The sequence below is a fragment of the Magallana gigas genome, chromosome 1 (genome assembly GCF_963853765.1).
Source record: "Magallana gigas chromosome 1, xbMagGiga1.1, whole genome shotgun sequence".
Lineage (NCBI taxonomy): Eukaryota > Metazoa > Mollusca > Bivalvia > Ostreida > Ostreidae > Magallana > Magallana gigas.
This window is the reverse complement of record NC_088853.1, coordinates 40,879,490-40,951,578: the sequence shown is the minus strand read 5'-3', so window position 1 is coordinate 40,951,578 and position 72,089 is coordinate 40,879,490. Positions and strand designations below refer to the sequence as shown.

Sequence of the window (72,089 nt, the reverse complement as noted above, 5' to 3'; positions counted from 1 at the left end):
CATTACATTGTATTAAATGTGGGTTTTTTTGTCTCTCTCTCTCTCTCTCTCTCATTCAGAATTCTCAGTTTTTTCTCCTCCCTCTTTTAATCTCTTTCTTCTCTCTATCATATTTTCTCCCACACACTCTTGTTCACTCTCTTCTCTCAAAATATTGCTGTGCAGGCTCTGTATTAGCCCAAGAAGCTCATTTGAAGGGTATGGTGACTTAACAAGTGTATGCAAGAATGTATGCAAAAATGTTTTTTTACTCGCCTGTAAGTCGGACTTTGGGGAGTAGACATTTAAATAGAAAGTAAGGGTCTGACTTTTAGGCATGACATACAATTAGATTATTTTTCCATAGGGTAAAACTTCGTTTTTGGGTGCTATTTTGCATCTGACTTATAGGTGAACAATACTTATAGACGAGTATATATGGTCCTATAGAATATTCAGTGAGAACCAATTTATACACATTTTATGAGCAGGTAATGAAAAAATGTCATTAGATCATAAATGTTTAATCAGATTTGGGTGGGCCTGAAAACCAAGGAATTAATTTTTTATGGCCTAAGCTTTAGGATTTGAGTATTTTCCTATATTTTCATATACAACTCTTTTTTTTAAGGAGATTGACATAGTCTAAAAATGGTCATGACCATCAAACCCTCTTAATATATAACAACTATACCTGTACATGTTTGTGATCACAGGGAGGCTGTCAGTATGGAATGTTGACCTATTTAGGACAGGAACAGACCCTTAACCTGGGAAAGCAAATAAGAAAGGCCTATATAGGCAAGAGTCCAGGGAAACTGATGTATGACTATGATCCCAACCTAGTATAGTAAGTATTTTACTGTACGTACATACTAAGATTATAACAGCTGAGTTATTTTCAATGCAATTTTTATTACTGTAAATTCCTTGTATTTCGCCAGTACTTGATTCCGCAATCGCAGTTTTGTATCAATTAGAGAGAATGTAAAATTGCGAACGCGAAAGATTTATCCATATATTATGATTATTTTTTATAGTTCCCCATTCTCATAAAATAATGGTGAGGTTTTAAAATCCGCGAGGCAAGCTTCTCGTTATTTTACGCAGAAATGAATTCCTCCCGTGTAATTTGAAATTTAAAGTATGCCTTAATTCTAGTTTTGTGGGAGGCTCATTCAAATCCGTGTAGTAGGTATGAATTTCTCTACAGCTTATGTATTTACGGAAGATTTTACAAAGCAGCAAATCTAATTTCCAATGGCTATTGGGTAAATTAAACTCAAATTGTATTCAAGGCCAGTTGTTGAGTATGTCAATATGTGAGTTGGATGTAACTACAAAATCTGAAAAAACTGAGTTTACCATGCCTTATTAATGATTTCACTGTGCATGGAGAGGAAAATAAAGGTAAGGCCGCACCGATATAATTTTAATTTTTTGTTCGTCGGACATCCAGTGAAAAAAGGTACAAGCGGGAGAAAGATTAAATAATAATAAAGTTATCATTTCTTATAGCTCAAATTTTTAGGCGGTACAAAAATAAATTTGTTCAGACGGTTAAATTTATTCTACTTGTTTCTGATTTAAAAATTAATTATTACTATTTAAAATGTGAAAAATAGAGCCGAAATTGAACAGAAAACAGCACAGAATTTCCTGGATGCGGGTAATAAGTAATAATATTATTCGTATACTTTTATTTAAACACAAGCTTGCTGGGTCTGACACGAGATTATAAATAAGTTATACCGGGTAATATTTGTATAGTTTTATTTAAACACAATTGTGTGGGGTCCGACGAACAAGAAATTCTATTGGTGTGGCCTAAGGAAAGTTGTGATCAATAAACCAGCAGATCTGCCTTTAACTTTGCCAAAGATTAATTTGGCTATGAGCTAACATTTAGAAATCAAGGAAATAATCCCAATATTTTAGCTTTTAAAATTTGATCATTTTCCTGTATCCTGTATCTCTGGAGCTCTTACTTATAAGGAGGTAAACATAGCCTAATAATGACCATCCAGCCCCCCTGAACCGTGTTTTTTTGTTTACAGTTGTAGGACAACCAATATGAACAGAACCAAGGACTCGCTACGTTGTGTCCTGGCAGGGGTGTTCGGGGCGGAGAAACTCAAAGAGTATACGACCAAGACAGGTACAGAATTATTCTTAATGTTTGAAGACCCTTTATACAAGGTAATAAAAGATGGAGCTTTTTATCTTTGAAAACATTTTTTTTGCATAAAACGGAGAAATAACTTTAAATTTTTTTTTAATAATTAGTTTGAAAGTAGCTAGCTAGCATACTAACAAAGCACTCGTATGCATTATAGTTTCAACAAGCTTTTTTAAACTCTGTGTCCACCTAGACAAAATTATAGGTCATGCATTAATTTTATAGGCCATGCATTGATTTAATAGGTCATGCATTAATTGTATAGGTCATGCACTGATTTTACAGGTCATTCACTGAGTTTTATATGTCATGCACAAATTTTATAGGTCAGAAGATCAAGTTCTACACTGCTACTCAGAGTGACGAGCACCTGTTTCCTAACCCACACACATGTCCGATGCTCCGACAGGTTAACAGGGCAGCCATTGTGGACGGGGTCAACATACCGGAACTGAAAGAGGACCGATTGGAGATAGAGAAAGCACTAGGTGTGCACTGACATCTCTTCTTTCTTTCTCTTATTTCTTCTCTTTCATTTGATCTTTCTTTCATTTATTTGTTATTCTTTTTCTTGTTTAATTTTTTTTTATGTCTTTTTCCTTTTCAATTATATTTGATTTTTTTGTTCATTTGTGCTTCCTTATTTTGAAAGGACAAGGGCATACAAGGCGTTACATATCCCCCAATTAAAACAATGAAAGGGAATTAATGGCCTTTCTTTGATTTGTATATAATGCAGGTTTGTCAGGTTCAGAATGGAAAACCAAAATTCACTTCATCTCCGCCAGGGACGACATCATTGCTAGGAAGGTAAGCAGAACATTGCCTTACACCTATCCTGGAACATTGCTCAACACTTATTATGAAACACTGCACAGTTGCCTGTGCTTTGCTGATTACATGTACTGGAAACAAACTTTTATTAGCCATGTAAACTGTATTGTTGCTTGTAAATGTAGATTATCTGAAAATGATGTACAGGACTGGTTTGCAGCAAGAAAAAATTGGTTGACAGTATTATATGTATTTGTTCTTAATGACATTTACAGACTGAAAAACTAAATTCTTTTTTTGAAAAATAGATAGGAAAAAGAGTTTTTTTGCATATACATGTACTGATGTACTGACTTGTTTGAAGTATACTTAGATTATCTGGATAACATGTATTCCTTTTAAAGGAATGATATCAAATCATATCATTGGTCATCTTCATGTTAATGTAATGCAAAAGCATTAATACAGGCAATAAACATGATAAACTGGATATCTTGCACTGTTTTGTTAATTTCTGAAATAGCAAAGAACAAATAAACTTAACTCATAGTAGGCGAAGTGCACTTTTGATTAAACTTCTTATGCATACATGCAAAGAAAAAACGTGATTTGAATCATTGTGCAACTGTATGATTAAATATTTTCATCTTAATATGGTAAACACATTTAAGAATAACGTTTTTTTCAGTAATCTATATGTCATATAAGAATTACACGATGTTACCACTGCATAAGTAAGCAAAGTAGTGCAAGGCGCAATGCGTGCGCGAATAGTAAAATTTTCAGGATTCACACATTGTGAATGGCCAAAGCGGATTACAATAAGGTGTAATGAAAGAGTTTTATGATAATGAACATTGAGTTTACAATGTTAGGATTGCTCCCAATTATATGAAATCGTTACAAGCTTGCTCCCAAAGGATAAAAAGAAGATGACATTTACGAACCATTTTAACAAGAGCATTGACTTTGGGTACTTGTAGTTGTTACAAACAAACGCCATCGGTGCATATTGAAACCACATCATTTTTTATTAGTTTGACACAAGAAATAGATAACTATGTCCTTCTGAAAGTCCAAGGTCTTGTTAAAATGGTTCTATTTCGTTCATGGCATTGATTTTATGAGCGCTCTGTTGTTTTTTTTTAAGGCTCATGGACTTGAGATTCCAAAGATACTCGTACCTTATAAAGACAGAATCAGCCGCAATGCAGTGAAGATGTTTACTTATTCTTTTACAGGACAACATGAGTAAGATTTAGAATAAAATATATTAGAGTGATTTATTTTGTCTTTTGAGCATTGATATTGACCTTAAGGTACCTCACTACACCTTAAAATAGTTTCTCAAATCAGCAGAAATTTACTTGATTATGATAGAAAGAATGATGGATAAGAATTATATATATCAAAGAGGCGAAAAAATGTACAATTTTAGATAAAAAATGATATTTTCAAAAATGTCATTCAGTAAACATGAACAAAAACCCCAGGTGGATTCGAACTCATTACCTGCGGTTCACAAGCCTGATACCTTAACCACTGAGCTATGACGATATACATCTGAATCGATTGATACAAACAGTTTAACAAAACATTTAGATCGCCATCTTGTGACGTAGTGTCTTTAAAAAGTATAAGTCTAGGTGTAGTGAAGTACCTTAAAGAGGGCTTGATGGTTGTGGCCATTTTTAGACTGTATTGACCTCCTTTAAAAGAAGATCTAGAGCTCTCTAATGATATAAATATAGGAAAATACCTTTTTTTAATAGAGTTAATCAATGTGTCGAAATTTGACATGATGCAGTGTGCCTTGGAATCTAATGATGTTTTTTTATTAAAACTTCTAACAATATTTTCATTTTGCTTATAAATATATTAAATGTTGTAGGTACTTTATCTGTAAAATTATTTTTTTTTTAGGCTACAAAATGACATTTGTCTCAAGTTATCAACTGGCAGGACGATAGCACATTTTAGGAATGCTATTCAAGACTTCCTCTCTAATAAAAGGTTAGGTGTATATATATATATACTGTGAAATCATCATTGTTCACCAATGTTCATGGGTAACCCTTGCACACAAATTTACATCTTCACGAATGTATATACAAACATTTGATTAGTAAATATTTACCAATAAGAATTTGCTTCTGACAAAATTACGTCACCACGAGGAAAATTTTGACTACACATGAACATTGACCCTCAACGAAATTACTTCAGAATCCCCACAAATCAACAAAAGTTTGATTACCCACAAACATTGACCCCGGGCATGAATAAAAATAATTCTTCAGTAATATGTGTTCATAATGATTTTAGCGATGGAAGAGTTATTGTTCTTGCTCTAGAGGTATTGTAAGAAGACTTTATTCTGCTATTTGAATTCCAGCAGAGACACTCGCAAATCTTACAGTGTCAATTTAATTTAATTTTTCTTTTTTTTTGTATTGTATCATGTGTATACATATTATGTTATAAAACTCAATAAGAATATGCATGTATCTTTGTAAATACATTAGTTGATAGATATGTACCCAGAATTTTCATTTCATTCTTTGAATGCTTTGACTTGTTTTGGAATTGTACTTTCTATCTGTACTTTCTGTTTGTATTTTCACTTTCTCTTTATTTATTGCAGACCGGTGCGCCTGCACTTATATTCCGCCCATGATTCCTCTCTCATGGCTCTTCTACTTGCCTTTAAGCTGGATTCTAGAAAATGGCCGCCATTTGCCTCCAATCTTGTTATAGAATTATACGAGTGTAATGTAACTAAAAAGTATTACGTAATCGTCAGATATAATGGGCAGGTTAGTGGAATTTTTATGTTATCATTATATTAGAACCATTTTAACAAGACCTTGGACTTTCGATTGGAAGTAGCTATCTATTTCTTGCGTCAAAACAAGTTAAAAAGGACACAGTTTCAAGCGAAATATGCTATGATTGCATAGTATTAGTGTAAAAGCCAGACAAATCTTGTTGATTTCAAAGAGCCATGGTTGAGTGGCCAGCAATGAAATAGACAGGCCTAAATCACATTACTGTTTGACACAACTACCCAAAGTCCAAGCTTTTGTTAAAATGGTTCTATTACATTCATGTGTATGTTGCTGTTTGTAGAACATGCAGATGATTTTTTTTTTTTTAAAAAGGTGATGAGTCTTCTAGAACATAATGCAAAAACTTAGTAAAATCTCTATACCCAAGCAGTTAAACACTAGGAAGACCTTGAAATTTCAAATTCAAATTCTAAGATACACATATGCTGGCAAAGGTTAAAAATGCAGCTGGGTTAAAGTTACCTGCTCAAATCAAGTTGGAGGGATATTCATAAAAAAAAATATTATCTCCTATTAGATCCAGCTGGACACGTATCACAAAAATAAATTTAGATTTATATATATATTATAGAGCAAAATTATCTTCTTAGTTTGAGGGAAAAATAGTATCACACTTGTTTGTGAATGAGTAAGAAAGTTCATGCGTGTAAAACAATACTGTAGATTCCTTATTCTATGGGAGTACGTGGGCTTTATTCTGCGTTTTAATCATACGCATTAAGGTACTTCACTACACCGAGACTTATACTTTTTAAGACACTACGTCACAAGATGGCGATTTACATGTTTTGTTAAACTGTTTGTATCAATCAATTCAGATGTATACCGTCATAGCTCAGTGGTTAAAGTATCAGGCTTGTGAACCGCAGGTCATGAGTTCGAATCCACCTGGGGCTTTTGTTCATGTTTACTGAATGAAATTATTGAAAATATCATTTTTTATCTAAAATTGCACATTTTTTCGCCTATTGGACATATATGCTTCTTATCCATCATGCTTTCTATCAAAGTCAAGCAATTTTCTGCTGATTTGAGAAAATATTTCAAGGTGTAGTGAGGCACCTTAAGTCACTAGAGTGTAAAATTGCCAAATTTTTATCATAGCTTCATAAACACTTAAATTCAACCCTAAAAATAAATGTGAGGTTTTAGAATCTGCGAGATTTGCTTCTCGCGATTTTACAGGGATATTAATTCCTCAAGTTTAGGTAAAGACAGTAATTATCATTGCACTGAATGTCGCATCCCTGCTATATTAATTTGTTCACGCTTTACTCTCCGTAACATCAACAGGCTGTGATCATCCCTAAGCTGGTGGAGAAGTACGTCCACTTCTGGAAGGAGTCAGTCGTCCCGCTCGAGTACTTCATGAAGTACCTGAACGAGGAGAAGGTGATGGAGGCTAAGGAGTACAAACGAGTGTGCGAGTCCAACATACTCGAGATCATCTCAGAAGGTCAGCACTTTGTTTCTTTATCCGGTTTTTATCTGTTTATCCAACATCCAACCTGTGTTTCTGTATCCAATTTTTTTGTTTTTATGCAATATCCAATTTTCGTCTTTTTATCCGATTTTTATTTTTTCATCTAATATCCGTCATTCTGTCCTGTCATTTCGTCATCATTCACTTTATGATCTTTATCTCAACAACTGTTTCACACATTCAACTTAAATGTGATATACGATGGATGTGAAATACAAATATAAAGACTGAGTTTGAGTTTGGTCCTGTTCCAATTATTTTTGACAGAGTTGTGCCTCTTGAACTTAAAAAAAAAAAAGAGAAATTCACAGTTTCCGCTCTCTAACATTTGGAGGGACACATATATATAAAGCTGATTTTTCTTACGTAGGTTATTAACAAAAAAACATTTAGAGCTATTTTTTAGCATTCATTGAGTTTGTTGTCTTTGATTTGCAGAAATTGAGAAACGAGAAGAGGGTGTTGTCAAAGTGGAAGACGAAGAGGTAGAGGAGATGACAGACAACCCAGCTGGACTGTAGACAGGCGTGATTATTGTTATAAAGTGGGTGTGGCATAAGGAAGTGGGCATGGTTGAAGTACAAAAAGAGGCGTGGTTGCATGATGAGTGACATGGTTTGAAGAGAAAAAAATGGGACATGGTTCCAGCCAGTCAAGCATAGCTCAGTGATACAAAGAGTTCTTTGGAGAGTTTAGCTCAGAGAGAACCTTTGTGGATATTAAACTTTATAATTTTTGTGTCCTTTTTTTTTTGACAATCATAGTTTCACTAAAGCTTTTCTGAAATGCTTTTATCAATTTTGAATTGAAGATCCTAAATTTGTTTACAAATAAGGTACATGTATTTTGAAAGAATTTTTTAATCTATTTTTGTTTTTTATTTTTTCTTCGTTTGTGACACATTAGTACTGAAATATTAATATCTAGTCGCTTTTCATTTTAATTTTGTTTTTTGGAATTATTGGTGCATTATATTCAGGTACTTTATCAAAGATGTTTGGTGCAAATTATTATTTTGAAGAGTATATAGGATAGCTGCAATAATGTAGCCCTCTCCTGATTTTTTTAAGGGATCAAATTATATCGAACTGTCAGTTTGATGAAGAAATATGTAATAATTTCCTTATCTTGAATTTCAAAGATTTTCTAGAATTATTTTCTCTCACAAAAATGCATAGTAATCACTAATCAGTTGTTAAGGGTATTTGAAATGTTGGAAGTCAGAAATTTTGTGTCCTTTCTATTTTGAAATAGAATGGACACAAAAAACTGTGGCTTTTGACAATGGGGTATTAAAAGGGTAACATTGTCTTTTCTAAAATTCTTCATTAATATGGTGAGTTAATGTAGTTTATATATTTCAGGCACGTAGCATCGCTTTTGAAAGTGGGGGGGGGGGGGCAGACTCATCCAAATAATCTTGACAAGCCAAAAAAAAAAAAAAAAAAGGAAAGTTTTAAGATTCCCAAAATCTTCAAAATCCTAATCGGGGGGGGGGGGGGGGGGGGGGGGGGGGGGGGGGGGGGGGGGGGCTGGCGTATTATATAACTTCAATTTCACTCCTCATTTCATCATATTTTCATATCAATTTTTTACATACTCCCCAAAAAGTGGGGGGGCCAACTCCATGATTATTCCATTTTTTATATGTAAATTTTAAAAAATTTGTTGCTGCGAGAAAAAGTGGGGGGGCCAGGCCCCCCTGGGCCCCCCTGATGCTACGTGCCTGTATTTAGCCCATTTATTTTTGTGCCAAGCAATTTTGACATCTCTGCTTTGCTTAAAATATTTAAAACTGCATACAGGGTTTTTCACACATATACTTTGATTTAAGTTAGTTTTATTATTGATTCTGAAAGTTTTTTTTTTTTGGCCGGGGGGGGGGGGGGGGTTCTGGACAACATCTAATCTACCATGAAAACTGTTAAATTTGATTTTTCAAGCCATTAACATCATACTCAGTACATTAAAAATCGTCTAGTTCTGGCTTTGAAATGTGATCATTCTTATTTGAGTTTTATACAGGGTTCATTCTTTAAGGTTGAATGATATAGTCATGGGTCCAAATGATATAATTATGATGTAATTATGAGATATAAATAGCAATAAAGGGAAGACAACCAAGTAATGGCAAGTACACTGGGTTGAAATTACCTAATCAAATTTTAAACTTACAATGCTATAGTAGGTACATGTACATATATTCCTGTAGTTTTTTTTTTTTTTAAAACGTGCTTGTAAAAATGTGCAATTTTTTTTAAAACAAAAAATAAAAGATAACTATCTCATATATATTTTGTCATCGTATGAAGAGTCATAAATGTACCATGATGCTTTGCAAATTTACGAAAGACTAATTGTACCTGTTGATGTTTGATGAAAAATATAACACCTGGGTGTGGTAGGGTTTTTTTTTTTAAATGGGGGGGGGGGGGCTAAGGTAAGGGAAGGGAGGGTTGAAAGGTGGGATGTTTTGTTGAATTGTGATTTGATAGGCTGATGTAGAGTGATGGTGCCAAATTAGTGATCATGTAAAACTACTTTCACTTTAGGTTATCTTTTGTGTATTTGACATAGGAGTATGAGATAGGTAGACATTTTAAAAGCAGCACATTGGCTTTTATTTAATATTTATTTTTCAACTTATCATGACTTTGAATCCGGCAAAATTAAAAATGAAAAGAGATTGCAATTGTTTGGAAAGGGGAATAATTCGTTGTACAAATAGAAAAAAAAAAATTAAGTTTTGATAATATTATACTTCGTCTTATAATTTGTGTTTAATTAGGGGGCTAGATGAGCGTGGCCATTTTACACTGTTATAATCTCCTTTAAAGGAAGAGTTCTGTATTAAGATATAGGAAATGTTGTTTATGAAATAATAGTATATATGATTAGTATATATACTGTCAAAGAAAGTGGGCGCTTAAGATGTACATTCGGCAGGAATCTGGGCGCACAAGGAGAGTGAAAATTTCATCAATTAATTTTGAATATTTTTCGAATTATAACCGTTATTTGGTTTCTGTTGGATGTGGAATGAGTGGAAAAATATTTGAAATGCTAAAGGTTTTATCATATTATGGGTCTAAATATAGCAACACGATGCAATTCGTGCAAAATCCTACTTATTTACAACTGTCCTTAAATGATTTCGTTGTCTCTGGGTCTTCTCTCCACAAATTTGAAACGTGTAAAGATAACATATTTCAACATTAAAAATGTCGCTTTTTAAAAAAAGATGGAGAGATGACCCAGAGATGACTAATTATGTACTTTTTCAAATTATTTTTTGAAGGATAAAAAACAAAGTCCATTTATATGACAATGTTGTTTCAAACAGTACTTTATAGAGCATACAATGGCATGTCTCGCATGGCTCAGTGGTTTCGTCCTGGATTAGTGAATAGAAACATTCAGTGTTTTGGGTTCAAATACAACTGGTGGTCTTTTTTAAAAAAATCAAACTTTTTTGTTTTAAATGTTTGTTATTATAACATGATGTTGAATTATAATATGCCGGTATATTTTAATTTGTTGTTATTGATTTCTAGATCTGCTGAATGAACACTATTTTCTTTTCTTGTTACTAGCTTTTTTAGGATATACACAATATAACTTCATTAAAATATGTTTGCATTAACATTTCCAACTAGTTATCGGTTTACCTCTCATTGCCATTTTTTGAAAGCTTGTGAGTTTTTTAATAACCGGAATAGCCATGTACTTTGACTCTCAACATAATATATGTTTGTTGAAACCTGTACATAGCCTTTCGAGGTTATAGACATTTAAATCCCAATTGATTCGTGTCGAGGATTCCTGCAAACTTACAATCTTGTGCGCTCACTTTCTTTCATTATCTCGAGCTAGATGAGACAGTTTAAAAACTCCGAGATATCGGAGTTTTCATGATATCGAGGTTTAAATACTTAAAAAATAAGTGGTTGGGATTTACAAATCACTTTGACATATCCATTGTGTCCAAGATATCGGTATTCAAGATATCAAAGTTCAACTGTACATGTAGAAAAATGAATTCATTTGTATCAAAAATATTTTAAAACAGATCTTAAAAAGTAAAATGTTGACCACCCAGTCTCCTTAAGAACCAGCAAGTGAACTTAAAAAAAAAAACTTCTTTCTTGAAGTTTATAGATGGACTGTCCATTTTTAATTCCAAGTTACATGTAGATTGCAAATTTGAGTTGTGTTAGAATATTGGACATTAATATAACAATGTATATTGTTTTGATGCTTTTTTTTTTGGTTCTCCACATTTAAAAACATTGATGTAATAATTGTTTACTCTCGTTTGCTTTGTACACGTACAATGTATAAATTGTGTTGTCTTTGTTTTCTATAATAATTTATTTCAAAATCTCGACAGCCTAGTAATAAATATTTTAACTCATACAAAATAGTGTTAGTTCTTTCCTGAAATGAATTTGTAAAAAAAAAAAAGGGGGGGGGGTTATTGTGCAAGATACATATCTCTGATTTTTTTTCTCCATCTCATTTTTGTATATATATTTTTTTTCCTGAAAATATTTCCTAAAATAAGAATTTGATATATATATTTATTTTGATAAAGTCAATTAAAACAATCTTGGATTTTGTAGTGCCATTATTATAGATCATGGTTTCTAACTGAACTGTGTATATGTACGGTGTGCAAAACATATAACATCGTTTGTTAGTTATGCATTTTCAACTCTTACATTTTTTGTAAGATTGCCATGAAAATAGAAAAGGTTTTCATTTCGCACAGTCCAGAAAGATTTACTGAGAACGACACAAATATATTGCATGCAATGAATAAGAGACTGCTTGATTGATACACAGTTCAGAATACTCTAAACCAACTTTAATCCGCCTACGAGAAATTTTAGCGAGGGCTTCTAGAGCTGCATGCGTCTAGTCGTTGCGAATATTTCTAGCCGCGAACCAGCGTTAAAAGGTTTCTTTTAGAACCATTTTGATAAGAGCTTGGACTTTGGGTAGTCGTGTCAAACGGCAAAGTGACGTTGCGAGTCTATTTCATTGTTTGCCACTCAGTCATGGCTTTTTGAAATAACAAGATATGTCTAAAGTATAGCTTTTGCGCTAAAATTACGCAATCGATATATATTTCGCATGAAACTGCGTCATGTATAACTTGTTTTGAAGCCAGAAATATATAGCTACGTCCAACTAAATTTGCAAATTATTATTAAAATGGTTCTATATTATTTTTTTCAGGTAGTCAACCTCTTGATCGCGGAAATTTGTTATGGCTAACAAGTTAATCTAAAGTATTAAAATAAAGTCCTCGCGAACAAAAGTTGGTAAACAGTACAAACTACAATATGTATTATCGACTGTATTGCGCGGATCCGTTTTTGGAACCGACGAATTTAGGTGGAAATATTTTCTTTTAATTGCAGTGTTTAAAAACATGTTGGATCTTTCTTTGTCTAATTTACAACACTAGCCTTTCAACGGATTTAAGTGTATGCAATTTACACAAGGTAAAATTCAAGTAAAAGTATTTTTTCTCATAGAAAAAAATTATTTTTAAAATCTCATATGCAGCAACTTAAATTTAGAAAGTGTGATTGAAGGGCGTTATTTTGAATTATAAGATATTGATTCAATATCTACATTGTACGTATACTGACTCTATACTTATATAAAACGGGTTAACTAGTATATATACGCTAGAATGGTCAACTATCAGATAAGATAAAATATTTATAAGATCGACTTTTCTTCTCCATTTTCGATTTTAACATCATTGCCGGATGTTTGTAGCGTGTTGCATCGCTTGACAAGAAGACAGGTGTCCGATAAGATGTTTAACATGAAGATAAAGGAAAAGGACTTCCAAATGAGGTAAATAAAGAAGTGTCCCGAATAAGCGGCAACTTCAATATAGCTAAACTAGGAAATTTTCTGTCGAATGCAATGGGAATTTGGACTATTTATTTTCTCTTAGCGTTTTCGTCGGCTTTTGGTGAGCTCCTTTGGTATTCTTGATACTTTTCACTTATTGATAACTGACATTTCCATAAAATATTAAGTACATTGTACAATTTATCAAACTACATATATGTAAAATTTCCTTCGTATTTATTGTGACACTTTAAACATACAGTTAAAACACTCTTGTGAATAATGTATATAGAATCTAGTATGGTGTATTTTCATAATAACATTTCCATTAAATTTAGCTAACGGCCAACAAAAACAGTCACAATGCAATGTTATTCCAAGTATTTGTCCCCAAAACTGCATCATTACGCTCGGGGGCTGTTCTCATTGCGTCACTTCCTGTGCAACGATTTTAGGAGCACCTTTAAATAATCTCCAAAGTCAGTTGGGGGCAAATATTGGCGGAAGCAGTTCAATAATCGGAGGTAGTTCAATGACCGGAAGTGCAGGGTCTCAGAGCGCTTCGTTATCAATATCCGGAGGATCGTCATTTCTCTCACCAAGTTCAATTAATTCTCTTTCCGGTTTACTGAACTATAACCCCGGAAACCTTGGACCTCTAAATCCCTATCTTAGTTCCGGATACGGAAGCTTCGCTACCGGAACTAACTACAACCCGGCTAATCCGGCCCAGATTAGTTCCGGAAGTTCTTCCGGTACAAACACCGGAATGTTTGGGTATCAACCAAACGGGTACAGTGGTGGACAGCCATCGGGTCCCGGAAGTCAGATCTCAGGAAATCCAGCCAATCCGCTGTCTGTTCATACAACGGTAGCGCCATCTACTACAACGGCACTGAAAACAACGGGTAAAATTGTATTCGTTTAGTCTTTCTTACAAAGAAAATTAAAAGAAAACAGTACGTTTTTCTAAAACATAACGAGGGCTATAGATTTGGTTTTGAACTTTGAAGTAATGTTTCTTTTTGGTTTATTTTATATATGCTGCATTGTTTCTAATGGAGCAAAATTCTTCAATATACAATAAATTTTGTAAATCAATCAATCAATCAATCATTATTTTCTGTCTTTATCCATCAAGTGACAGGTGCCAGACACACATGTCCACCAGTCACGTGTTCCGACATTAAATATCTTCACTTTATCAACGGATGTCCGGTTTGTTTAGGTGAGTAAAACTTAAAGATCAATCATCTTCTCCAGCCGATGGTTCACGATCCGCTTAAAAATTCCTCTAAATTGTGGATTTATGATACGCACATATTTCTTTGCTGCATAACAATCTCGTTCCTATATATTTTATTCATTACATGCGCGGATTTAGAAGTGGGTTAGGGGGTTCCGCACCCCATGCAAATCCAAATTTCTTTACATTTACATTAAAAATTGCCAAAAATATGCATTACCCCCCCCCTTCCTCCTGAAAAACACAAATCACAATCAGAACACCCCCCCCCCCCGGGATTTTTTTGTGGATCCGTGCATGCATTGTATCAATCTGATTTGCTGCAAACTTATTTATGTCATTTCCGATGTTTTCAGTACCAACTTTCCCAGCGACTACAACAACTACACCATCGAAACCAACTACACAAAAAGTGATGACGTCACCAGCTACCTGCGCCCCCTTGCGGTGTGTAGCACCGTGTGATAAAGGCATCGGAATAGGCCCCACTGGGTGTCCCATGTGTCTTTGTAAATAAAATGCAGAATAAAAACACAATTCCTTAGTGTTATATATTGTGAGATATATTAATTGTTTACCGTCTATTAGCGGAAAGAATTCTTTGTACTATACTGGTTTCACTCTTAAGGTGGCTCTATACACCCACAGTTTATTCCAATTTTCAATAGAAGACCACAAAACATATACTTATCAAATATTAAAATGATGATAGGGATACTATAGGTATTTTTAAAGAATTTTCAAATGTTTTTTTCGTGTTTTTGTAAAATAATTTTTAAAACGTTAACTATTAAGAAATTGAGGGATATTTTTTGTCATATGATGGATATTTCCTTCGGACACCTAAAAATAAATATAATATAATTCTTAACATTCAAAAATGTTATTATTGCAATTTTTTTTGGTATATTTCCAAAACATAATTTTTCATATTTTCTTACTCTGTTGACAAATCATCTGAAAAAGCTGCTTGATGTTATAAAAAAAATGTATATTAATAACTGTGACATAAAAAATTTGAATAAAAATCATTGCAAATAAACACAAAAAATATTTTAAATTTTATTTGGTATGAAAGTTCCTTAGGTAAGAGTTATCGTTCCTAAGTCCCAAGGCCCAAACATCTTGGGGACTTTTCATTTCTGAGTTAAAGAAAATTTCCTAAATATTACGATGGAATGATAAATAAATACATATTTCATTACAGGCCTATATAAGCGAATTTATTCGCTTTAATGCAAAACTAAGTCAAATAAATAAAGGGTAAACTTAACTAATAGGATTTATGTATCCCAACCTGAGAGAAATTCAAATCCCCCTACCATCCCCTTATGATAGTTAGGAACATCTGTCAATATTAATGTGGATTAAAGTATATTATAATTAAAATACTTTCACCGGTTTAGAATTTTCTTTCACAGAATTCACCCAAAAAATACGTCTTAGAAAATTTTGGAAAGTTAAAATTTTTGTTGTCCTCAACGAGATTCAAACTCATGACTTACGGATTTGTAGTGAATCCACCAACCCACTGAGCTACGCTGTAGGGCATCGAAAATAGGAAAGAAAATTATTTAAAAAATTAAACTTGATTTTATTGTTTTTTACGATAGATAATACGACACAACATGAAGGTGTCATATTACTTGTAAGTATTGATTTTTCCATTTTACAAATTAAATCTAAGACTATTCATTTTACATTTTTTAAATATAGCGGTCCCCACACAATGCGCCTCAGTTTAAATCAGCCAGTACCGGAATTGCATGCTTCCAGATTAACTTTTTTGCGTACTGCGTCATCAAAAAGTGGTGTAGAGAGCCACCTTAATATATAAAAATGACGTTTATTTTATGAAAATGAGGCTGAGATTAAACAAGGGTTGGGGCATCTAATATTTCGGAATGATGCACTTCCTACCTTATATAAATGAAGACAGGGAGTATTTGTTTTTTTTTTTTGTTTTTTTTTTTTGTTTTTTTTTTTCTTTTTCTTTTTTTTTTGCAGGAAAGTTCAAAGTCTATTGCACCTGTTGAAAACATGCTCAGTAATCAATTTATAAACAGCTGGTCACAAGAGAATTAATTCGGTCAAAAACTGACCGAAGGGTTGAGAAGAACACATACCGTATAAATTTGGCCTCCCTGGACTTAATCAAAAGAAATAAAATCTCAGCTATAAATCGGTAAATGCACCTTTTGTTCAACGAGTTGGTTGTTTATCTATCGAAAATGGATAGAGTGAAATTAATTTAACTATAAATCGCTTTTGATAAAACTGAATCGATTGTAAGTCGTCCATTCTTTATGAAAGTTTTCAGCCGTGAACATATGGGCTTCTTATTTTGTTATCATCTGTTTGTCAATGAGTTTTCTCTTATTTTCCAAATCTTGGAGTTTCAGGTAATTATTAATTTGAATTCCTTTGATGGTAATTAATTTTTTTTCACCCCTACCCTAATTGGTCACCTCGTAGAATGGTTCTTTATTTCATAATTAATTGTATAATTCATTATCATGCAGAAGCATATCATGTATTTGAGAGAGAGAGAGAGGGAGAGAGAGCGAGCGAGAGAGAGAGAGAGAGAGAGAGAGAGAGAGAGAGAGAGAGAAAGAGAGAATTTGTAAATTTAAAGTTGCGTAGTATCAGCGGAATATCAGTATGTTATTGGCTTGCTGAAAATATGAAATTGGCTTTAAATATTAATGAATTAAATCAAATCAGTCCTGACGACGTCAAAGTATTTATTTTGACACTTTACATACAGTCATTAAACTATTCATTTCTAGTGGCTTCATAGGATAAACATGAATTTCCTTTGCATTTAATAGATTAATCAGTGTATTATAAGACTAGTTTCTTTACGTCATTCCTGTAGGTTTATATTTCCTAAATCCTTCTTCACGCGATGTTTTAATTTCAAGTGTTAATTTTTGTTAAAAGTGATTTCAAAGGATTATTGTAGCTCCAAGAACTGTTTGATAACAGATTGAACGAAATAGATCGAGAAAATCGAAACAATCAAAAATGAATTTGTATTTTTCATTCAGTATATATATATTTTTTTAATATTATAAAAGATAAGTTGAATTTTTTGTTTTCTTTTTTTTAAATTAACAAAATTCACTAAGAGCTAGCAGGATTTAAGAAGGGTATGAAAATTCACAAGTACAATAAAAAAAAAACGAAGAAAAAACTCCGAATACTTTTCAGAACACGTTTAACTTAACTTTTATATTCTTTTAACCCCCCCCCTCCCCGAGAGAGAGAGAGAGAGAGAGAGAGAGAGATCAAAAGATAGAGAGAGAGATCAAAAGATAGAGAGAGAGGTCAAAAATAGAGAGAGAGAGAGAGAGATCAAAAGATGGAGAGGGATAACAAATAGAGAGAGAGATAAAAAAAAAGATAGAGAGAAAGAGAGAGTTTTTTGAATAAATAATTTAAGAAGTTGAGTGGAGGGAATGAGAGATAGAAGAGAAAACAACTTAAACATGTTAACACCGGGAAGAACAAACAACGTTGATACTTCCTTGATACAAGAGAACTCAGGTCATGTCGTAAACATTGCAATGATATGCACGGATTTCAGCTGTTTTATGCCGCATAGAATTAAAACGCCGCCTTACTTGATGTATTAGGGAAGGCATTGAGTCATTATAATTTCATATATACATAATCCGGTGGAAAATCAAATCGCGTTAAAACAAGGGAACGATCCACTGCAGCTACATTCTATTCAAAATGTAAGAAAATTTATTTTGTTTAATGTTTTAAAGTATTTAATTGTTCTTTGTATTAATTTTCGTATTTTTGCTCTGATATTTGTTTTTTACAAAGTATAATTCCGGTATGTGTTTTTTAAATCTATTATATAAGTTAATATGTGTTATCCCGAGTGTGATTGTTTCTTTGTCGTAAATCCTGGGTCTCAGAGAGAGAGAGAGAGAGAGAGAGAGAGAGAGAGAGAGAGAGAGAGAGAGAGAGAGAGAGAGAGAGAGAGAGAGAGAGAGAAGGGAGAAAGAGAGGGAGAGAAGGGAGGAGAGAGGGGGACGAGAGAGAGATTCCAACATGGTTTTATATTTTTCCACTGTAAAATATAAATTGCATGATATGTTTAGATATGACATGTTTTTGATATATCTCACAGAGAGAGAGAGAGATAGAGAGAGAGATAGAGATAGTTCAAGGTTAACTATTAAATTCTATCTGAATACATAAAAACACTTATATTCTTAAGGACATCAAAATAGACCTGACGACAAAGCCTTTTTTTATTATCAGCATCTCCCATTTTTTCCAAGCGAGTAATTTTAATTGCTGTTTTCATTCTATTTCGCATTTATCTTCTCTTTCTTATATCCCGTGTATGTACTAAAAATTTCATTCGTTTCCCGAGAAACCCTTTCTAACAGAGTAGATACGTCCTAAATCATATTTCAAAAGCAAAAACTTAATTGCCAGGTTATTCAACTTTTAAATGCTTACCGCAACGTTAGAAAATAAAAATTATTTCCTTGAAAACGACGAAAAAAATCCATACAGCATTTTTTCCCCTCAATAATGTAATGCAGTTTCTACGCACACAAACAGGTAAGAACACTGTTTTCTTTTTTTTTGGGGGGGGGGGGGGGGTGGGGGAGGGGGTAAGGAACAGCCGTGCGTTTATATTTCCTTATTCTCTAAGGACGTGGATTAGTTAATCCTATAAGGCCAATGAAACAATGGGTAGTTTAATCTTTCAACCACCTCCGGTAATTTTTTTCTACAACAAGGGATTATTTTTTTTATGCGAGCTGATCAAAAGTTAATGCGCATCGGTTTGAACAGATAATCCATGAATGGCCTTCGGTTACTCAATGCAGACGTTAATCCAATGCACTGGGACCAACTTTGAATTAAAACACAAAGTTAAAAATCACTCGAACGGCTCGCAATTGCAATATATATAGGTTTAAACCACAAGTAACTAACGTCAAGATGACGAAATCGTGAATTTATATTTCTATACTTATATTCTAAATAATATTTTGGGCATGCATTGGCGAGCTGCTTTTTATAATTAATGCAAAGCAGAATATATAGAAGTAAATGACAGAATTACTACTAAATTTGATGAATAATCGTTTCTGTTTTTGTTTACGACAATCTCAGGTAGGATCTGGCTTAGACAACCCCCCCCCCCTTTGTTTTTTGCAAAATGAGTAATTTTCTCGTGGTATCGTGGTATATGCCTTAAATGCAAATGATAATTATATTACAGTGAACTCTACGTATGAGAGAGAGAGAGAGAGAGAGAGAGAGAGAGAGAGAGAGAGAGAGAGAGAGAGAGAGAGAGAGAGAAAGAAAGAGAGAGAGGGGGAGGGAGGGAGAAAGATAGATAGAGAGATTCCAACATGGTTTCATTATATTTTTCCACTGTAAAATGTAAATTGCATGATGTGTTTAGAAAAGTTAACGTAGTTTAGATATGACATGATTTTGATATATCTCACAGAGAGAGATAGAGATAGACAGACAAAGAGGCAGACAGAGACAGACAGACAGGGGGGCAAACAGAGAAAGAGAGAGAGAGAGAGAGAGAGAGAGAGAGAGAGAGAGATCTAATAGCCCACTACGTGAGAAATTTATGAACATAACTACAAGTTTTGGCAAGAGGTGTTACATGGTACAGCCTAAAAAAAATAAAAGTACACAGAAGTATATCAAATTCAACATTCAACAACATCCATCCCCACTCCTTTTTTTTAAACAGATATTGAGTATTAAAAATGTGTCAATCATTCATTTATTTTATTATGTTGGTGACCCGGTAATGAACCAGACATTTTTTTCCGCTACTTTCCGTACAAGTACCTAGTAATTAAGTGAAATAAAGCGATCTTTTCTTTTTTGTGCACACAACGGATTTTCGAGCACTTAAGAAGCTAGGGGGAAACGCGTTTTTAAACATGCCCACTTCATTTTGACAATAAACATTTCATACAATGCCCAAAATGGCGACTCTGTTTACATACTATAAACTAATTGGTATTAGTTTACATTCTAATGGAACACAGTATGTCAACATTTGTAGGTGGGGGAAAAGCGAATTTGACGTTTTGTTTTCATTTAAAGCATTAAGAGAATGTGTCCCCGTTGCCAAATGTTTTCTATTACAATAAAAGTTTTTTTTTTTTTTTGGTAACAGTTTACATGGCCCCAGCGTCAAAATTTTATGCACGCACTCGTCCATTTAAACAGAGGGTCGACCCTGCCGACTCAAAAAGATGTTGCGTTTTTAATGTCTTGTGTTATAAAGATGTTTTCCTCTATATACCTCTCTTTTACATTTTTTCCCTTATTTTAACAAAGGGGTTCCCTCGATCTTAACCAGCGGGATTTAACAGGGCGGACCAGCAATGTCCACAATAAAAGTGCAAACTGGATCCTCTAGTGGCAAAGCGAAATTCTCTTCCACGAAAATGGCGTCCAAGAAAAAGGGCGGGTTGGCGAATCAGAATTTGCTGCACGCTCTGCTTCCGGGAGCGAAGCTGGATAAAAAGAATGGCGGAAAAATATCAGTGAAAGTAGGAATTTCAAATGATATCGTGATGTTCAATGTCGGAGGAACCAAGTTCGAAACCTACAGGTCCACGCTGTGCAGCCAACCGAACAGTCCGCTAGCAGACGACACTTTTATGAATAGGCATTACAACGAGGATCGGAAGGAGTATTTCTTTGACCGAGACCCGGATGTCTTCAAGGTAAAACGTCCGGATGTTGATGTAAAATCCTGCTGAAAGACAAGATATATTCAAGGTTGAGAATTTTTTTTTTTTAATTTAAACAACATTTTAGAATGCATGAAAATAAGTACATTTATTAAAAGATTGGAATATAAATAGGCAGTGTATACATGTATGTCCTCTCCACAAAAAAATGATTTTTTGAAAAGATTTGCAATTGTCAGTCGATAAATTTGAATTCCGTAGGAAAAGTGTTAAGTTTTGCATTTACAGTACCGGTATTTAGCCAAACCGAAATTTTGGATTGCTACCAACTGTTAACACTAACACTGAAGTTCGAGAATACTCAGGTAGACCTACGGTCTGTTAACCTTAACTCTGAAGTTCAAGAATATCCAGGTAGACCAACGATCTGTTAACACTAATGTTCCCGAAGAGCTACAGATTTGCAGCTACTACATGTATTGACGCATAATATTCGAAAAAAGCCATAAAATTTAGAACCATTTTAACAGGAGCTTGGACTTTGGGTAGTTGGTGTCAGACAGCAATGTGGCGTAGACCTGTCTATTTCATTGAAGGCCACTCAGCCATTGCTCTTTGAAATCAACAAGATTTGTCTGGCTTTTGAGCTAAGACTACGCAATCGGTGTATATTTCGCTTAAAACCAGCGTCATTTTTAACTTGTTTTGACGCAAGAAATAGATAGTAACGTTCTACTGAAAGTCCAAGGTCTTGTTAAAATGGTTCTAGTATCCTCACATTAGCACTTTCGTTCACAATCTTGATGTGTAACAACGTAGCGCAATAGAGTGAAGCACCATCAGTTAAATAAACCTGCACTCTAAAGGGTTTCTACCTAAACAAAAAACAAAACAAAACAAAACAGCAAAGCAACATATATTCTATTGTCAAATATTGACAATTTGAAAAGTTTAAAAAGGGCGATTGTATATCTAATATTGTGAACTTTAATAACATTGGTATCTCACATACATGTATCAAATGTTCATTTTAAAATCATTGTTCAACTAAAAGCAAGTAACAATTGGTAGCGTTTTGTTGTAAATAATACTACCCCATCTTTCCTTCCTTAAAGACTATTTAGAACAAAAAAAACCGTCTAGGGTATTTCCTGTATACGGTATTGCTGAACAAGCAAAACAAAAAATGCTTTAAATTTTAATGCCGGGCATAAAGTAATTATTGATGCTTTCTTCAACCTTTTTTAAAGAAGTTAAAAAAGTCCCAAAAATGAAATGAATTGATGACTTTCATATTTGCACTTTACCAATATTACCGTACTCAAATGAATTTCCTGCAACAGAACAATGATTTATGCGCATTTTTAATGTTTTCACTTTTTTATTTCTCTCTGAATTACATACACGCCCCTTTTCTAGTTTTTTTGAGGAATGGGACTCTATAATACGTACAAATTGCGTAATAAGAACTTTTGCATAATATGCATAGGTCAAATCGTGACTTACGTACCAAAATAAATGCACATATATCTGCAATCTTGAGAATTAGTTTTGATCCATTAGTTCTGGAGTTAGTCAGAGAATGCCATTTAACCACACAAGGACCAGAAAAGCCGTTCTGAAATGACCACGCCTTCTGCATGTCTTACTGCATGTGTCATTACAGTCTTACACGGAATTGCTTCAAATTGATTAATTTTTTTTCAATAATAATATAAACTAAAACCCAGGCAGATCAAGTTCAAATGTAAATTTAAAATGAATCATATTGTTCTTAATCATGATTTATTTATTCTTTAAGCGAAAATTAAAACAAAAGAAAGAAAAACGGGTTACATTCAAAACCATGGCAAGCTCACATTTGACTATTTACTAATATTCAATCCATTTTTCTTGTAAGGAATAACCGGTGTATGTCAAAGTCAATTCAACATATTCCATCTCTATCCTCCTCCTTCCAGTTTAGCAATATATGCAAAAGCAGAATCAAAGTCGAAGGACTTAAATTTTATTTCTATTAAATGTATCTTACTATTGCACTTTTTATGTACTTCATATCAGATACCATATAGAATTATCTGACAGAGTTTACGAGTCGTTATGCCTTAGCTTGTGTACCACCATTATTCATGGCCGCCTTTATTTCATAGGACATCTTGATTTGTACACGATAAATGAGTACACGTGCACGTAGTCTAATGATTCATTAAATGTATCGACTGTGTCCTAGCATCATACATGTTTTTTTTATGTTAGACTCACTCTTGTGTTACATGTACCTGATAAATAATGACTTTTTGTATATACTATTTCCAACTATTTTATATCTAATGATCCCCTCGCGCTACATGTAGCATCAGTGTCAACGAAAGATATATAGTGCAAAATATATATACTTATTTACCGGTATCAATTGTTGTAAAATAAGTCAAGTTCATGCAGTTTTCGGTTTGTTTTATCATTTTATGCACATGTACATGCTCATGAACTTCAAATTACAGACAATCTTTATACATATATGTACCTGTATATTAAATTTCAGGCCATATTAAATTACCTGCGGACCGGCGAGCTTCACTTGCCTTCTTTCATCTGTGGTCCAGCGGCAAGGGAAGAACTATTGGTAATTCCATTAGACGTTTTTATTATCATAATCAACGTTCTGAAAGAACTGACGAGAGTTATTTTTGATTCAGGAAAAAATAATTTCTGGTACAAGTAATCATTTATTGGTATTTACATGTACCTACTGCATAAATTGTTTGTACATGTATCATATCTCTGAATATTTTTGATATCACATTCCCACATCCAATCAAAGAATGTGGGCTAATGACTGCACATTTCTCCCTTTCAGTTCTGGTATTGCATTCATAAAACGTTGCTGACATTCCCACAGCTTTTTGATCTATCTGAACAGAAAAAAAGATAACTATTCGTATCAAAGAATGTGGGCTAATGATTGCACCTTTCTCCCTTCCAGTTCTGGGGCGTCAGCGATGACATCATACAGCGCTGCTGCTGGTCGCACTACAACAGCTGGAACTCCACGCTAGAGGCGCTGATGCAGCTCGAGAAGGACCGGAAGGGCTCGATGGACGAGTACACGAGTTCAAAGGGCAGGTCAAAGGGTACCGCATGGGAGAAGTTACAGACCAAGTTATGGAAGATACTGAACAAGCCAAACTCCAGCCGAACTGCCAAGGTGTGTTAGCATTTGTATACTTAGTAATGATTTGATAAAGTTAAGGATCCTCGACACCCCGTGACTTTTACTTTTTATGACAGTACGTCACAACATGGCAATTCAAACGCATTGTGAAACAGTTTATATTGCCAATATTTGTTTTCTATCTCTGTGGCGTAATGGGCCGTAGCTTCAATCTATCAATCTACAGGTCCCGAGTTTGAATACCGCAGGGACTTATTGTCATGAAAAGTAGTACAATTTAAAAAAAAAGATTTTTCACCCAAATGATTTTTTTCTGTCATTTCAAGTCAAACTCATGCTAGCAATCCATATTTTTAATATTCCTTGCACTGTAGAAAAGTGTAACAAATAGAAACTTACTGGATTCCAATAATGTGTAATTGCATTTCATAACTCGTTTTTTTAACAAGTTAGGTTGTTTTCATATGAAGATTTAGATCATATCGAGAAGTCATCGATGCACGTGACTTTAAAATACTGCACGAATGACCTGTGAAGAATGAGGAAATTTTTTATTTTTAAATATCGCGAAACATTTCTTTGAGCGCAACAATTCTTTTCTAAACGTACATATTATCAAACTCTTTGCGATGTATCCTCCATTTGGCGGGCAGTGATATTGTCCCTTACAGGGAACAAATGAAATCCGATGATGTTTTGAACTTTAGATTTGAGGAAACCTACAATTTAGAGGAGCAAAAGTTCAGACCGTCAATAAAACTCAATACGCAGCTGAGCCCTGAATGTCACATGAAAAAGTATAAAAGTTGGAATGTGAAATAAAACTTCAGTTTATGTAAAACAGGCTTTAACTACTACCATGTATCACAATAATCTCTCTCTCTCTCTCTCTCTCTCTCTCTCTCTCTCTCTCTCTCTCTCTCTCTCTTGCTTTTGTAGAACGACCTTTTCAAAATTTGATTTAGCATATATTTGAGCAACAAACTACGTATACGATAAAATGTCCCCACCTCATCCGAGCCTTACCCCATAAACAGTTTTCGGTCAAATAATGTTCTAGTTTAATAGTCCTCGCCAAAATCTTATTTTTTCCAGACAATTAGATTGCCAAATAACTGGTTTGGTCATATACGGGGTCATTTATCACGGATTTTGTTAAATCCGTGATAAAAATGTTTTATGTTACCTGTAAACAACAACTCTCTCTCTCTCTCTCTCTCTCTCTCTCTCTCTCTCTCTCTCTCTCTAACGTTAGATCCTTGTGTTAATTGAAGTCATCACAAGTCAAGGCCGCCGTTAACATTTCTACATAACAACATATGTATAACGTATTTTCCGCTGTCGTTAACCACACAAATGAATACGAGCCATTTTACTGTACTGTGAATAAACCCATTCATGTATTTCATCGGCTCTCAAGAAAAAGAAGGATAACTCTGTAATGCTTGTCCAAATGTTTCGACGTATTGCCATATATATACAAAGTGGGACGCAAGTGGATAATGTCGATAATGTCGAGTTCTTGACTCAAACGGATAATGTCGGGTTACCAAAGCCCAATTATTATACATAATGCAATGCGAAACTATAGACAATTAATAACAAACCTAATCAAAATCTTTTCTGCCATCATAAAATAAAGGAAAAAAAAATCTCGAGCCGTCCACCATTATGCCGTTTTAACGTTGCCACCCGACGTCTGTCGTCATGACGACATTATTGTCTAGATTTTAGGACATGGTGTTCTTCTACTCCCAGGCAAGGAGCACCAAGTTACATGATAACTTATTTATGTTGAAAGGTGTCCATATATAATAGATGGATTGCATATTTTCATCGCATATTAGTAATGCTGTGATAGACTGTATTTGTACAATATAACATGAATTCCAAGTGAAACCTATTGATGTGAATACTCTTTTGATTCAAGTTCCGCGAGTTATTCAAAACAATTTATACTGTTAAGGTATCTCACTGCTCATGTTTTGATTTCATTGCGCAGATGATCATTATATTTAAAATGAATATGATTTTCTTTATTTAATCACCACAGATAGATTATTATTTCATAATTACACAACATTCATAAAGAAAATCCATTTGAATTCAAGAAACAAACAAGTTTTTTGGGGAACTATTTTTTCGTGCGGAAGGTTTTTTAGACGAAAATGACAGAAACAAGCAATTTTATGAATTTTCAATATACTTTTCTTTTTATTATATTGTATTCGTTATTCACATTTTTAACATTTGATAGGTTTGTAACATATTTTATAGGTTCTGTGTGACATGTACACATATACTATTCAACCTTTAAAGTGATTCTTTTTAGTTGTGCCGGATCTTCTTCATGCTCAACACTACAACTGAGATCTGTTATATATATATATATATATATATATATATATATATATATATATATATATATATATATATATATATATATATATATATATATATATATATATATATATATATTGCACATGCATGCATTAAGAACCATGATGGCGTCTTCTATTCCAGGCTTATGGATACATCTCCTTAATATTCGTCCTCATCTCCATTGCAAGCTTCGTCGTCGAAACGCATCCCGTTTTTGACAACAGAGTCAAGATTCTAAAACCAGGAACTTTCGACGCATCTCGAAACGTGACGTCATCATTTCCATACAACACATCCGCGTCATTCAACGCAACTCTGAAAAATGCATCAATTCCAAAAGACACGGATTACGTCACAGTGAAAGAGACACATCCCGCGTTTTTAGCGATCGACATTTCTTGTCTAATCTATTTCACGATTGACTACATCGTTCGACTGATATTCGCCCGGAAGAAGTTCCAGTACATGACGTCACTGATGGGCGTGGTCGACATTTTGGCGATCATTCCGGACTACATCCAGTTCATCGTATACGCGATCCACCCGGAAATGCGATACGACGGGAACATAAACTACATCGCAATTCTCCGTGTGGCGAGAGTTCTCCGGATTTTCCGGTTGATCCGGCACGTTCCTGGACTCTGGATCCTAATCTACACCCTGAAATCCAGTTTCAAGGAACTCCTCCTCATGATCGTTTTCCTCATCGTCGGCATGCTGATCTTCTCCTCATTGATCTACTTCGTGGACGACAGAGAAACGTTCAAGAGTATCCCCCACAGCTTCTGGTGGAGCCTCATCACCATGACAACCGTTGGTTATGGCGACATGTATCCGGTGACGGAACTCGGTTACATCGTCGGGTCGTTCACGGCATTATCCGGGCTACTGATGATCGGGTTCTCTGTCCCAGTCCTGGTCAACAATTTTATCATGTACTACAAACATCTTGAGTTCGCGATCATTGACGAAGAAGCGAAGGAGAATAACGAGGACAGCGATGAAGACGACGATATGAGCGAAAAGCGCGTGGTGTATAATAACAATTCTTCTTCTTCGCCTTCTCATGTTGAGGAGGTAAAACTGTGCAATGGAGAGGAGGAAGCAACTTAAATCAAAAGGAAAGTTGTATAAGCTGCGCGGGGGGTGGGGTTCGGGACGGTGGTGGAAAGGAAACTTTCCGATAGGATAGGCTCTGGTCCCAACCTTTTCAAATCACTCAAGTCAGTTCTAAACTCAAATCCTTATAAGACTAGTATAAACTGTCTTTCCACAAATTTATTAAAAAATTAACAACAAATTTAATTTTTAAATAAATTTGTGGAAAGACAATACATTTAAGGTAAAACTTGATCAGACTTGAGGCTGAGTATTGACGAGGACCAGGAGTGTTTTCATAGACATAGAACGATTTTATAGGTGCATACATGTACATGTGCGTTACAACGAAATACTGTGTCACAAAAGGGAGAATCTTATAAACGTGCAGGAGTGAAGGGATCTACGAGATTGGCTATTGCTGCGTTTTAATGTTTTTTTATTGTTTAAAAATCCAACAAATATATGTTTATGTCTTTATATATTTTTATACACCAAATATTATGATTGAATGCACTTAAAATGATTACAAAATCGTGTGCGAGGTATATTTTTACGAAAAAAAAAATATTAATATGATTGATGAAAAACGGCACCTTTTTAAATTCACCACCGAGTATTTTATGTAAATAATACATGTAATTGATATAATCAGAAAATTCTAGGAAAAGTGTCATATACAGCTCCTTTCCAAATGGTGCTCAGGAAACTTAGTCATATGGTCTATGCATTTAACAACAACCATATGTGTCAAAGTTGTATACATTATTTTTTTTATTATTATAAAATATATGCAAAGTTTTATTACAGAAAAAGAACGACAACTCTTGAAGCCTTACTTAAAATTGAACCACTTTAAATAACGCACAGTGAATTGTTCACTATTAGAATAAAACGCTGTTTAATGAAAACGTATTAATTTTATAATTTACTTTTACATGTACAAAGTAAAATGCTTTGAACGCATATTGCAATGTTCATATTATAATCGGAATTTAATTATTTATCTAATTTAGCGCGAAGTCATGGACGGTAATTAAGGTCATCAACTAAGATTAATTTGAATTTGTTTATATATAGGCAACGCACTTTGTTTAGTTTTTGAAACACTTTGAAACTTTTTGTCTTCCATGAGTCTATATTCGTATACTTTTATATACATGTGTATGTAGTTTACTTGCATACATATTATTTATCTTTGTTGAAATGTTGATGTGTATTTATAGAAGACAAGACTACATTTTATCTTTTACATTAATGTACATTCCAAACTAAAGAGTGATGTGAAATAAAATACTTGTAAATTTTATCTTGTTTCCTTTTTAAAGCCTGGTATTTTTTGATGTAAAAAAAACCGAAATGTTTAAAAGAAATAGATGGCACCTGATAAAAGAGCAGGTTTGCGCAATCGCGGGGTTTGATTGAAGAGCTTTAAAGAATCATTTATACAATTTGGTGACATTCAACCATAAAAATATATAACCTATTAAAAAAAATTGCGTATTAAACATTATACATTGTACATGTGCAATTATTTAATGCTGGAGCAGTCAATAGACCAGAATATTTTCCCCGAGGTGCTGGGAACAACTCAGTATGATCTATTGTTCGTGGGCAACGCTGAGCTGTTCCCTGCACCAAATTAGGTCTTTTGACTGTTCAGGCATTAAATAATTGTTTATTACCCAATTATGTTTTTGGTATTTAGGGTTTACAATTTGTTTAATAATCGTACTGTTTATTTTGATGCTACTAATATTTTAGAAATCTCCTACAACTACTGTACACATGATGTCGACTTCAACGACATCGACCACAACTTTACATGTACTGTCGACTACAACAACACGTGACACCGACTACAACTTCATGTGATACCGAACTTCAATTACTTGCAACGTCGAATATAACTAAACGCGACGTCCAATGTGATGTTCATTTCAACTAAACCTGACTCCACCATTCACTCCTCTCCTTTTAATTAAATCCATCTTAATACCAGATTATAAACCTTACAGAAACTGATTATCAGAGGTTTTTCAATGGGGAGGGGGGGGGGGGGGGGGGGTGCGTGAAAAAAAATCCATGGGGTCCAGTTTTTTCCAGGTCTGGTGGAAACGCGAGAGTCCAGTCTTATTTTTCTTTTCATTAAATTTATCATGTTAAGTGACGACGACCTCTTCTTGATTTTACATTCTACTAAAGTCAAAACAAATATGGCGTCCCTTACACATTTCCACCGAACGATCAAAGAGATCTAGGGAAATCCTTACAAGGTCTGCAGGTTTTTTTTCACCTCCGCTAAAAATAAGATCCACGTATCGTAAATTTATTATAAACAGACATAAAATAATAATTGAACGAGATTTTCAAGCACGAAATAGTTTTTTCTCTAAAATTGTCTTTATGAAGAGAAAAAAATGAGGTTATTTGAATTGATAGTTTATGTATATTTTATTATCAATTAAAGTAGATGGTATGCTAATTGTGCTAACGCCGATGTCAGAACAATTGTCCAGAACTACATGGTATTTGGTAGAACTTATTTTCTGCATGGCTCATAACCTAATAACCGAGAAAAAAAAGTCTTATATAAACTTGGAACTTAAAATAGAACATAAACGAATTCAAATTGATAGACATTATTGAGATGACAGGCATTTTTTGGAGAGAGTTGTGTATCTATGAATTGACATAAATACATGAGATATTGTGTGAATGAGTTATTATTATATCGAAAGTTATTTTGTGTGTTCATCGTTTCTGTATCATGTGTCATTCAATCCAGGCACGTACATGTAGCTACAGGGGAGGGGACCCACAATTTTTCTTAAATTTTTATATAGAAATGGAATCAACATAGAGTCCTCCCCCCCCCCAAAAAAAAAAAAACAAAAAACCCAAAAACCAACTTTTTTGGAGGATGTAAAAATGGAAAAGAAAGGAAGGAAAATAATAGTAAAATTGAAGTTAGTATTGTACACTTCCCTCCCCCCTCCCCCGAGTTTGGATTTTTATGATTTTGAAAAGTTTCCCTCCCCCTTTCTTTTTGACCCCCCCCTTCCCACACACACACACTCTCAGAAACAATGCTACGCGCGTGTAATCATTGCACATTTAAAGGACGGTTTGATTGTGGAGATCATTTTTTTAACTATTTTATTTGCCTCTTTGAGAAGAAGAGCTTAGTATAAAAACGATACGAAAATATTTAAATCTTTTAGCTAAAATATTTTTCCTTTACTAATTTGACTAATTAATAGATTGTAGCCAACAAAAACCATGTCTTTAAAACTAAAATAATGTATTTCGTTAAAGGTGCATAGATTGATTCCATCGGTTTTAATATGATAATTTCATATATACATAAATTATTTATGCATTTAAAACGTAAAATCTACATTAAAATCATCTTCCAAAGACGGTATGCATGCGCATGCGTAAGCATATAGTTACATGTATACATGTGGAAACAACGTTACATGCAGATTCTTGGGGAGAAATAAAAAAAAATGTTTACTCTACATGTACATGAGAGGGAGAGGGTCTAACTCACGTTTGGTAAATTATAATCATATTCGAGTATCCATTTAAATTCAAACAAGCGGCTTCCCCTCGACCACAAGACAAATCGCTAGCTAGTGGCCTTTCCGATATATTTAAAATAGTCATGTTGTATATTTTATTTGATGAAATTAAATATATCGGAAAGGACACTAGGGTACATGAATGGAGGCACACTGTAGCATTAAAGTCCATTAAGACCATCAGATACAGTTCCTATATATCTTCTACATACAAAAATGATAATATCAATGTCAAATCTAACTAAATGTCGATTTATGTTGACCATACATTTTATTTTTTTATGAGATTGAACACTTTAACTGGTCTGAACACACACACAGACAACAAAGAGGTGTCAGCTTTAATTAATACATGTATCAATCAACAGGTATGTGTCAAGTGACAGGTGTGAACAGGTAAAGTCTTATACATCTTTATATAGAGACGCCTTTTTTTTCTTTTTCACCTTTATTTACCTGTAGCGGTATATATAGTGTAAACGGTATCGGTCACTGAACAGACACGTGTTATAAATTTTTTTGTTGTTGATAATCAATTGACATGTACGTGTCTGTTCATAAAAGCTTTACATATACATAAACTTTAATAGACTGAGAACTGGTGTCGCAATTTGCAATAAAATGCACGTGAAACTGAAACAGCCATTCAAATTCTTACATGTGCATGAATGTACAAGTACATGTATTATGATCATGATAACATTAAATTAGAATAATTAATTAACTAATTAAATATTTTCGACACACTTTTAAAACTTACTTATCAGTTTAATCTGAATGTATATATTTCCCAAATACTATTTTTAAAGACTTTTAATTATATTTAACTTAAACATTTATTAAAATTTCTATTTAAAAAAAAAAAGAAAAGAAAAAAATTAATGAAATTTTACCACTATCGTTTGAAAACTACTATATTAATGAACTAATAGCATCTGTATATTAAGGAAAATAAAACCTTAATTAATTTGATACATATTACAAATATATACCCAGGAATATATACAATGTACATGTATGTACACAACTTATAAGGTGAACTTTCACAGCGAAACAAAAGGAGAGTCTCATTAACTCGGGAGAAGAAAACCGTGGGTCAGATTTTAATCTTCTGGCAAAGGAACGTTTACCTGTGCCGTGAATCGAGCGTTAACTATTTCGTATGACCGGTGGGCAAGGTGGTATTCCCTTTATCTCGACTTGGATAGAGAATTATCGTGAAGTCACATGGGATGAGACATCAACGCGATTTCGCCCGAGGCATGCGCAGAGGAATATGAAAAACTAAAAAAAGGACAAATAAGAAATAATTTTTTCCGATTTTGCAAACTAACGATTTCATTTCCCTCATAACTGATTGAAACTATTGTCTAGAGCAAACGCTTGTTCAAAGCTTTTAATTTCATATTTTTGATTATCTTAAAAACGCCCGTGTTTGGTTGGCTACCCCTTCGTGGGCCCCTGAATCTGGTAATGGTTGTATGTTTGCAATAAAACAATGTTTCGTCAGCTGACTACATTGCCGATGAGGACCTAAAACACATATTTCGATGTAACGCCATAGTGCAAACTTGTTAATTCCGAGATGAATTTTGACGGATCAAAAAGTTTTCTTGTCTGTGAGTATTAAGACTATTTCTTATTTAATTCTTCAATTAAAAAAAATCTTTTGTTAGAAATTAAAGGATTTTAGTTTCAACATATCTGGGATTACTAGTAATATGTTGTTTACTTCTGTCTTATTAATTATTAGGTGGTTAAGACTATCATGGATACTATTTTAAAAGGTAAATTTTCAGACAGAACGGGGCCAGAGTTATTTCATGTTTTCTAGGGTAAAATAAGTATTTTTGAACTATCTTATATTTTAAAATTAAACATCGACATATAAACTTTAAAGGACGATCTTATATTTATAGTTTCTTTCATACAATCATTTATGACATAAAAAGAAATTAACGCACATCGGAAGCCCAATATTTTGTAGGCGACAATTATTGCTGCGAATATTTGTTTGACAACTATTTTTGGGCACGGACTTAGTTTTTGACATATTTAACCTGTAGTGAGTATGTAGTGGGTTGAGAGAGAGAGAGAGGAAAGAGAGAGAGAGAGAGAGAGAGAGAGAGAGAGAGAGATGTCTTAATTATTTATACCTATCTTCATAACAAGAAGCTGCAAACCGGTTCATTTAACATTAGTACACGTAAATAACGTTGATTGTGTCAGTGTAATTTCGACCTTTGATTAATATGTTTATCCAAGTAATGAAGTTGTCCAAAAAAAAAAAAACGAATTTCTTATATACTGTATCAACACAAGCAGACAAAAAAATTAACTAATTTTATTAAAATTCTACAAATATTACAAGCATTACAAAATCAACAATTAAATAAAAACACCAATTCTCAACACCCCCCTTTCCAACACCAGCGGAAACAAAAATACGATAACTTCATTTTCAAAAACAAAGAGAGCCTCTCCCTAAACTTAACACGCTCAATAACTCTCACATGCCTTTCCGGTAAATTGAATTAATGAAATCCATATCTCCCGTGACACCTGCCCCCTTGTGTATCTGTCTTTCTCTCTCGCGGACCGGCCTCTCACCCCCCGGGGGCCGATTTCTCTCCGCGATACACATCTGTTTTTGTGAGGCTAACGTTCGTCTGACTTTCTGTTAACGTGATCCCCAGGGGCCATTGTTTTTGGTGACAAAAGCAAGTGCACCGACGACTTGCAGTCGATGTAAAGACATGGCGTTTTAATTGTTTCATTAACAAACTTTCAGGATTTGTCGTTTCAAGATCATAATTAAAATTTGTAGGGCGTAGGTATGGGAATTTCTTTGGACATTTCTGTGTATTTTTTGCTTTGTTTACACGTGTATTTTTTGCTGAGAAAGAATAATATTCAAAGGTACGATAAATCCAAAGGTTTAAAGGAACTATAACTATCCCAAACAAGTTAACTCAAGTTTATTTATTCGGCTATTTGATTTAAGCAATTATAAAATTATATTCTTGATACATTGTAAATTCGTATACAGAGTAGACATTTTTCAGTTGACACCACCCCCCCCCCCCTCCAAAAAAAAAAAGGAAAAAAAGGAAAGATATATTAAGAACATAAATTGCTAGAAAATATGTTAATCCTACTCTTAAAGTGCATTCGATGACAAAACTCATCATGCTTGCAAGCAAAGTATGTCAAATATCTATTTTTTAATGCATTCTGAAATTTAACTATTAAAGATGCTTTAATATCACATGCATTTCTCACACATAATCCTCATATTACGTGATGCTTACAATGTGAAAATGCATTCCCTTTTGACACCATTCGCGTTGACTAAAGTTTTGAAAATTAAAAAATACAATAATTATCGTAAATATTTCATTGACGGCTCATGTGACTTGAACCCGAATGAATACACTGTATCCTGAACTACTCCTCGCGGTGACCCTGGGTCTAATTTCAGCTTTTAGACTCTAAAGTGCATTTTGGATATGATATCTCTTTAAATAAAACACATATATAAAGTTAAAAGGTGAGAGACGCGATGGGTTACTAAGATATGTTTTAATAGTTTTCTAATGACCTACCCTTGGCATTTACAACATCAGGATCTACTATTTAGCGTCTTATCTTGCAGTGAATTTAATTTGAAATGTAACCCGAAAAATTAATGTATGTTTCACAAATGCATGTACATTCATTATTGCAGCCTAGATTGTGTACAAGGCTGGTGTCTAGATATGATTTTGTTGTTTGTGTGTGAAGGAGAGATTGCTGTTTGTGTGTGTAGGAGAGAGAGAGAGAGAGAGAGAGAGAGAGAGAGAGAGAGAGAGAGAGAGAGAGAGAGAGAGAGAGAGAGAGAGAGAGAGAGAGAGAGAGAGAGAGAGAGAGAGTAATTGAATCATTTATCTAATCATTTATTTGATTTATTGAATCATGCGTAAATTTATACTACAACTAACTTATGTCTATAAACCAACGCGTTATGAATATTGTAAAACCTGAACTTACTGGGTTTGAAATTAAAAAAAAATACGGTATATGAAACTATAATTTACATGTAACGTTATGTAATAAACTTTGTTCCGTATTTCAGCGGACCTGTTTGACAACTATGCCGACCTCATGGCCGATCCGTCGTGTGTCTGCAGTGGAGGTTTTGGTGAGTAGAAATCAGTTGGAATATGACTAATATACTAGAATTTAAATAAGTTAATTATTTGGGATATTTCCAAATACGTTAATGTTAATTCTGTGCTAGTACTGTGTTAAAAGTCCAAATTTATTGCATATCTTTTCTGTATTGTCATTAAAATTGTCTGTTACAAATGATTGACTAATGATCAATTCATCAAAAAAAAATTATGAAAGGGCATTTTCTTACAAGATAAAAATGACATATAATATGAAGTAAATGGTAAATGTATATTGCATGAACATATGTAAACACTTGTAATAGTTAAATAGAAATTACTATCATTCTCATTCAAAATTAGTTATAATTTTGACCATAAAATCAATATATAATTTCCAGCCACTGTGGATAAAATTGACACAGTTCCCATCGTCCAAGCAACAGCCCCAGCGATTGGAGGATTAAGTCACGAGGACACTGCTATTTTGGCGGGAATTTTGACCGGTTTAGCAACCTTTTTGTTCCTTGCTCTGCCCATCTTGTGTTGCTTGTGCCCACTTCCTTGTTGCCCATGTTGCGGCGGCGGAGCAGCGGGAAGTAAGCACAAGAAAACTGCCGGTGCAATCGGAGCGGCTAAGATGCGAGAAATGGAAACAGTTAGGTAAACCAAACTCATATTTTACAAAGCCAATGATTGATTAAGTGTTTTGTCAACACTTTAGAGTTTAATTGGTTTATTATTTTAAGATTTATGTCATGACCTTGACTAATACATGTCAATATACAGTCGTGTATTTCTCTTACTTTATTCCCTTGTTTTGATATAATTTAGTTACATGTCTATGTAATTCAATCAAATCTAATGATAGTTGATGTTTCTTTGAGAAAAGAAGATCAGATCTTCACATTGGTACAAAACCTAGTTTAGTTTTAGTAACCTACAAAGAGAGTACCTTTTTATATCGTAAGTTGTTTGATATGTCGTAAACCGGAATTATGACGGTTTATGATTGTCGTTCTCTCTATCACCAGCCACAGAAGTACAGACGTGGACTCGGTACACAGTTTCCGGACGTTTAACAAGGAATGGGACAAACTGGACAAGTACGACTATGACAACCTGTACGAAGTGTAAGTAAAATTGATTGATTGATGAAATGATTTACGCCCCGTCGAGATTATTTTCATATTTCATATTTTTATCTAGACCCCACGCGGTTCACCAAACAAACCATCGCTCACTTTTTATCATAATCTCAATTTATCACTATTTAACATACTTATATATTTAATTTATTAAATTTTAAAAGTGAGACTGAGAATTGAAAATTATTGAAGAGTAATGTTCCAGATGTAAGATACTGGCAAAAAGTCCATATACAATTAAATGCATGTGAATCGTCACTAAAGCGTAACAGAGATGGCCTACAACTTAAATTCAACCTCTTCCTGACGCTCAGGGTTATTGCATGCTCCAGGTTCTTGTCTTGTTGGCGACCATCATAACACAGCACCTCGGTTTGTTAATCCCAGTAAATGCAAATGATTTGCATTTTTTTTAATTTGGGTCCAAGCGCTTAAGAAAGAAAAGAAAAAGACAATTAAATTTTCACAAGTGTATTATCAACAGAAATAAAAAATATTTCTATAAATGATTGCACAATGCAAGCCACAAGTTTTAGTACACATTTAGTCTATTCAATTAGTTCATACAATATCCATAGTAGATTTATCGATTTGATTACTCGTTTCTTTCATTCCATCATCAAAAATGAAGAAACGATGTTGAATCGAAGTATTTAATGACGCACACATGTTTGCATGATCAAAGATTTATTTTTTTAAAAAGTTTTATATGAAGACAATTAAATGACTAGTGAGTAGGTAATAATACATATTAAGCATGAATGATTAAACATATGTCACTTTGCATTTATCTGTAGTCCTCTTCTCACGATCGCTATATTATGTATTACGAAAAAGCGTGGAATTTTTTTCTTCAAAGTGATTCAGTCGAAATAGCATTTAAATTACCACCCAACGACATAATTATTAGAACATGAAATATATTTGCATTTGTAAATTCAATTCTCCCTGCAATTTTTATATCTATCCATTATTCGTTTAGCCTGAATTCTATTGAATAGCATTCCGAAAGGCTGTGTGAAATTTCTATTTTTCTAAATGTTTTTTTTTTTTACTGTAGATTTGGGCAAACTTAGCTTAAATCGTGAAATCTCTTGAATTGGTTCCAAAAATATTTATAATCATGCAAATTTTTTTTCTCTAGATTTTATAAAAGCTCAATTCGTACATACGTTGAATCCGTTCCAACAAGTTTTTGCGTTATATTTTTCTATTTCGGGCCCGTTTCCCCCTCTAGTGTAGGATGGAGATGCATGAGATACCGTAGATCTATGTGGGCTTGATAAATGACATATATTGAGGGCAGTGCAATCTTCCCTGCATTACAGTCCATGCATGAGGCTGAGTCACGCTGAGTAAAAGGCTTTTCATATCTACACTGTAGCATTCTTACACTACGTGAAAAAATGGCGTGCCTCCAGCTTACCTGACACTTAAAAAATGGCAGGTACCCTGGCAATTTTTACTCCCTACCCCCTAAATATTTTTTTTTGTTAAGAGTTTTTGCGTCAATGAACAATCTTAATATACCTAAAAATTAGCATCATGTTCGCTTTGTTAACCTAGCAAAAACTGCAAGATAGCCAAAAATATAAGGCTTGAGTATTGAGTATTTTTTCTTGAACAATTGAAAAGATATCATTAGATAATTGACATGTACACTTAAGCAGATTGGTTTCCTTTTTATTAATTAGCTACAAAATGTCTGTAGATAGATTTACGAACGTAGCATTCATACAGTTACAACATACCCAGTTTAATAAATGTAGACACACATATTTAGATGTCATATTTTTTTTTTGTAAATAGATTTTTTTGCTTTGTTTAACAAGACATCGACAGTATTATTTTGTTTTCTTTGCAGGGATATGAAATTGCCGAGGGCCTGGGTGGAATCATTGCGAGGGTATGGTCAATTTATCTTTTTGCTACTGTCATATCAACTTTCATATCAATTATCTTATCAACAATCATATCAACTATCATATCAACTATCATATCAACTATCATATCAACTATCTTATCAACTATCATATCAACTATCTTATCAACTATCATATCAACTATCATATCCACTGTCATATCAACTATCATATCAACGTTCTTATCGTAGCGTTTTAGATGCCTATTTAACCTTGAAATAGGTTCTCAAATCAGCAGAACATTACCTGAATAGGATAGATAGCACGATGCATTAGAAGTATTTGGAATATAAAAAAAATCATATTTTACAAACGTAATCCATTCAATATAAAAACATTTTTATACAGTTCACAAGCCTGATTCTTTAACCACTAAGCTATAATGATATTCAGACAAATCTCAGGCACGTAGCATCGTTTTTGAAAGTGGGGGGGCCAGACCCATCCAAAAAATCTTGACAAGCAAAAAAAAAAAAAAAGGGAAACTTAAAGTTTCCAAAAATCTTCAAAATCCTAATCCGTGGGGGGGGGGGGGGGGGGGGGGGGGGGGGGGGGGGGGGGGACAACTCAACTTCCAAAAAAAAATTCTTCCCTACCAAAAATTTTTTCCCTCCAGATCATGAAATTCCTAATCCGTAGGGGGGGGGGGGGGTACTTCACTTTTACTACTCATTTCCTTATTTTCATATCAATTTTTTACTAACTTCCAAAAAAGTGGGGGGGGGCCAACTCCATTATAATTCATATTTTTATATGTAAATTTTAAAAAAATTGTTGCTGCGAGAAAAAGTGGGGGGGGGGGGGCCAGGCCCCCCCTGGCCCCCCCTGATGCTACGTGCCTGAATCTATTGATACAAAAAAATTAACAAATATTTTAATCGCTTTCTTGTGACGTAAATGTTTGGTCTTGAAAGCATGAGTCCAGGTGTAGTGAGGAACCTTAAACAAAGTTAGTGTAGACCCATCCTCATTTGCAAACTCTTAATTTCCTAAGGTGCTACAGAATCATTAATGTATATTTTTAACAGCGTTCCAAATGACCAGATAGACCGGAAGTTGCGTGAACTGGAAACAGACTGGGAGGGACAAGACGTCCGGAACTACGAACTTGAGGCTCTCCGCCATGAAAACATAATGAACATGGACGCCGGTTATCAGTCGGGATCGGGATCCATGGGCTACAGCAACGCCGCCTATCGGGGAGACGGGTATGCTGACGTCATGGGGGCCAATATGGGGTCAATGGGAACTATGGGAACTATGGGATCGATGGGTGGAGGGATTGAGATTGAGCGCACTCGTCAGATTAATATCACTACTGCCGCATCACAACTTCCGGAGCAGGAATACATTATGGAAAGAGAGTTCCGACAGTAAGTAAAAAATGTTTTTATACAATCATAGATTTCAAAGGAATATCAGAAAATAAATAGATATGCATTTGATGTTTAAAAATGCATATGCTATCCATGTTATAACCGCATAATTACTTTACAGATTATGCACAGTGTCGTAAATAAATTGCCGTACTAAAGTTGTATTTGAGGAAATATACATGTCTATACAAGCTGGGGTCAATTACCTAAATATGAACTATTCCAAGTGTTTGAATGTTCAAGCAAGAGGTCTTTTGGGAAAATCATTTTACCGTTAGTGAGTGAATTATCAGTACGTAAACGATTTAGAGTTAATGATCTAGATACATCTTGCTACTTTTCCTAGCAATACGCCACCATCATTCTGTTTTAGGGAGTTAAACTATATCTAGCAATACGCTATAATTATCATTCTGTTTTTAGGGAGTTAAACGGATTGGACAACGACAATTTTGACAAGATCTACACCACCTACCGGCGGCTGCTAAATGACACAAAACAAACCTCCTTTTAAAAAGAGCGCACCTTCCACTGATGAAACGATTTTTTACAAATTGTGCTTTAATATTTTAAGTGCTTTTCTACGCAATGCAACCTGCATTTAACATTCGTGTTCCACATTGAGACATTTTTTGTTGTATATCATGTTTCTATCTTGTTTTTCTTCTGTTAAACGTTAAAATCCTCTCCCGGGGCCAAAAGATGAGGAATTATATTTTTGAAAAGGACAGTTTTTGTTGCGAGTTTTTAGCTAAAATAGAGTTTCAAATAGTTACAACATTACATTACATTCAATAACTTTTAAAATAATGATATAAATAACAAAATTCTGTGATGAATATTTTCGATTGACTTAAAAAAGTATTATTGTCAATTTTTATCATTATATTTAAATTACTCCGTCAAAGGTTGCAATTTGATTTGATCTTTAAAACAAAACGCAAAATTTTATGTTAGAACAAACAATATGTCAACCCATCATGCTTCCTTTATCTTGTACACAAATATATACTTTCAGACACAAAATACTCTTTTTTATTTATTTTTATCAAAATATTTAATGTTGATGGCCAAGATATAGATTGAAAATAGCTTTTTAATGCAGATTTTTTTTTTTATCTGAATGATTTTTTTTCTTCAAATAATATGATAATTGTCTAACGAAAAGAGTTCATAATTTCATTATCATTTGTAATGAAATATCATCTAATATAATGCACGTTGGTATATGTCTTTTTTAAAATTCCTGTAAACTTTAACATGAGTTTTTATTAGTACTACAAAAATGTATTTGATTTTGTTAACACTTTCCTGTACAATAAAAATACAATTGCTTCGACGAATGTTTAGTTGTTTGTTTGTTTTGCAATTGTATGGCGATAATTTTTTAAAAGTTAAGTTTTAACTTAAAATGCAAATTAAATGTCATATATCTTAAACACAGCAGTTTGTTTGACCCCAAAAATCTGTATAAAGAGAGGAATAATTTTACAAAGAATATGCATATTTTTATATTGTTAACAGTCTTAAACTTATGCTAGGAAGATAACATTTCTAAAATTTAATTTGAGAAGAGTATCGTGTACTTTTCCTTTTCGGAAATATGTATTCCGTTGCAAATCTAAAATATTCTTTACAACGGATGACTTTTCCAGTCGTCGTTAATGTTAAAGTTTGTTGCTGTAAAATGTGATTTTGATGATAGTGCAGGTTGATAGGGCTAAGAAAAAAGTGTGAGAATTTGTAATATTGTATGAGGAAATTGCAAGTCAGCCTGAAAATAGTAAAATCTGCCTTATATGAAACATATAAAGATATAACTTTTTTTTTTTTTTTTTTTTAAATGTGGGTGATCCATTTAGACCAGAAAACCTTGTCTATACGAAAATGAAAATAAATAATAGGGTAAAGAGGCCTTAAAAACCCTGGCAGCTTTCTGTGATGCTTTCACATCTAATGATTTGTGATTTGTGAATTTTTATACTTGACGCTAATTTTTTAACAAAAGATATTTGCATCATAAAAAGGCTCATCACCTTTTGATAGTCACCGTGCACTTTACAAAATATTTCTAATAACTCTTTTTTTTCCAACTTCTTTCTTTCATTTCAATTTATCGCCCAAATAAAACATTTTTCTTTTCAAAAAATTCTACATCACTAAAAGGCCCCATCGACAATTATTTGCCGAAAAAGAAAATATATTTCATATTGCTTTCAATACACTCCGCCAAAAAATTAGGGTAGTTTCAAAAACTTTGTAGTGAATTTTTATTGAATAATTATAAAACTCGTCACGCTTATAAATACTGGGGAAAAAAGCTTCAACTTCAAAGCGTGTATTCGCGCCAATCGTTATCGGACCATCTAGAAAAATTTAAAATTCAAGAGCCAAAAGATTGCTATCAGTCTCACACCAAATACGTTTAAAGTAATACATTTAGACATATCTCTAAAAGCGAAAACGACATCTTTCTAGTGGATTATCTGGAATTTGTGGTTATCGAGAGAAAATAAAATGACGGGTAAGTCGACATACTTATGGTTAATTTATTTATTTTTTTCACGTTGATAATCAATAATTATCGATAGGAAAATATTCATCTACCTTTATATTTATTTTTTAAATCGATCTTAGCCAGTATTTTTATATCTTTTATTGAACGTGAAATTTTCTTAATCGGACATGCAGTAGAACGTACACTATTTTTGTTTTTAATTGATTGGAATGTCAACGTCTCAAAATTAAGATTTTTTTTGGTCAACAAATTAAATATCAAATCTTCTTTAAATCTATAGAAAAAATGTTCTAAACTATAAACTTTTATTTTGTAAAGAAAAAAAACCCCCAAAATCTATAACTTTTAAGATTTGAGTATTTTTCTATACCTTTAAATATAGGGTTTTTGGTAAGTTTGCATCAATGGAACAAAGTTTATAATTTTGTGTTGATAATATTAACAGTCGAGGTTTATTTATTTGACGTTAAACGACTTAAAGGAAAAAAAATGATTAAACAACATAAAAATACCACCGCCCCCGAAAAAGACCCAACACAAGCCCCCCCCCCCCCCCCAAAAAAAAACAAAAAACAAAACAAAACAAACCAAAAAAAAAAAAAAATAATAAAAAAAATAAAAGTGTGACATATGACAAATTCTGAATTCAGATAGAAAATTGAAGACAGCTGTTGGTAACTTAGTTCTTACGATATTACAAAACATCGATTATAATGTAACACAACGCATAATAAAACGTACCAATGAAATAAAGCATTGTTATTACATGTATTTATTAAAAAAAAATAATATTTTTAAATAAACCTTTTGAAATGTTTCTTCATTTGACCTGACACAAACACGAAAGTAAGAGAAATACTTAAAAAAAACCCAGACAGAAATGAATATCATATTTATAGTTAACACCTTTAAAAAAAATAAGAGATAAACTTAAAAAAAAAAAATAGCATATAAAACATTCTTAACTGCCCAGGTCCAATTCTTTAGTACCAAACAATTTGGAAAGGGGTTGTACTAGTTTTTAAGTTATTACTGGTTTTATCTTGTGATTTAAAATCTAAACTGTTATCTGCATCTTCAAAAACTTCATGTGAATAGTATTCACTCTATGATAAGATTCGCTTTTTTTAATCCCCCTTAATACCTTCATGAAAACATGACAACTGAAGTATACATTTACAACATTTCTCCTCATCTTACGATTTTATACTCACAATGATAATCTTTTAGGGTCAACGGTCGTTTAATCCCAAAAGAATTTACAGTTTATTTAACCGAAACGATTCTGGGGATTACTCCTTCAAGACGTTTTGCTCTTTTGTGGTCGGTGTAAAATTTCAGACTTCATTGGGATTAAAGCGTTGTCGGTTGCAGAATAAATTAGACATAACAGGGCGAAATGGCGTCAAGAATACTGCAGAGATGGACGTTGAATGGTTTGATGCATTTACTAAAATGTTAGGATGGTAGATGTACATGTATGGGAATAAATCAGATTGATTTAAATATGGTGTCATTCGAAACCAAAAACATAACGTTTTGACCCAGGCCTATATGATGAATGTGTCATTTCAGACATAATTTGAACTACAAGATTTTCTGTTGGCAGAATACATTAGAGGTGCAGTTAACATGGGGGTCATAGGTATTGAAAATAAAATACGTTGTATACTAGTATGTACATATATATGCTTTGATGCAGTTGGTAGAGAGAAACTATGCTGGATAAAAATGAATAAATATAAACTTCATTTAAAAGGGGTACTTTCAACTTCGGGGAAAAATTAGAAAAGGTTTAAAATTCAAGATTTGGAAACTACTACTTGTACATGTAAGAACCACAACAAGAGATATTTAACAATTTAAAAGACAGTTAAGGGGAATGTACGGTCCGGGTGTGCTTTTTTAAAGAACTTACCACAAAGTCATAAATTTAGTCGGACTATTGGAGCGATCCCCAACAAGAACAATTGACATTGAACAATTGTAGTCTTGCTAGTATGTTATACCTTTATTTAGTTAAAACCTGTAATAACTTATCAGCGATGAACCTTTTGGTCGCAAGTCGTAGGTTTTTTTCTAAAACAAAGCCATGTTCTGTGTTCTACATCAATAAGAAATGAGCATCGTTCTGTCTATCTTTGAAGTAGAGATGCATATACCGGTATATTTTTTGCAAAATATTTCTTTTTCATTGGCTTTTCATTATACACTAATACACCTTGGTTTTCTGTTTTATTCTAGTAATATCATACTTAAACATTGCTTTATAGGTTCTCATCTCGAATGCTATTTTAGAAAAAAAGCGATTGAATGTTAGTACAATATTAACGTCCAAAATTACGATTAAGTTGTTCTTTGAATTTTAAGAACAAACAGAGAAATGGAATATTTTATGCTATTTGTTTGATAAAGTATAAGTCCGTCTGAATCCAATGATATCAAGTTAATATATCTCTGTCAATTTAATAAATGATAAGTTTTGTCGCCTAGGAGTTCAAAACATCGTCATTTATGAAACGATACATGAAAATTTACATTTTATTTACAATTGCCATGGTAAACATGAGTTGGATTTCAATATTGATTAAACATTTGACGAGTCAAATTGATCAACAAATAAAAACACCATTGGTTTACATCAATTTTAGATCAAACGTATCTTGCTTCATTAGATTTTAAGTCACGTCAACATACCGCTATCTTTTTTCACATCAATTTGCAACGCCCATTTGTTAATCAGAATCCCGTAACGTGTAATTTTTGAACCTAATAAACAAAATTGTATCTCTGTGCATCTCAGAGATACAAAATTGTATCTCTGTGCATCTTTAGGTCATCATTAAATGGGCGTTTTATTTTAAAATTGATAAAGCGTATTAGACATTTTGAATTTATATTCACATCCATTCTTAAATGCATTAAATCTAAAATAAAGCTTTAAGTTCTGTAATTAAAGATAAATAAAGTAGCATGAGACACGAAAAGATAGCAAACAAGTTTGCAAGATTTCGGAATTTTTTTTTTTATCAACGTTTGATTTTTAGTTTACTGAAAGCTTTCAGATCAACATATTTCTTTAACGTGTGGGTGTGAATAATTATTATTATTCTCGTATCTAAATTAAAAAAAACAAACTCTTTCTCTTGCTTAAATTAAAAAAAAAGATATTACACATGCGCAACTTAATAAGATAGCCAAAAACACGTGTTACCTCACCTTTGTCTGTACACAAATAATGAAAACCGTCTTGTCATGAGTCCTTAAAAAAAAAAAAAAAAAAAAAACTCAAATGAAACTAGTTTTGTTTTGACTTTTATCTACTACACCATAATCTCTCTTATTTTCATAAAGACAATCGCATTTAAAAAAAAAATGTATATAGCATTAACAGAAACCTTGTTTATAAACTAAACGGTACATTACATGAATCATAACAACATTTTATTTTCATATGATCAACATCGTGTACTGTGCTTTAGTACGACTTAACTACTTTACTTTTATTACTGATAGGGAGCTAATGTGAACCTATGTCACGTTGTTAAGAATAAAAAAAAAACAGTATAAAAAAGGTGATATTGAACATTGCTTAAAGTTTTTTTTAACAAACGCAACATAATAAAAACAACATTAGGAATGTTTTCGACTAGGTTGGGTTGGGTTGGGTTGGGTTGGGTTGGTTTAATCTTTTCCTAATGTCAAAATCAACATCATCTATTTGTACCCTACGCCGCTTAAATATTAGATGTCTCATTTATATAACCAGGGAAGGGTGAACTATTACACCAGAAAAAAACCTTTTGAAAAACAAGTGCTTATTAAAAAAAACTTCAATATTAAAGAATGTTTGATTATGATAAGTAGCTAATACGTTCAGAAGGGTCTGGGAGTTTGGAAACGAATACGATCTTTTTTAGAGATTATGCTGCTTTATTGCAGAGTTGCTGTTTATTGAAATCGTTTTAATGCGATTGTAAATGCAAATTGCGCTCATATGAATAAGTCAATACGTTAAATCCCCATAACAGTCGATAAACTTGCACCTACAACTTCATTAAAATAGTACTGCAAAATAAATGTGTGCTTCTTCGGTACAAAGATACTCTTGAGTTCTGTCATTACGAGCCTTTGGTTCATTGGAGCTTGTACTTGTATGTAAAATAAAAGTCTCGATGTCTATAAGAAGTTATTAAAATTGGGTGTAAGTAATTTACACTTACGCACAATCAGCAATATACTGCAAATTGCATGAAAGGGCAATAGTCAGAAATGCATAGTTTCTGATAATATTACTCATAGTTTTGTACTCCGTGAAATACTTTTACTTAAAGAAAAAAAAACTAAATGTAATTAAAACTCATTCAATGATAATATTTTTCTACAGATTACAGAAGATCAATTGGGGTTGCATGTAATCAACGTAGTCTTACTTAACTACAACTTATAGCATTTGGCCTTTTAACTGAAGATTTCTCAAACATGCTCTCTACGATACCATTTCAAATATGGTTACTGAAAAGTGCAGAGCATCTCGTTAAGATACCCGATCTTGTTATCTTCTGCATATCTAGAATTTTGACATAAAATTAAAGACAGATAAAAACATATTAAAAGGACATTCATTTCGAATCACCTTGACCTACTTTCCATTTCATTCTTTTGCAATGGTACAAAAGGCATAAATACTCCCATATGAAAGCAATTTCTTTACTTTGGAAGTCAATGATAGTGTGCTCTATCAATCTTTTATTCAATGAAAAAGAATCGGTTTTTGTTACCCATGTTGTTATGATTATGGAAAGAAAAATTCTTAAAATTTATTACCAGTGTAGGAAATATACACCTGATATGAATATGTATTATTGATTTAAAAAAAATGTTCAAGAACATTTTAGACAGATTATTTTTAAAATACAGTTTAAATACTCTATTTAGATATGAAAATCTTATTGTAAGTCGTATAAAGAATCAAACTTAATAAATTACCATTTAATCAATAAACCATTCGGAGTACTTTTAATTAATTTCTTTGAAAATTAAAAAAAAAAAAATCTTGAAAAAAACCTGATTCTTTTCGGTTTGTTTTTTATAATCAATTCTCTTTTATTTTATTTTTTTTTTTTTTACAAAAGACTATAAAAATTATAAGCGCTATGATTATATTTCAGTTGTTTGTCCACGTTTAAACCCCTTTGCCTTGGATCCAATCGTAATTACGTCATTAAATCAGTACGAACTACGCCTTTCAACTTACGACAGAACACCAGGAACGGAAGTGACACTTACCTGCGTGGACGACCTTCAAATTCAAGGTCAAAGTGTTATCACGTGCCAAGATGATGGAAACTGGAATTTTGAATCACGGCCATATTGTGCAAGTAAGAATATGCCATGCTACATAACCTTTAAACAGAACAGAAATATTTATTTAAAAAATAATCATTTTGAGGAAAGAAGTATACCCGTGTCTAGGATAGTTTTTCATAAAGACTATTTTTTTAAATTAAAAATTCACGTAAATGAAAAAAAAAAAAAAACCTATTTCAAATGTTTGGAAAAAAAAAACAACAACATATATATCTCCTTTAAGAATTCTTGCTTCTCTTGAATTCTATCATCATTGAAAATTTTGTTTGTATAAAATGAACAAATTTGTTACAAATAAGAATGATTTTCAGAGCCGTCAATGTACGAATACCCTACCGCTGATGACCCCGTAACCCCTGACCTTCCCGAGAACGCCAAGATTTTGATTGGTGTGCTGGTTGCTGTGACGTTCATTGTTACCATCATTCTCGTCTATTTCAGTTGCCTTATTCGCCGGAAGATGAAAGAGCTGCAAAAACAGTAAGCTAATAATAAGTCCAACTAAATTGTTGAATTAATGAATGATATACTGAAATTTAAGAAAAATTCCTCCGACCTAAAACAAAGCTACTATATATATAAAGCTTGCTATTTGCCCATGTATGACTGAAAGTAATATGCCTACCGTTGCTCAAATGGAATTTAGATACACTGACAAGTTACAAAGTTTTAGGTGGACACTGAAACCATCATAATTTTGAAACTAAATGTCTAAATTGTTATCTGTTATTTAATTATACTAAAACATCGCATATACAAACACAGAATTTCTCAGTCCTAAATTTTAAAAATCTGACATAAAACCTGATTATAGAAGGTTGCCAAACCTTATAATGTAACAAGTCGAACAAAAGTATGTTCATTGAAATGCATAGACAGCCCTTTTAAAGAAATAGTTATAATCATTGCCAGATCCATGATCACATGAAGTGAAAGGACCAAACATTACGCATGAATTCATATAAAAACAAGGTTCTTATCAAACTTAACTGATTTATTTTAAGCACGAAAAACGATCAGCATTTTGAAACTTGTTCAAATTGTAAAAATTTGTTGAGTTCTCTTTAATATTAAATTTTTCTGATGTATTTCTAAAGTCAGCGGCTGAGGGAAGATTTTTCCCCTGCAGATCATGACAATAAGAGGTGAGTCTCACAACATTGTTACACATTGATCAGTATCCTCATAACAATAATCAGTCTGTTCGCTATCAAAAAATATTTCTGAAGGTAAATCCATAATTGCTAGTCGTAACGTTGTTGCATTGAACCTTTTACAGATAATTTTCTAATGCGTGTAAAATTATGTCTATGATAGTTCATAACCATGCATTTGAGTTGAATTTAACAACCATATTACAGAAATGGAGGATCACTTTTCATGAACAACATTGCCCGAGGTCAACAAGCTCTCTATGACTACGATTACATGGACATAAGCGGCAACGATTCTTACGTCAACGACAACAGAAACAACTCCACTGCAAGATCACTGGCTTCAAGCTCCAAAAGAGATCCCACGTCCCAAAGGTCCAACTCCAAAAGGGACACGAACACTCGCAACAGTCCAAAACCGAAAATCAAACTTACCAACAACAGACAGAAGGTGCGAAGACACAGCGAGATTCTCCGAACCAAAAACAACAACAGCAACCAGGACGGACAGACGACTCTTACCGACAAAGACAGAGACACCTCGAAAGTATTTTTGAATGTTAACTTAGGACTCCGTGGTGATTCTAAGCGTCTCAATGGTAAAAGGCAGAGGAGTCTGAGCGAAGAAGGACGGAGAGACACTGAGTTGACAGTTCCTTCTGTCAGCCAAGAAAACTCGAAAATCAACAAAGGTGGCAACCAAACGAGCAGTATAGCCCCTATATTCGCCATTTCTGGAAGAACGAATGGTTCACTACATAGAGGATCAATATCACTCGGGTAAAACTTTACATGAAATATACATTTACTATGAAACGAGTCCTTTGATTTTGAAATAAAGAATAAATACAACTATTTTTTATAACATACTGTTGAATCATTAAAATTCGTGGGGGCCAATTTTCGTTGATTGCTGAAATTTTACAGGTTCGAGGGGACGTAATTTCGTGTATTTTCGTATACATACAAAAGGATTATGACTTTATAGCCCTAGTTTATTAGTTGGAGGGGGTGTATATTCGTCGATGAGAGGTAGCCACGGAAATTGAGCCACCACGAAATCTAATGATTCCACAGTATGATCTGTATTTTTCTTTCAATGTGAATTCCCTACATTTAAAATATATTTTGAAAGCTGAGAAATTTATATTTTGAAGGTGACAGTGAATTTGTTTATCTACAATATAAAGTAACAATATATTGTTTTCTTTGGGATATAGAGAGGAAGACCACCGCCATACAGATCTGACAGAAATCAACACGTAAATGCAACACTTTTTTGATTGAACAACATCACTTCAAAATCACTGCTATCATTTAATTTTCTATTTCCGCTTTGTGTATTTTGATTACATACTGTTTATGAAAGATAATCATTTTTCGACACATGCATATTTACTTAAATAAATCTAAAAAAAAAAGATGTAATTAAAATAATATAGATATCAAAATTGATTTTCATTAAAAAATATCAAGAATTTAATTCAAACTTGTGACAGTGATATCAATAACCTTAAAAATGAAGTTGTCTTATCCATTTTTTAGGGACGCAATGAGCTATGGAAGAGATCCATTCTTGTGGAAATCAGTGTAAGATATTAATTATAAATAATTATTGATGCAAAGAATGATAACTCATGTTCGAAAATTTTATAACAATGAGGTATTTTTTTTTCTCGTTTGATAATTCACTAAAGCTGTTGACCAAAGTTTTTTTTTATATTCTTTTTTCAGTCCTCGCGACTGGAACTCCCATTAAAACAACACACACAGAAAGGTTGTCATTAAGCACAGGACATTTTGTTTTTGGTTGTTGAATTTTTCCATGCACGGTGGCAATATAAATATCATTATTGTAAAGCATTGTGATATATTCATTGATTTTGTATACTTGTATTTAAAAGTCATGGCATAAATATCCATTTTTTGTGTAAAGCTGTATTTCCATGCATATTTATCTAAATACTGATTTGTTCTACGATATTGGTTTTTTCATAGTTGGTGATCAATATTTATATTTATTTGTGATATATGTGGTTACACATGATTGAAATTATGTTTCTATCACCAGGAACTATTTAGGCAAATGTTGTTAAAAAATTGAATAAAATTTCAATGCTGAATCGTTTAAATCAAAGTATTTATTTTTTTTCTTAATTTCTTTATCGTAGTATTTTCACTTCAAACAACGTTAGTATTTTCTTTTATAAAACATAAGACAAATTGGATAAAATAAAGAGAATTATGTTAAATAAATATATGATTTTTCCAGTAAAAGCACATGTAAACATATATTTTGGTTCTATTTTGTTTTTATTAATTATATAACAGATTACACATTGTTGTATTAACATGAGCAACGATAGTGAAAAAAGTAAAATAAGAAAAAAACCCAAACAAAACTGTCGAGCAGACATAAATGAGGAGTGTATTTCTTATCTTATTACAAAGGTATTAATAAGTCCCGCAAATTTGGCTATCTACAGACCTTGCAAATAAGATTGAAAGCTTAACACAGTAACATATCGTTACTCGTTTATAGAAAATATGTCTTTCTTTGAACATCTGTATCACGCTTATATTTACATGACTGTAGAAAGTCATTTAAAAATTTCAACCAAAATTCAAAATTGTTGTTTTCAACAACAATCCCATGTATGGTGCAAAACACCTAAGGAAAGAACAGCAAATATCAAAATAGAATTAGTAGAATTTTTTTTCAAAAATACAAAACCTATATTCTAGCAAGGGGTGAACGTTCTTATTTTTCATAATTCCTATTTCTTATATCAACAGCATGATTCACTTAATTTGTTTATAAAAAGATAATCCCTAACGCCTAATATGCCCAAATGCAGACATTGTAATCAGGTTTGACAACATTTGTTGTTTGCTCTAAAAATATTTTGGTTTTCAGAATAACTGTATAAGCCATTAATGGTGGGTCTTTTGCTTGAAATCTGACACACCTCGTTAACGCATCACGTAATAAAAATAAAGTGTTTATGTCAATAGAAATATTCTTATATAAGCAAATCCTTTTCATTTAGTTACCATCATAGCGGTTAGTTTTTTTTTAATTTCGGAGGGGGGGGGGGGTGTTTTGGATTATGAAATTATCTGTGAGATGAATGAACCCCCCCCCCCCAAAAAAAAAAATCAAATTTTTAAATATATGTGTGGTATATGAAATATAAAACACCGTTTTGCGCTCATTGTGGACAGGCCAAACTTGTGTGAAAAACTTTAAGCAATCATGGTTGCTGTCTATTTTTTAAAGTCCCTAAATATTAGCAGATGTTTTTGCAAAATGGAATGCCAAAGATCTTTTGTTAGCATTGCTGCTGGAAGGACATAATTGTACAATGAGAAACTAACAGTATTTATACTATCCCGAATTATCGTTTGTCTAATTTATCAAAATCTGAAAAATGATAAAGAATAGCTTTCTTTCCCCCACTGCGTACGTGCAGTGTTTAAAAATAGAATAAAAGTTCTTATGGGGTATGGAAGCGAGCCAAACATTTTTTTAATTGAACGTTTTACTGCTCAACCTAAAATTTAGTGTCAATTTTTGAGATCATGTGTAAGCGATATACAAAACTCATGACTTAAAAAAATCAAAAAACATCAGATGATGAAAAACAGCAGACATTGTTTTTTATAACTACGAACAAATATGAAAATTAAAATAGAATAGAAAAATGATAAAAAAAACCTTTCATAAACATTTTCCAACAATATAAATAAAGTTATGGCTTGAACCTGTTTACATATTACATATTTGTTAACGTAAGATCTGTATCTCGCTTGTAAATTGACAAATGACATTAACATTTCTGTGGCAATCAAAATATATCAATTAACTTTTCAACATATTTTAAACAAAATAAAACAGACAGAACAAAACAAAAGTAGAACAGAAAACAAAATGAATTCAAAAAAAAAAACCATTTAAATTCACCACCATTCTTTATGTACGTAAAGGAAAAATAAATAAAGAAAAAAGCTTATTTGATTGGTAAAAAAGAAAGTCTATATCATTATTAGGAAATGACACAACAGTAGGTTTTTACCAGAAGGAAATATTGCTTCTCCGGAAACAGTTCTTTTTATATCGTTACTGATATCATCGTTAAAATGTGGTTGAGTGAGATATCATTTACACTAAAATTTATGAACGACTTAAGATATGAGTAATAAAACTTAAAAGAAAAAAAAATAAAAGTCTGAAAATTTAACATTCGTTTCTCTTACGGCAATTAAAATATTTGACAAATATCACTTGAACATATTCAGACAATAAGCAGTTTATTGATGATTTAAAAAAAAAAGTTTTAGGATTACATACACACTCAATTTTTATTTATCACGCAATGTTAATCAGCTTCAGACAACATCAGTCTAATATGATACTGATACAATCCTTGTATGATGTAAAATGAATAAACTAACCAAACTGTACTCAAATTTATGTCAAATGTGATGCGTAATATCGTCATAAATGACTCTGAAAAATTATTAGAAATATTCATTTATATCACAAAGTATTCAAATTTGGTAAAAATGTCTGAAACAAAACCGGTATTTAGTTAATTTACATGAGGTCAACGCATTTTTTAACATAGCTTTTTTCAACATTATACCGAAGAAATAAATGTGTGTAGCCATAAGACCATCTGTTTTGATGTCTTATCATTTTGATGAAAGTATCTTGTACCAAAACGAATAAGTAAAAGGCACATAATAACATGTGAATATTTTTTCATGATGGTTTAAATTTAACTACCAACTTTATTTTTATCGAAAAAAACCCAGACACAACATAACCATTGATTAATTAGGACTTGAAAATTCTAGTTGAACCTTGATCGTGTTTAGTAAAAAAAAACCCCTAAAATTGTTCTGTGTTTTTAGTTTTACCTAGCTCATTATAATAAGCAACCAGAGACAAATCAGCTGATAATGCATTTACAAAAAAGAAAAGGAGTAACATTTTTAAAATTCACTTCTTAATTTTAATTCTCTAACGTCATCGTCCCCATTTTACGTCCGACTCCAAAACAGATAGATGTAGATAGCAATATAAATCATAAATATATCCTTTAAAAATAAGTGCACAAATTATTGTTATTCAAGAACAAAGGTACATAACCCTTCATTGCTTACTTTGAGCGGTAGGAACATCTAGTAAATAGAGTAAAGAATATTTATTCAAATTAACAGTCTTATCTTTTATATCATCTGACCAAAGTATAAATAGTTTAATTTAGTGTACAAAATCTTGCGTATATATTGAGTAAAGACTTGTTCATCAAGTTTAAATGTTAACTTTATTTGAATTTTCATAAGGTTCTCTTTTGTCTCTTCGTTTTATGTCTAGTTTTCTGCTACACAAACACCATTAATCACAATGGTCCGCCAGAGAATGTTGTACCTCTGTGAAACGCCCTGCTGCACTCATTAACCTAGTTTGAAGAGCCGTCCATCTATATGTGTATATTTTAAGGTGACTTAATTATAATAAGGACAGATATCATCTATAGAACCTAGGAGAGTTTCATTAGAGTTGAAAACTATGCAAATTTTGCATGAAATGCACCATACTAACGCAAATGGGGGCAGTGAGAAACTGTGAAATATGATTCCTAGGGCTAGACAAAGAAACATTCTGTAGAAAAATTGACGTAATATTTAATACTGTGACGAATTGACACAATTTTTAGAAAATAAAATAAGTCCATATGTTAAATTATTTTCTTCTACGACTAAAACCAATCCTTTTTTTTTCCTTTAACTACTCCACAAATGAAATATCTCATTATTTAAGATTTCTTCATTTTATTTTTAGCACAAGGTAGCAAAAAATGCTGAACACTTTTTACCTTGCAAGAAAGTGTATTTTGCTGTTAATTACAGTGCTACAAAAAATAATGCAATATTCCTCCAATAAGTGATTAATTCTACGATATTGATAAGCTTAAAAAAAGCAAATCATCTGTAGTATATTCCAATGATAGCTGATTATTAATTTTAAAAATGTCATTTTCTCGTCCAGCTATTTTTGTCTTGTTTGGGTGACTTTAAATTTCCATTAACAAGTCAAGAAATAACTTAGATATACAAATGCAGTGTTAAAGTGGCTGAATAAAAAAGAAATACTTTCCATACCTTTTAGTATGAAAAAAAAGAAAAAAGAAAAAACGAAAAACCAAAACAATTATCGAAGCTCAAATAGCACAATACTCATACTTTCCTTCTTATTTGCTTGTAATTGTACATGTACTTGTAAACCAAATCTTGTATCATCTGTAATTCTTATTAATAGTATATTGAACTTTTTTGCATACTTGCCCATAAAAAATATGTGTGGGAGAAACGTCAGTCGATAATTTGTTATCCGTTTGAAAGTTGGAATTTATATCATAATAATATCGATCATTTTAATAATTTATTCAAATATTTTGTAAACAAAGTGCTATAAAATAATAGAAGAAAATATACATCTGTTGATATATATTACAGCCAATAATAAGAGATGCTGATTTATCCGATGACTCAATTAGCGTGACCTTCGTGAACTTAATGGATCGTCTTAAGATTGTAGACCGCTCAATCATTCATTATGTTATCTATTCCTCACGTTCACTATTCATTTCATTTTGTTATTAAATTGATTTTTTTCTCTCTGAATTATGATTCATTAGATAATGATTTCTTGAGAAAATAAACGATTATCAACCCATAGATCATAGCCTCCCACAACTTTTGTACATTGTTTTTACTGTTTAAAAAATAATTTCGATTGAACATTCTAAGTATGTTTACCTCCACAAAAATGACTTAGTTTAGATCTGTTCCAAGTTACTGAAAAAGTTTATCCAATTAAATGTAAAGCATAACACTAAAACCCGGCGTTTAATTACGCTTATATGTATATCTTTTCCCAATATTTTTAATTAACTTAAATACATAACATCTGCCCAATCATGCAAGTTTTTCTTTTAAGAAATCACATATGCTGCGTATTCTCGCAAAATAATTGCGAACTAGTTAGATGAAGCTAAACAGTTTCATTTTCCTTTAATTTCATTAACTATTTTCCAAAATTAACGTTTCATATCAAATTTTTTAAAGGGGAAGGTGAAAAAAGATTTTCAATATAATTTTCGGACGGAAACATAAATGGTTGACACTATACGTAAATAATCTATTTGCACCGAGGTTTAAATTAAAACCGAAAACCATTCACTAAAGTTAAAACTAAAAAGCAATTACGTCGGGAAGGCTAATTGTTATAATCGATTACAAAAAAACCTCGTTTACATCACAACCGCCCCCAGCCCAAGTCAATCCCAAACAGCTCTACCGCACATCCATAATGTCAAAGTAAAAACAATGGTCATATCAAATACCCAAAACAGGCGAGGTCAACCTATTTGACGGAAACGAAATTGGTTGTCATCAAAAATGAAAAATATTTAGAGTTATGTGATTATGAAGCTCAACCTCCTACTACTGTCAGTGAGCAACGTTGTTTAAATATTAGACAAGCGAAGATTATTTACCAGTAGACTTGCTTTTAACGAAGGTAAGTGGAGTGTGTGATATATATGCATGTGTGTTAACTATTGTCATAGTTGGTCTAATTGAAAACAGATGTTTAATCCCGTCTGTATTTATATGTACATGTATACCTGATATATGTGTTTCGTGTATCTATAGAACTTGTAAATGCTAATTAGTACTACTCGATTGCCTCGTAAATAAAAAATGGAAATTTTAAAAAAATGATTTGTAAGTTAATCTTTATTTTGCTTCTAAATATTAGTTCGGAAAATGTGTCTTACAAATTTTACTACTGCTGCTTGGAATATAAACATTATCATAAAAAAATCTTTTTGATATAACCTAATTTAATAACTTGATATGTTTACAGATATGAAAAGACAGATATAAGACTGATTTTAGCTAATCATAACAAATAATTGTAAAACCGTCTATATATCATTGACGCAGAAAAAAAAAATTATGTACATGATAATGACATGCTAGAAATGTTGACGATATTACATTTTTGCTTACGGTCGAAATGCATGTAACATGTTCAATTTGACATTCAGACATGCCTTTTTGTGATTTGCGTTTTAGCAGAGTTTTCCCTTCATAATAACGGTATTAATTCATCATTTTGTACAAATATAGCATTTTGACCAATCTTACATTATACAGAACGTATGATGATCTTTCTTAGTACATGGGGAGTGGTTCCCGCATGGAGTGTTCATTTTCAATCAAATGACTCAATTTAGACGGAAAAAACACATCAATAAATTAAATTATTTTTCTAACACTTGTTTCATCGAATTCAATCAATGTAACGAAGCAGTAGTATGGTTTATTGATAGTCTACTCTCATTTGTTTAACCTAGTGAATCTAATCTAGTGCTAATATAATCTGAGGTAATGTTTGTTTATTGAGAATGCTAATCCTCAGAAAACCCCTAAAAATCGTCTTTGATAAAAGAGCAATAAAATGTACATGTACTTCATATAAACAATAATTTTTTAAAGCAAAAAACTATACAATTGTGGCTTTTAGAGCACATACGACTAAATGCATAGTTTAAATGGACAATTTCCCCAATTTTAATCCCTGTGGCTAAACATTTCAATTATTTAAAAACGTGTTTCATATATTTAACAATGAATGCATTTTACAGGTTATTGCAATGCTATAAACATTATACTTTTTACCACAGTTCTCATTATGACACAAACTGGAAAAAATATTATCAGTGGGAGGGGTTGCAATTTTCATAATAGAGATATTCATTAAAAACGAGCATATGTTTAAATTGTTTTTTGTTTTTTTTTTACAATATAGCATGCTTGAAATAATGCTTATCAAGTGCAGCATGAAATTGATTATCTGTCTAAGTGAGATATTGCAATTTGTGATTGAAACAACAGTATTTTTCAATCAATAGCAAAACAGTTTTGCTGATTTAAAATCCCGCACGACCTTTTGCATAACATTTATGACACACAAAACAATTATGACACGGGAAGTAAACAATTGTTACGTAACAACCAAAGACCGCCACAAGATTGCTGACGTAACAAACGAATCGCACGGACAATATTTTTAAGAATCTGTATGCATCGAACTATACCTATAAAATAATAAAGACTAAAATGAGAAGACTAAAAATCAAAGTACCGAAGAACTGACGGAAGTTAATTCTATCGATGTTTATTTATTTTAAAAGCAATGATATGTTATTTTGCAGTACCACTACGGGTAGTTTCTAATGTGTATTTGAATTATGCACATTTTTATAATATGATTTTTTGGACTTTTTCGACACAAGAATGTTGATAAAACCCTATATGAATCATGTTAAGTAATATTTAAAGAAATAATTAATTCAATCAAACTATGTGTCAGTGATAGAACTATATCTGGAAAATTTATGGATCAAAGCACTATTGAAGTCTAGTCTCGTTCAACCAAACGCTCGGCTCTCGCCGTTAATCTCCGACAAGCAAGAGAGATTCTCTGCTTGTCGGAGATTTACGGAGACAGCCGAGCGTCGAGTTGAACGAGACTATATTGAACTCTAGCGTAAGAATACATACGACTAAAAAAAATATCTAAATTGTTTGTACCATTTAAAATCTGACTATTTTCAAAGTATTTATAAATAAGTTTCCTTAAAAAACAATGCTTAAGAATACATTACATCGAACTTATAAGTTATTTTCAAGAACGAAGTCTTGTCAGCGGCGATGATTTGTGCTTTGGTCCAAACACTGTTTCACTTTCAGTTTGTCAGAGTAACTGCATAGGAAAGTTGATTAAAATCAACTCCCAAAAATTACAATACGTATAGTCTATTGAATTCTGGATTAACAATTTCATTGCTTTCATAGAATCCATATTTGATTTTGAACAGTTAAAATGCAACTATTCATTTCTTATGTTCAAAAGTTTTGTCAAGAATTATTTTTTTCAACTGATTGAAAACCGCCAATTTTCATTCGACTTTTCATATACTGTAAATTTTCACTTTAATAGTCACACAATAAACTTATTTTAAAATTCAATTGTATCGTTATACCAAACTATAACTACGGCGAGATCTAGAGAAGAACAGTTCGAACCATGACTTTCAAACCAATTGCAAATAAATGGGAGAACTGACTTTGTGACTTTGTTATATGTAACATTCAACTAAATTCTAATAAGTGGTGAACAATCTCATGAAAACTGCATTGTTTCTGTTGTATAATACTTATAATATACAGAGCCACAGGGCAAAAACACAGAAATTAAAAAAAAACAAAACAAAAAAAAAACAAAAAAAAAACAAACAAGAATCACAAAGTGGTGTGGAAAAACAGATTGAGAATAGATGATAAAGTAACGTAGTTTTTGTGACCTTTTCATCAAGCAAACTAATTTCCTGGGCTAGTCAAATTACATGAAGACATTTCATTTTTAAAAATTTCTTTTTTAATATTTTAACTTAAGATACTGGTAAATCTTTTTTTTTTAAATAAAAAAAAAAGATTTACAAAACCATAAACTTGAAACACATTGCAATATTCTGGCCATTAGAATAAAAGTAGCCTTTTAAAAAATTTAGATATGAACAGATTTGCAAATGAACATTTTTCGTTCAGGAAACCGGTCAGAATGAACCAATTTATAGTCTTATTTGAATGGCAAGCCTGTATAGAGGCCTTGATTCATTTGACACTTTGTCTCGTTTTCTACGGTTTACTTAGAAAATTTATCGCTTTACTATAGTTTTGTTTCGATGTGCTGAATTGTTGGCAATGCCAATGTTCGCAATGTTATAACTATTGATAGAAAATTACATCTAAATGCTATTTTTTTTTTATCTTTGGTGCACAGAAGCTCTCCTAACCTTTTTCGTTTCTCCACACGCCCAACACATTAATCTAAGCCCCCAAACCGGTTTTTCTATTTTTTATTAACACTTGTCATAAAAAATATTATGCAAGTTAGTACGGATAAGATATTTTATGAGTGTGTTTGATATGCAGAAGTCGACCTCCTTTTTCCAAAGCCGCTGTATACTAGAATTGGAAAATGAACAGGTGTTTGCAATGTCTTTTTCATGAAAATGATTGTTTAATACCCTAAATGTTGCCACGTACTTTTCAAAGGATTAAAGGAATAATTACTTGTGGGCTTTATCAGTTCTTAAATAGTGTATTTTATCAACTGTGGAAGAGAGACTTATATTTTACATGTGTAGTAAGTATTTTTGGACTTTACCATGGTTGCGAATGAAATTACTTTTCTCTTTTATTCTCTTTAGTCAAAAACGTTAAGAGAGAAAGACACTTTTAAGTAAAATAACATCACAACTTAAGACAGGAATGTTTACACCAAAAATTTTCTTTTAATAATGAAAATATGATTCATATTGTTAATTATGTACATCCCCCCCCCCCCTTAAAATTTTTTTAAAAAATAATAAAAGATCGTCGCCGACTTTGACACTAAACAATCGTATAGGACATATATTTCTACCATGTTTGAATTTCTATTTGTTACGTATTATCTTTATTATCTCACGGTTGATTATAGGCACGCAGGTCTAGACGCAACATATTTTATGTCACATCTTACTGATGACATTCCAGAGAGACTAGAATGTGTATTATATTTAATTAACCTAGCCTAGGTGTTTTAATTATCTTGTGTTAATTGTTTTACACACAGTTAACAAAGCATGGCAACAAAACAGGACTGAGAAAAATACCATTACCAACCAAAATGATTAATGCGATCTCACAGTGCATAGCACCAGATTATGTTACGCACAAACGGTTGTAGAAAAGCTGTCTTTTTTTGAAAATCTCAAGAATCTAATGCAGCGCTACCGTTTTCATAATTTTATTATTAATTTACCATATACCTAGCAAATACCTATAAGTCAAACTATACATCTATATGTAAGTACTATCAGTATTTTTGTTTGTTTGTTAACCTCAATGGTGACGTTATGACTTTATGAATGTGCATCAATAATTATTAAAGGATTAATATATTAAACATATTAAACATATTCAAAGTTGGCTCAAAGTTTAAAAAATTAATTTGTTTTGTATCTTTAACATACCAGGGGAAATAATTGTTTGCAATGCAAACCGATAAAATAATGTTTAGATCAAAACCACGAGTTCCCATCCCAATGAACACGGTTTATCGTAAGATAAATAGACGACTTTCAACCGCACGTTCACTGAACGATTTTGAATAGGTGGCTAAATGGTAGAACTATGGCATTTTGTTACCTTTTAGTTACCTTCAGCCAAAAGTCCATTGCCTTGATGACAGAGAATTTCGTCTTATATCTATCTATTTGAGCATTTGTTTAATATGAAAACTAATTTATTAATTTTAGTTATGCGTTTCACTAGCTACGAGACGCCCCATTAACGTTGACCCCAAGAAAGATTAATCATTTTACACTACAATTCACTTCAATAGCTTTTTATAATATTTTTACCTGTATGTTTTTTTTCAGATACAATATCTATATAAAATTTAAATAAGGAAATTCAATTGTGGTACAAAAATGGACAACATGTCAGCAAGTTCTCGGAATGAAACAACTCTGGTGTCGTTTGAAGATATTGACGCTGGGTTTTCAATACAGGACAGGGTTTTACTTGGAGCCTTGTCAACAGTTGGCGCTCTTGTGGCTCTGGCCTTAATGCTCCGATTTATGAAACAACCTTGCAAACATCGCTTAGACAACAAAGATAGTGACAAAAAAGAATATGACAAATTTTCATCAAGGTAAATAATCCTTACTTAACTGAACTGTTTGATCAATGTCAAATTATTCGAGCATTCTCATTTTGGAGTTTACGGTAAATAACGGACAAAGTTGATGAAAACATAATGTTTACTATTTCTATAATGTTTTTTTTCGGTAATATATTACGGTTTTATATTATAATTTGTTACATATTGTACCTTAAATCAAAGCATGTCTCATACAATACGAATAAGTAACAGAAATATCATTTAAAATCAATCAAACCATTAAGCATCAAGTAAAATTAATTGGAAATGGTCTCTTTAGATCTTTGAATTAGATATATGTTGGTTCTCTGTAAAGCCGAACTTTTTAATTTGTTTTGTTTGTCAAGAACTCCATCTTTAGTCCATTACACTGTCTCCCTTCTTTAGCAACTAATCCTTGCAAAAGCGGAACTACACATGCATACAAATCAGCGTACTTTTAAAAGTCGAATGATTGAGCGTGTTCTAATTGTTTTAGTTTGTTAAGGTAACACTGATACGTTACCTTTTTTTTCTTCTACGTACACTATGCATGCCTTACATTCCTTGCTTCTATTCGATACAGTAGATTTTAATAAATTTCACAATAACTAGAATTTTAATGATAAAAAGCCATTCAATTATCCATCATTAATATATGTGATATACATTATCAGTTGGTTAGAGTGATAGGATGCTTAAGAGATTCATTTTTGAATTCTGCAACAATAATGTGTCTTTTGGAAAACTAAATGATACAAACAATGTTTTTTGTGACAAAGAGTGAATCGTGACCATGTTTTTTCCATTGGTATTGATACTAAGAAATCTATTTTTATTCTAAAATGATCTTAAATTGAAAAAAAGAAGAAAAAAAAACACCCACAGCGCATTGTATTTATAATTTATATCTTAATTTTATTGATGATATTTGATTTTTATTGGTCAACCTAAACATCTCTTGCTATTCTCCTACGGTAGCTTTGCTTTTTACATTGTAGTTTGAGTTTGGAAGACGGCTCTTCGGATGTATCATGTAAAACGTCCTCTTCCGGGTTTTCGGAATCCTCGGGAATGTCCAGTCAAGGAACACAGATATCTTACTGTTCATCCGAATTTTCTCTTCAATCTGACCAAAGATCACTTTCATTTTCTCAATCTTTGCCTGATTTGACGGGAAAGAATACAAAGTAAGTTCAGTTTTACGGCGTTGATAAAAAATAGAAACCATTTTGAAGTTCTATTTATTCAGTCATCTGAATAATGAATAAAAGTTAAATATATTGTTACTTATTAGCATACATGTTCCATTTAGTCACTATTATTAAACCTAATATTTAAAAATCTACATCATAGACACAAAGGACACATTCTTTGTGTCAGTAGTTTGTGCGCTACTATTAAATTTTGCATACTGTGGTTTCATTAATATTCAAGGGCATCACTTTTCGTGGATAAAGTGAATTTTACAATTTCAAGGATACGTAAATTCGTGGCCAATGACCCTATAAATACAACATGTTATTAAGAGTTGCACTTCAATGAACATTATATTTTGTGGATCAACTAAACAACGAAATCCATGAAAATTTGTAATCAACGAATATTGATGAAACCACAGTATACTTAAAAAATAGCAACGTTGCAAAACGTTGTTTGCTATCAAATAAAAACAATCAAATCTCCATGATAATAACACTTTGAAGGCTTGTGAAAGCATGCAAAGATTATAATGAAAATATCATTGTTTTATGATACTGTTCTTGAATTCGCTTTTAAATGCCACAACAGTAAATCGTTAAAAGTCGCAATGGTTTTTTTCTTTTCGTTATAGGTCATTCAATATTCTGTCTCCTGCTGTTTTCGCCTTAAGCTCGGATTATACCAAATCTTCTTCTCAAATAATGTAAGTTCACATTTACAATGATAGTTCGACCTGAATGAAATCAGGATATTATTAAAAATGTATTACAATTAAGAAAAAATGAATGTTTGCTTTACATTGTAACTCAATAAAGATCAGTAAAAAAACCAAAACAACATTTTCCAGTATAGAGTTCAGTCTTGTTTTCTATATTCACGAAACAAAAAAAAGTGACGTATCAGAATTCATCAAATTCTGACGCTTCGTTTTGTGACGTAGGCAGAGAAAGGCACATGCGTACGATAATAACTTGCGCATAGACCAATTAAGAACAGGTTATGTCGTGTTATTAGACACTCCCTGATGAAAAACGTAAACACATTTTTAGTCATTTTCTAAACAATTGGTGCACCCATTTTTTATAACTCCAGGTATTATTTGATAAAACAATTATTAACAGGACACAATAACTGTAATTAATGTTTTCTTTACCAGATTGATTAATGATGCAACTGTTTATGTCTTGTTCGTAGTAAGCTGGCATTTTAATTTTTATTTTCTTCACATTTTAGAGGAAAAACTGATGACTACTCATCTAAGGAAAAGGATTCAATTAAGTCTGCAGAAAATCTAGACAGTTTACTATCAAATTCAGTTATGTAAGTGTCTTGTTTATGTAAGTGTCTTGCCATACAATTCGAAAGTATTCTTTTTTTCAGGAAATATCGGCATGTGGTATCATTGGTCAGCTTCGTGTTTATGTAATGCGAAAGCATTATGTACAATCAAAATGATGCATGTATATACATGTAGGAAAAACATCACACCATTTTGTTGATTTTCAAAATAGGAAAAATACACATCACTCCTAGTAGACGATCTTAACTTACAATTTTACTATTGTTAGAATTACGTTACCTGAATCATTATGTAATTTTGCAAATGTTCTTATCTCATGGCAAACGCATAGGGATAATGTTTAAGTAATCTACATGTAATTAAAGACTTACATGGATATGTCATTGGTCACTGGAAAGTGAACAAAATAGTGCGAGACGCAATGCTAGCGTAAATAATAAAATTTGCCAGATGCTTTATTAGATGCAACTGCTTAAGCCGATCACAAAAATATGTATATTGACAAGAATACTGCCTTATTGATCATAATTTATTTTGTAGGTCTCTTACATCATCGTTGCAAACGAACGACAAAAGGAAAACAACCGTTGAGCATGCGTACGGGAAGTTCATGCCAAAATATTACAAGAGTATCCCAGAAATAGACAAGTCACTAGACCCTGCAAAACTTTAGGACTAATGAAAGTGACTTAATAGGATTTTTTTTAAAATTAAAGACATGCTGTAAATGTACATATCTATTTGTAGCCACTACGTGGCAAAATGTCAGTAACATTCTGTAAATGTGATTATTTACGCATTGGGGAAATTTGCTATAGTTTTGCTGTACCCTTAAAACCGTGTAAAATACCCCCGGACGTATGGTAACAGAATGGACAATTTATTGTGGTGAAAATAGCATACCTGTATACCCACGCAGATTGTTTGACTATTTAGAACGCATGCTCAACCACCAGCGTAGATAATTACTTTTACTTTAATTACGCTCTCAATGTACACATGTTTATTTGTTTAATGTGATACAATACGTTTTTGGATATTGTATTCGAACTTTGCGCACTTGTTTTTTTTAAGTATTTCATATTATCAATGTTTATCTTCCCTAAGCAAAGGCGGATAATTGTTTTTTGTGATATGTTTTGCTTTTGAAATTTGGGTTACGTTATTCATAACGAGAATTTTTTTTTTTACACATGATACATGTTCATGTGCTTTGATTGTATATACACTGTAAATATAACACATATATGTGTATATACAAGTATAACATAAACTGTTAACTTCTCTTTAATGGCTTCTTACAATTTAAGGTAATGTTACATGAATCTCAAAGTTTTTATCTTATATTCCGCATTCGTGTTTGCACATAACATATATCACTCCGATACTAGCATGAAATATGATTGAATATTTTAAATCTATAAAAAGCAACTAGCAAGTACATGATACATGTAAAACAAGAGCTGATAATGGTTGTGCATAAGTTTTCTAAATGATATTATATAAATGTCACCTTATGCAAAATTTAAGTACACTGAAAGCAAAACATCAAAGTATGTATTTTTGTAGTTTAGTTTGAGGTGAGATACGATTTCAATATTTGATCTAAAATACGGTGCAATGCAAAATAAACTTGTGTAAAAACTATGTTTTGAAATACCTTCGAATGTAATTCATTATTTATTAACATAGTATTGCGTATTCGTTTTATGTGCAATTTTATATATTTCTTTTATTCAACTTTGTTTTATAACATAGATATTTGCTCAATAGATATTTAAAATTCAAGTGTGAACTTGTTTTTTCTGTTATCGATTCAGTAAATTTCAATGAAAGTAAAATCGTTTAGTTACATTTCTGTTGTGGAAGGTAAAGTATTACCTCCATATTGTGAGGTTTCGGGAGAATTTTTTTAACTAAATCGCCTTTTGTAGATTTTAAATATTTAGATAAATAGAATTATTCTATAATAAGTACATTGTATATATAGGGTATCCAGGGAATACTATATATAAGTACCGTTTGGTTTTTTTTTTTTTAAATTAAGAAATTTAAGAAAATCGATTTGTTTTGTTGCGTAAAAACTATTATAAGAACACTTTTTAATTTATCACCATATGTAACATACCTGTAATATACACGAGCATTTTTGCTTTTACAGAAAATCTCTATTCATTATGTTTCTGTTTTAAGGGTTATCTCCAAACATAAGAACATTTCCTATAAGAATATATGGGAAACCGTTATTTTCAACACTTATAACAGATTCAAAATATACTATAATTATAGCAATTTTCCTCAAATTTTAATATGTGATTAGTAATATTGTTTTCTATCTGATCTAAAAAAATGTGTAAATCTACCATCTAATTTTCAATCGAGGTTCCTTCACAAAACATTTAAATGGACCAGACTTTGCCTAAAATTTGGAGCATTTCAAATGTTGATTGGCAGAATGAATTCATTAAGAATAAATCCGATGATACCGCAATTCTGTGCAAAAATTTTCCAAGGCATTCACGCTTTCTTTTTTTTTTCAAGTTATTTCTTATAACATACTACTACAAAGCTTCATTTGATTAAAACGTGATAAAAGCACAATGTCAACTTATTAAAGAAACTAAAGTCGGGCACCTTAATTTGTTCCCAAAGTGTTGTTAAAAGACATTCGTAGGGAGCAATGAAATGATTATTACTAATAAAATAGTTTAGTCAGATTATTTATATAGCTTTTGACGTGACATAAAGTATTACAAGTATGCATTTAAAGTGATAGGTATACATGCTTTTATTGCATTACTTGATCCATAGGCCTCCCTGTGTATTAACCTTACAGAATCTAGAAAGTTGCCAATTCAAAATAACCATCTTATTAATATAATGAATTTTAAGTTAACTGAAAATGTGTTATTCATATTGATTTAAAGCTCAGGTTAACGATTTGTCGCGATTGCTTTACGGAATCTAATTTATGTATTGTTAATGTTATAAAAACCTGACTATTAATATTTCAAGTCAATTCTGATCCATTTAATAAATCAGGGTATCGATAACGTAGGTTTTGATGAAGGGACAATCACTGTTCCATTATGGAATCTGTCTGCTTTAGATTAAAATTAATAGTTTAAGTTGTTGATAGACAACAGTTGATACAAATGCACAATTTAATTGGTCGATATATCCATACAAATTGCACATTACACATTCTTTAAATTTGATATTGACGAGAATACCTTTGTGGAATAACACACGATAACATTGGCTGCAGTCTGCAGTATTAAACAACCTAAAAATCAAATAATCTTGACTAGTGAAGTAATCTCATTTCTAATTATTTATAAAACTGCATGTGTCCTTGTTTTGGAGTTTTTTTAATGTACAGGAAATCTAGAAAGAATATTTCTTTTTATTTTGTTTTTTTTATCATTTCGTAATCTTGCCTCGTGGAAACACAAGTATGTATACAAGTACACGTAGTACATTGTCTTATCTTAGCTTATCTCAAAGTTGGGGATTTTCATACATATATTACCGCCTTTAAAGAGATCTCATTCATCTTATTTGTTATTTGATTGTGTACAACAGTGTCAAGATTTTAAGACAATTATATGCTGAAATCTTTGGACATTTAAATCTTATTCCAAAGTAAATAAACAGTATATTAAAACGAGATTACATAGGCTCATTTTAACAGATATTTTTTTTTATTATTTGTCACCGGTCAATTTGCACTCTTCATGGCATTCTATCTTGCATGATCGAGCAACAAAGGAATGTTTTTGGTGAAAGAAAATTAACAACAGTTCATTTTAAGATATAGGAAGTAACCTTCCGCAAAGACTTCTGAGATAAATCTTTCGCTATATAAATATATCTTAATTTAATGCATTAAAGTTAAGATCTAGTAAAAGATAGATGTCTTCAGGTCTATAAAATTTAAGGTATAAATTCTTAATAATAAGATGCTCCATAACAATAGCTTTGTTTGATAGGGCATGCCGGGGCTAATATTTTGGTAAACACAATGAAAAATCAGTTTTAAACTGTTTTGTCCATTTTTGACGAATTAAATAAATCAAGATTGCCTACAGTCTCTTAAAACACCGAATTAAACAAGGTCTTGACATCTTTTTTAAAATGATGACAAATTAAAGATAGGTATAGGGACTACTTTTCCAAAGATTTAACATGTCAAGAAGTTGTTTTATACATAGTTCCTTAAAAGCCGTACAATACGGGAAAAGGATTCTTCAGATCAGTAATGACATCATAATGGTTCTACCACCACAAAAGGCACTCAGATATCACTAACTAGACCTTGATCTTAAAAGTTACTGCAAACAAAACGAAAATAACTTACGTTGAATGTATCTGACACATTCAATGATATAAACGATCTCGATTTTAACTCATTTTAAGTTTTAACGTAAATTAGAAAAACGTACAGATTTTTTTTAATAAACACAACCTAACCCATTAAGAAGCGTTAATTATATTTGAAAGTTGAGAATAGACATTTATATGAAAAATCAAGACTGATTTTACATTGTTTAAATCAACAAACCTGTATAGTTTTTGATGATGTCCAAAATCTTTGACAATGTAAAAATGAATTTGTAATTTTCAGAGCGATATACTCTTACGCTAAAACTGTACAAACAAATCAACATTACTTTCTTCCACAACTAGATACATTTAATTGGACCCACAATTTAAAAAAATCAAAGAGAGGTTTGAATGGTTATGTCAGCCATGCTATTTTTAGATCATAAACTAAGTTAGGTTTCATTTAAAAACTATTTTATCAATTACCAAACAGGTGTGATGTAGATTGGATTCCGAACTTGGGAGTTTAAATAATTTAAATACATTATAATTTGTTTAATCAATTGCAAACACTTAAACTGTGCATGTAAATTTACAAACAGTAATAATATTATTTTCTAAATAAACAAATGAACCCTTAAATCTGCGAAGTTAGAGAGACGCCAGGGATCGGAGAGAAAAGACTATTAAACATTCAAGATTCCTCGGTAATTCGGCCATGCCGTGCGGGATCCAATTGTAAATATTGGACTGGCTTTAACTTCAAAAAACTTTGATCTGTTGGTGAACTGTGATCCGTGTGTGAACTGTAATTCGTCCGTGTGCGCGTACCGTCCCGTAAAACTGCATCGTTCTGTCGCCATTCAATCAGCTAGGTATCTATGAAACTTTGTTGAGATTAATTGATTCTGTATTTGTTTATTGTTTGTGTGTTTTGATATTATGTGTAATCTATTAAATGTGTAAACGTTAATCGTTTTGACTGGTGTCTTTTGTAAGTGTCGCTATATTCAGAATTGGGGAAAGTTTTTGGGCTAAGTTTAGATTTCTACATTTGGCACATGTTACAGTATATTAACAAACACATTTGTTTTCTTATTTTTCTTATGTTTCTTAATTTGAATTGTGAATCTTTCTTACAGGTAAAGCGTTCACGATATAGTGTTTCATTGTTTAGCACATATTATTGAAAAACAAAACCAAAGCAAAACAATAAAAAAACTATGGGATGTTTGTGAAACCAAGATTATTTGGATAATACTTATTGCTTTATGCTGGAATTACTAAATAACATTACGAAAGTGTTTTGCAATTCAGGAATAAAAGCTCTCGTAAATTGTGGACGTTAAGGAACATTCATACTATATGTTTTATCTAAAATGTAACAGACCAAGTATCTTCCTACCTTGGTGTTGTTTTTTTTTATCATTTCATAAAACAGTATATATTCTTCTTACAAAAGTGTGAAAAAAGATTTTACCTTGTCCACGTTTTAAGACGAATCTGATATCCCATATTACAGGTACCGATGATAAATATCCAAAATTAAATCTACTGATTTTCGTTTATGTCAAAAGGATCTTTGATGTCATTTAAGGTTAAGATTTTTCACAACTGGTTCATTCCTTATATCCATGACAGTAGACATTCATTTTATATATGCATAGGTTTATATATCAATAAGAAAAGACTAAAATGATATGAACAATCAGAAGGAAAAAGGGCAAAACAATGGACAATGAGACCATTTATAACTAGATCAGTCTTTTTCGTTATTGAACAAAAATTTTAATCCAAACCATAAAATCATAAGAGATAGGATAATAGTGACGTTTTATAATTTATCAACAAATTCAAAGCTTTCCAAAGAAACACTATCAAATCGCTGATATATAAAGGCTACAGTCGCTGATATAAAGTCGACGCAACTGCTCTGATTAGAATAGACACATGAAAGACTATATCAGAGAGAATAGATAAAGAGATCACTTTCACAAAATCACTCTTTCAGATCGAAGACAGAAAATTCAAATTAGAATGAATACAAACTTCATGTATAGCCGATCTACAAGGGCGGTAAGTGGTTTTTTTTCGAATTTACTCTTGTATGTATCTATATAGAAAAACTTGCATAGACATTGCCTAATTGCAAATCCCTTCCTGTATCCATTTACATAAAAAATATTAGTGATGTGAATATATATCTAATATTTATAGAATCTAAACCAATGCATTGGTTTATGTTTTATGTTTTATGAGGGTTTATCATTTTTCTATTTCATCTTGCTTCTAATTGGTATATGTTTTGCGACTTTCAAACTTCGATAGACCTAGGAGAGATATCATTTCCATCCTCTTTTTAATTTTGAACAAATAAATGTTTCGCTAATAAGCTGTTAAAATTATTATGAATGAAAAAAGAAAAGAAAAGAAAACAAGAGATTATGAATTTTTCATTTTTTAATAGAAATTATCCTAGTCTTTTTTGTTATGCATCTTTCGCATTTCGCAATAAAATAATATACAGAGAAAAACACACAATGACGAAAGGTCTGAAAAGAAGCTTGAATGCGTTACCTCAATTATTTTCACAAATATTTCCAAACCCATTACCCCAAACCCCCGAAAAGACCACCAATTATAAGACGATGTTTTATAGAGATTTTCATGCTTATTATCAATTCGAAATTAAAATCAAAACATTACTATTACTCTCTTTATTTATAAGAAAAAAATGTTCATAGGTTAAGAAATATGTGTTTAAATTGAAAAGAAATTGCAAAAGTAAACGACTCATTGCAGCGCATATTTTTATGTTAAGACAGTTAAGACACTTTTCCTTAACATACTACATCTTTATCAATGTAAAAAAAACCAACAACAAACGGCCTGTTAAGTATGTTTCCTTGTATTGATCACTTAAAATATTTTAGACGTTGATCCTGATCTCTAATATTAGTCGGTAAGTGTTGCTAAGAAGTAATTGCTCTTTTGTTTCCGCTCACTTCTTTTGAATAAATGTTCAGTTTTTTTGGCAAATTATTTGTGTAGAAATGATCATGTTTTATATGGTCTTAAACATTAACATACATTAACACTGTTAAGGTACGTATTATTATTGAAATAAAAAAAGAATAAAAATATGCAACTTTAAAAGTATTTTAAAATATATTTTGTTTATTTATTTGAATTGAATTCAAGCCAGATCAGCGACCCCGGGCAATAGTTTGGGAGACGGTTGAATCCAACAAGGTAAACGTGCACTTTTTAAAAAGAATTTCTAAAAGACAATATTTATTCTAATTGTGCCAATAATCAATAAGGCAAACACACTTATGTCTGGGTAATATGCAAGTTTAAATACAGTTGTATAAAAAAAAAATCCTAAACCTCTTCATCAAAAACACTCTAATAATGTAGTGATTACTTCACTTTATGATATTGCATTTGAGGAAA

General features: G+C 32.2%; 5 protein-coding genes and 1 long non-coding RNA gene across 7 annotated transcripts in view; all 6 read left to right on the top strand.

Moving 5' to 3' along the window:
• LOC105343517 (lysophosphatidic acid phosphatase type 6) overlaps positions 1-8,648 on the top strand; it is a 10,378-nt gene extending 1,730 nt beyond the window's left edge. The window contains exons 3-11 of the mRNA XM_066067218.1: positions 696-829; positions 2,037-2,137; positions 2,485-2,646; positions 2,898-2,968; positions 4,083-4,183; positions 4,856-4,945; positions 5,577-5,748; positions 7,075-7,237; positions 7,703-8,648. Coding sequence (XP_065923290.1) covers positions 696-829; positions 2,037-2,137; positions 2,485-2,646; positions 2,898-2,968; positions 4,083-4,183; positions 4,856-4,945; positions 5,577-5,748; positions 7,075-7,237; positions 7,703-7,785 — 1,077 coding nt within the window. The 3' untranslated portion in view covers positions 7,786-8,648. The remainder of the gene's footprint in view (positions 1-695; positions 830-2,036; positions 2,138-2,484; positions 2,647-2,897; positions 2,969-4,082; positions 4,184-4,855; positions 4,946-5,576; positions 5,749-7,074; positions 7,238-7,702) is intronic.
• A 9,299-nt stretch (positions 8,649-17,947) lies between these two features.
• On the top strand, positions 17,948-29,053 carry LOC105318217 (potassium voltage-gated channel protein Shaw). The gene is made up of 5 exons (XM_011415191.4): positions 17,948-18,127; positions 20,736-21,127; positions 23,637-23,717; positions 24,078-24,299; positions 26,790-29,053. The coding sequence occupies exons 2-5, from the start codon at positions 20,783-20,785 to the stop codon at positions 27,759-27,761; spliced, it is 1,620 nt and encodes a 539-aa protein (XP_011413493.3). The 5' UTR covers positions 17,948-18,127; positions 20,736-20,782; the 3' UTR covers positions 27,762-29,053.
• A 3,687-nt stretch (positions 29,054-32,740) lies between these two features.
• Positions 32,741-41,177, top strand: LOC105318219 (uncharacterized). Its single transcript, XM_066067210.1, has 7 exons — positions 32,741-32,952; positions 35,448-35,513; positions 35,886-36,147; positions 36,519-36,617; positions 38,497-38,538; positions 39,583-39,927; positions 40,354-41,177. Exons 1-7 carry the CDS (start codon positions 32,919-32,921, stop codon positions 40,442-40,444), a joined length of 939 nt encoding a protein of 312 aa, XP_065923282.1. The 5' UTR covers positions 32,741-32,918; the 3' UTR covers positions 40,445-41,177.
• Positions 41,178-47,624: 6,447 nt separating this feature from the next.
• On the top strand, positions 47,625-51,263 carry LOC105343434 (uncharacterized). Its single transcript, XM_011450814.4, has 7 exons — positions 47,625-47,829; positions 48,130-48,298; positions 48,916-48,963; positions 49,180-49,752; positions 50,193-50,234; positions 50,518-50,562; positions 50,707-51,263. Exons 2-7 carry the CDS (start codon positions 48,138-48,140, stop codon positions 50,729-50,731), a joined length of 894 nt encoding a protein of 297 aa, XP_011449116.3. The 5' UTR covers positions 47,625-47,829; positions 48,130-48,137; the 3' UTR covers positions 50,732-51,263.
• Positions 51,264-56,430: 5,167 nt separating this feature from the next.
• Positions 56,431-65,128, top strand: LOC105343433 (uncharacterized). 2 transcript variants are annotated; one of them, XM_034463496.2, is made up of 6 exons: positions 56,431-56,563; positions 61,542-61,816; positions 62,806-62,994; positions 63,639-63,710; positions 64,241-64,327; positions 64,848-65,128. In XM_034463496.2, the coding sequence occupies exons 2-6, from the start codon at positions 61,593-61,595 to the stop codon at positions 64,978-64,980; spliced, it is 705 nt and encodes a 234-aa protein (XP_034319387.2). In that variant the 5' UTR covers positions 56,431-56,563; positions 61,542-61,592; the 3' UTR covers positions 64,981-65,128. The 2 variants fall into 2 exon arrangements, with proteins under 2 accessions (XP_034319387.2, XP_011449115.3); XM_011450813.4 differs by lacking the exon at positions 56,431-56,563 and adding an exon at positions 60,133-60,262.
• A 6,574-nt stretch (positions 65,129-71,702) lies between these two features.
• Positions 71,703-72,089, top strand: part of LOC117687563 (uncharacterized) — a 2,961-nt gene continuing 2,574 nt past the window's right edge. Inside the window, exon 1 of the long non-coding RNA XR_010712038.1 lies at positions 71,703-71,885. This is a non-coding gene — a long non-coding RNA (uncharacterized lncRNA). The remainder of the gene's footprint in view (positions 71,886-72,089) is intronic.

Excerpts from the sequence above, each read along its gene's own strand:
- LOC105343433 (XM_034463496.2), top strand. The coding sequence starts at position 61,593 with ATGGACAACATGTCAGCAAGTTCTCGGAATGAAACAACTCTGGTGTCG. Across the intron at positions 62,995-63,638 it reads TTGACGGGAAAGAATACAAA|GTCATTCAATATTCTGTCTC; the intron begins GTAAGTTCAGTT and ends TTTTCGTTATAG. Across the intron at positions 64,328-64,847 it reads TTACTATCAAATTCAGTTAT|GTCTCTTACATCATCGTTGC; the intron begins GTAAGTGTCTTG and ends TTTATTTTGTAG.
- LOC105318219 (XM_066067210.1), top strand. The coding sequence starts at position 32,919 with ATGAATTTTGACGGATCAAAAAGTTTTCTTGTCT. Across the intron at positions 32,953-35,447 it reads ATCAAAAAGTTTTCTTGTCT|CGGACCTGTTTGACAACTAT; the intron begins GTGAGTATTAAG and ends TCCGTATTTCAG. Across the intron at positions 36,148-36,518 it reads CGAGAAATGGAAACAGTTAG|CCACAGAAGTACAGACGTGG; the intron begins GTAAACCAAACT and ends CTCTATCACCAG.
- LOC105318217 (XM_011415191.4), top strand. The coding sequence starts at position 20,783 with ATGTCCACAATAAAAGTGCAAACTGGATCCTCTAGTGGCAAAGCGAAA. Across the intron at positions 21,128-23,636 it reads GAGACCCGGATGTCTTCAAG|GCCATATTAAATTACCTGCG; the intron begins GTAAAACGTCCG and ends ATTAAATTTCAG. Across the intron at positions 24,300-26,789 it reads ACTCCAGCCGAACTGCCAAG|GCTTATGGATACATCTCCTT; the intron begins GTGTGTTAGCAT and ends CTTCTATTCCAG.
- LOC105343434 (XM_011450814.4), top strand. The coding sequence starts at position 48,138 with ATGTACGAATACCCTACCGCTGATGACCCCGTAACCCCTGACCTTCCC. Across the intron at positions 50,235-50,517 it reads GATCTGACAGAAATCAACAC|GGACGCAATGAGCTATGGAA; the intron begins GTAAATGCAACA and ends TCCATTTTTTAG. Across the intron at positions 50,563-50,706 it reads CCATTCTTGTGGAAATCAGT|TCCTCGCGACTGGAACTCCC; the intron begins GTAAGATATTAA and ends TTCTTTTTTCAG.